The 71,776-nt window shown below is 41.7% G+C and overlaps 2 protein-coding genes across 8 annotated transcripts in view; one reads left to right on the top strand and one right to left on the bottom strand.

Annotated features, from left to right (window-relative positions):
* Positions 1-11,055: 11,055 nt before the first annotated feature.
* Positions 11,056-44,170, top strand: TERF1 (telomeric repeat binding factor 1). Of its 7 annotated transcripts, XR_007918625.3 has the most exons (11): positions 11,056-11,384; positions 14,756-14,851; positions 16,980-17,101; positions 18,930-19,016; positions 21,102-21,251; positions 22,665-22,777; positions 27,496-27,555; positions 29,730-29,818; positions 31,085-31,139; positions 37,077-37,183; positions 43,715-44,170. XR_007918625.3 is itself a non-coding variant. In XM_002710633.6 (10 exons), exons 1-10 carry the CDS (start codon positions 11,078-11,080, stop codon positions 43,889-43,891), a joined length of 1,308 nt encoding a protein of 435 aa, XP_002710679.3. In that variant the 5' UTR covers positions 11,056-11,077; the 3' UTR covers positions 43,892-44,170. The 7 variants fall into 7 exon arrangements, 5 of the variants coding, with proteins under 5 accessions (XP_002710679.3, XP_051699790.3, XP_017196884.3 ...); XR_007918626.3 differs by lacking the exon at positions 27,496-27,555; XM_002710633.6 differs by lacking the exon at positions 31,085-31,139.
* Positions 44,171-58,202: 14,032 nt separating this feature from the next.
* The window catches only part of SBSPON (somatomedin B and thrombospondin type 1 domain containing), a 28,624-nt gene continuing 15,050 nt past the window's right edge, over positions 58,203-71,776 (bottom strand). Inside the window, exons 3-5 of the mRNA XM_008255656.5 lie at positions 63,268-63,358; positions 60,845-61,021; positions 58,203-59,858 (exon numbers count right to left, since the gene is read on the bottom strand). Coding sequence (XP_008253878.3) covers positions 59,741-59,858; positions 60,845-61,021; positions 63,268-63,358 — 386 coding nt within the window. The 3' untranslated portion in view covers positions 58,203-59,740. The remainder of the gene's footprint in view (positions 59,859-60,844; positions 61,022-63,267; positions 63,359-71,776) is intronic.

Consider the following 71,776-nt stretch of genomic DNA (forward strand, 5'->3'; position numbering starts at 1 on the left):
AAAATTCCCAACCTCCGGTGACATTGTGGCTCATGTGTTTGTGGTGATGCTGTAAACAGACCTACTATGCTTCCAGTAGTCTGAAAGAGCAGCACATACAATTAGGTAGAGTAGATAATACTTGATAGTGCTAATAAGCTAATAAGCTAATAAGCATGATAACATGCTGACGGATGTATTTACTATGCTATACTTTTTACTATTATTTTAGAGTATTCTCCTTCTACTTATCAAAGAATTACTGTGAAACTATTACACTGGCAGCAGCCTCATACATCCTGTTTATTGAGCCTCTCATTTTGTTAAATTTTTATTTATTTATTTTCTCTTATTTGAAGGGTAGAGAGACAGACAGAGGGAGAAGTTCCATCTGCTGATTTACTTCCCAAATGGCCAAAATAGCCAGGATTGCGTCAGGCTGAAGCCAGAAGCACAGAACTCCATCTGGGACTCCACCAGGGTGACAGGGACCCAAGTATTTGAGCCATCACCTGTTGCCTCCCAGAGTAAGCCTTAGTGGGAAGCCAGATCAGAAACAGAGCCAGGATACAATACATCCTCTCTGATATACAATGCAGGATCCCAGGTGTCCAAACCACCGTGTCAAAGGTCCACCCTACTATGTCTATTGATTACATCAAGAAACCATGCCAAGTGATTGATTTACACCCTCTAGGTTTGGGTAAGTATACTGCATGATATTCAAAGAATAATGAAATTGCCTCAAGACAAATTTCTCAGAGCCTGTCCCTGTCATTAAGCAATGCATGACTGTAACTGCATTTCCTTCCAGAGAGAACCAGAATAGTGCCTGTAATCTGTGAGAGCCATGTTACACGCTCATTGGGCAACATTTCCTTAAAAATTTTCAAGGGACAGGGTCAGCATTGTGTTGCAGCAAGTTAAGCAACTGCTTGCAATGCCGGCATCCCATATGAGGGCTGTTTTGAGACCCAGCTGCTCCACTTCTAAACCAGCTGTCTGCTGCTAATGATCCTGGGAAAGCAGCAGACTATGGCCCAAGTGTTTGGGCCCTTACCACCCACGCAGGAGACCCAAATGGATTCCAGGTTGCTGGCTTCACTTCAGCCTAGGCCAGGTCTGGCCATTGCAGCCATTTGAGGAATGAACCAGCAGATGAAATCTCCCTGCCCCCCGCCTTCTCTCTCTCTCTCTCTCTCTCTCTGTAACTCTTCTTTCAAATAAATAAATCTTTTTAAAAAACTATAAAAATACAAAGACCCACAAAAATTTTCTTTTAAATAGTTTAAAAGATATAAATGTTTACATTATCTAATATAATGTTTTCCATCCTGAAATCTGCCTCATTTTAATTCAAAACATTCCTTTAGTCCTGGTATCAAAACCAAGTTTTCAGCCCTAATGCCTTTGATTTGGACTTTATCAGGCCTCAGTCTCCCTCAGCTTGCAGTTCCTCTATTCCACTTTAATGTTTGTAAGTCAACTCCTTATTAAATTTAACTCACTAAATTAAAGGATTGGTACAAGGATTGCCTGGCAAGATCCTGAATTACAAAGACACAGAATTCAATAATCATCTCTGTAGTTAACATTCTAATGCTAGACTCTATTTTTAGAGGCTTCTCAAGAACTCCAAGTGATGATCAAAGACATAACCAACCTACCCGTAGACCCCAGACAGGCCAGAGTCTACTTGGCCATCACAGCATTTTCAGAGAAACTCACCTGCTTCTTATCACTGATCATTCAAAGGCTGGTCATGAGTATAGTGGACCAACCAGAGACTCTCACACAAGCTGATACCACACTGCTGTATCCTGAATTTAATCTGTAGGAGTCATCATCCTGATCCCTTGGGGAGCCTGGGAATTGAGCAATAGCGGCCTTCAGCTGCCCAGCTCCTTGCTCTGTGCATTGCAACATAAACTCCTGCTTTCCTATACCACTCCAATGTCAGTGATTCACTTGCTGAGTGTCAAGTTTTTGCTTTTTTTTTTTTTTAATAAAGGCAGAGAGAAAGAGAGCACGTGCAGGCTCACATCTGCTGGTTCACTCCCCAAATGGTAGCAAAAGCCAAGACTGGGCCAGTCAGAAGCCAGGAGCTAGGAACTCCATCCCAGTCCCCGACCTGCGAGGCAGGGGCCCAAGCATTTCCCAGGCATATTAGCAGGGAGCTGTATCAGAAGCAGAGCAAGCAGGACTTGAACCTGACCTCCAATATGGGATACAAGCATCGCAAGCAACAGCGTAACTGGTTGTGCCACAGTGCTGGCACTTAGATCCAGGGTTTTGTTCTTGCTAGGTTCTATAACAATGTTAGTTTATTGATTCTGAAAAGGGAAGAAATCTTCATATCTTTGTATTTATTTACCAATATATATTGTGTCCTTAAGTAAAACAGTTCTTCCTACCATGATCTCACAATACAGCACAGCTTCTATGACCAAAGCTATACAAGGTTTTCCCTACACACCAAGCCCCCAATGCTAAAGCCACCAAGGTTATCTGGTGTCCTCTAGTTCAGTTCTGTCACTATCTGTCTGGAGATCGCATCATATCCCACAGATTGAGGTTTCAAAATTGCTTCCTGTTCTAATGCCAATCATAAACACCAGGTTATTTTTTGTTTTACCTATGCTTCTGACCACCTGGCTGTAAATCGGGCTTCCCAGGACTCCCTCCTCACAAATAAAATAGTTCACAGAACTCAGGGAAAATACATTTACTGGTTTATTGGAAAGAATTTTTAAAGGATACACATGAACAGCCAGGTGAACAGGTACATATGGGAAGATCTGGAAGGGTTGTAGAACACTCTCCAAAACTGTTGGAACAATTGTTATAGAACCCCTAGAACTGGGTCTGCTTAGCTGACTGCAGCAAGCTAGCTCTTGACAGCAAGGATGGTGGCAGTAAGCAGGGATTTATTTGCAATTCTCTGAGCAAGGAGACAGGCAGTGAAACTTACTGTTAAAGTAGGAGTTGAGGCCGGTGCCGCGGCTCACTAGACTAATCCTCTGCCTTGCGGCACCGGCACACCAGGTTCTAGTCCCAGTCAGGGCACCAGATTCTGTCCCGGTTGCCCCTCTTCCAGGCCAGCTCTCTGCTGTGGCCAGGGAGTGCAGTGGAGGATGGCCCAAGTGCTTGGGCCCTGCACCCCATGGGAGACCAGGATAAGTACCTGGCTCCTGCCATCGGATCAGCGTGGTGCGCTGGCCACAGCGCACCGGCCGCGGCGGCCATTGGAGGGTGAACCAATGGCAAAGGAAGACCTTTCTCTCTGTCTCTCTCTCTGTCCACTCTGCCTTTCAATAAAAAAATAAATAAAATAAAATAAGTAGGAGTTGAGCAGTGCATGCTGGGCTTGTATGGGGCCTCTGGTTGGTCCACAGCGTATGTGGCCGTCCTCTGATTAGTCAGTGATTGGAGTCAGTACGTTTCTTTTGAGATGGCAAAGGTGGACTCTGGTCTATCTGGATCAAAGTAAATTGGGCATCTGCTTGATCAGCACTTGTAAGTTCCTGGAAAGCTATCAGAATAGAAGCCAGCATTGAGATGTTATCTATAGTGGCAATCTGAGTGTTTGTGACTCAGGGTCTTGGCTATGGATTTACCCTTGTATTACTCCCTTAATTTAATGTGTTACTCTTTACAAAGGAACTGAAAATTGAGGGAGAGGTATTGGGGTCTAATAAAGTCAACATTAAAGGCATTGGGGAGACCAACACTGAGGCATAGCAGATGAAGCCACCGCCTGCAGTGCCGACATCCCATATGGACACCGGTTTGTGTCCCGGCTGCTCCACTTCCTATCCAGCTCTCTGCTGTGGTCTGGGAAAGCAATAGAGGATGGCCCAGGTTCTTGGGCCCCTGCACCCATGTGGGAGACTTAGAGGAAACTCCTGGCTCCTGACTTCAGGTCAGCGTAGCTCTGGCCATTCTGGCCATTTGAGGAGTAAACCAACAGACAGAAGACTTCTCTCTCTCTCTGCCTCTGCCTCTGCCTCTGCCTCTCTGTGACTCGACCTTTCAAATAAATAAATAAATATTTTTTAAAAACAAAAAAAAAGGCATTGGGAAGAGGCTTCACTTCACAGAGATAGGGCATGTGTGCCACCTTCCCTGAAAATGGGAGGTTCTCATTCATTTTCCTGGGAACCCCCCAAATGCAGGCCTTTTAGGTTTTTAGGAGGCTCCATTAAGTAGGCATCATTGATTAGACCATCAATGAGTGACTTACCCTTCAGCCCCCTCTTTTCCCTGAAGACAGGCAATGGAGATGTGATTTCCCACCCTCAGAGCACTGGGTTGGTTCCCTTGGCTACCAGAGCTCCAGCCTGTGATAATCTGAGGACTTTCTAAGTATCCCCTCATAAATGCTTAACTCAAATGTGCTTGAAAGGAGCCTTCTATAAATTACAAAACACTGTATTTACTTTTACTACTCCAGAGCTGCTTAGAGAAACAAAAACCAAGGCCAACTATATTTTAATAAAAAATACTCTTATTGGTCTAGTCATTGGTCATAGGAGCTTCAAGTGGGGAACACTGGGACAAAATCAAAATAATACACTGTATGTCACAACATCACAGTCCACATCTCAAAGTGGAATGGTTTGTTTCATATGAGTGATTTGGTAGCCAATAATTGTGGTTCTGTATTGAAATCATATAGAGAAGATTTGAAAAAAATAAAAAGATGTACTGGGGCTGGAGCTGGAGCATAGTAGGTTAAGTCTCTGCCTGTGGTGCCAGCATCCCTTATGGGCACCGGTTCATGTCCCGGCTGCTCTACTTCTGATCCAGGTCTCTGCTAATGGTCTGAGAAAGCAGTGGAAGATGGCCCAAGTGTTTGGGCCCCTGCACCCACTTGGGAGACCTAGAAGTGGCTCCTGGTACCTGGCTTCGGAATGGCCCAACTCCAGCCATTGCGGCCATTTAGGGAGTGAACCAGCAGATGGAAGACCTTTCTCTCTGTCTCTTAAAAAAATATTTATTTATTTATTTATTTTAAAATCAGAGTTACAGAGAGAGAGGAGTGGGGGAGAGGCAGAGAGATATTCCATCTGCTGCTTTACTTCCCAAATGTCTGCAATGACCAGGGCTGGGCCAAGCTGAAGCCAGGATCCAGGAGCTTCTTCCTGGTTTCTGACATTGGTGCAGGGGCCAGACATCTACTGTGGCTTTCCCAGGCACATTAGCAGGGAGCTGGATCAGAAGTGGAGCAGACAGGACTTGAACCTACATCCATATGGGATGTCAGAGTTGCAGGCATCTAGCCCACTACACCACAATGCCAGTCCCCGAGAAGTTTTTTTCAGGTCTTGCCACACAGAAATCTGAATTTTGTGAATATGAAGTTTACCTCAACCAGCTAAGAAAATCTGATGCACAGCCAAGGTTGAGAACTGTTTGGGAGGACAGAAAAACTTGTGTTTTAAGCCCTGACGATGTAGGCAGGGCAGGGAGTCCGGAAGGGATAAGGAGCTAAGAACTGCCAATACCCAGAGCATGTACACCACCCAAATCCCATCCTCTTCCATGTTGATTCAGCATGGCTGAAGACAGCACACCCACCCTTCATCATGCAGCTTAGCCGCTCTCCCTCATGCTCCAGACGCCATGACACCTTGCTGGAGCTGACCACGTCCCCTGCAGCTCCACCTTATATCCCGTCTGCTTTGGATCTTCAGTCAGGGTCTGACCTGGGTGAGCACCACTGCTTCCTTCCCAAGGGATGACCCCAGCCTGGGTGGGGGGCAATTGGAATGCCTGGAGATTGCCCACATCATGTCTTTCTGCCTTTCAATAAATCCTGCTCTTCTGTTCACCTCTACCTATAGCTCTGTTATATTTTTATACACGGAAAGACAAGAACATGGACTAAGTCTAGCTGGGGGCCTCTCCAAGCCCGGCCTAGGCTCTCCATCTCCATGCCATAATTTGGTGACCCCCATCTCCACAACAACTATAAAACTTTTTTACAAGTCAGTTCCCATGTAGGTCTCTTTGCTTAAACCTCACTGAAACCTCCTTGGTGTAGACTCCCTCCACCAAAATGCCTTTAAAGTTAATGTTAGCATTGCTCCTATTAGCCCAATATTTATATACAATGTGTGTGTGTGTGTGTGTGTTTCCTGTCTCCTGTATATCAAGAAATCATAAACAAGGTTAAAATGAAGCAAAGACAGTTTTACTCTGGTGCTATAAGTTACATACTGCAAATCTTTTAGCTAGAGACTGATGGAGTACTCCACCTAGGGAAGGGACTTTGGGACTTTCACAACAAAGAGAAGTTAAGTTAGGAGCAGCTTAGCATTCTTCGGGGGAGATAAGCAGGTTTGAGACAAGTTCTGTGACCAGGGTGGTCATAAATTTTGTAAATCCACTGGAATGTCCAGGTGAGCAAACTGGTATTTTTCAAACTTGCAACATATTGCTAGATCATGGAAAATGTGTTCCTTCTTGTTCCCAAGATGAAGTGGGGGGGGGGGGAGGGTGGATGGCACCATGGAGCAGTAGGTTAATCCTCCACCTGCGATGCCGGCATCCCATATGGGCACCAGTTCTAGTCATGGCTGCTCCTCTTTCAATGCAGGTCTCTGCTATGGCTTGGGAAAGCAGTAGAAGATATCCAAAGCACTTGGGCCCCTGCACCCATGTGGGAGACCAGGAAGAAGATTCTGGCTCCTGGCTTTGGATCGGCTCAGCTCCAGTCATTGCAGCCATTTGGGGAGTGAACCAGTAGATGGAAGACCTCTCTCTCTGTGTCTCTCCCTCTCACTGTCTGTAACTCTACCTCTCAAATAAATAAGGAAATCTTTTTTAAAAAAATGATGTGTGGCAATCTTCTTCCTGTCACAAATCTCCAAGGCCCAGAAAAGGACTTTTGCTTCTATCACTTCCCAACAGGACTGTAATTCCTCTTAAAATTTTTTACTTATCGTGCTTATTTGAAAGACAGAGAGACAGAAGGAGAGATAGACGGAGAGCTACCATCCATTGGCTCAATTTCCAAATGCCCACAACAGCTGGGGTTGGGCCAGGCCAAAGCTGGGAGCTGGGAACTCTATCTGGACCCCACCACTTGAGCCATTACCTGCTGCCTCCCAGTGTGTGCATTAGCAAAATACTGGAAAAGGGAGCTGAACTGGGACTTAGAACCCAGGAAAGGGCCAGCACTGTGGTGCAGTGGGTTAAAGCCCCACCCTGCAGTGCCATATGGGTGCCGGTTCGAGTCCTGGCTGCTCCTCTTCCAATCCAGCTCTCTGCTAGTCACCTTGGGGCCCCTGCACCCATATATGGGAGACCTGGAAGAAGCGCCTGGCTCCTGGCTTCAGCTCAGCTCAGCTCTGGCCATTGCAGTCGTTTTGGGGAGTGAACCAGCAGAATGGAAGACCTCTCTCCCTCTGGCTCTACCTCTTTCTGTATCTCTGTCTTTCAAATAAATAATTCTAAAAAAAGAAAGAAAGAAAGAAAGAAAGAAAGAAAGAAAGAAAGAAAGAAAGAAAGAAAGAAAGAAAGAAACAAACCAGGCATTCCAATATGGAATGTGGGAGTCCCAAGCAATTTTAACCTCTGCTCCAAACACCCACCCCAATATATGAATTTTGAAGATACACAGACATTCAGTCTATAACAGACACATCATAAATTTTTGCCAAAACACTTTTTTCACATTATATAATGTTTACTAATCATATAGAAGTCTTCTAGAAATGCCATGTGTTTGATTCATCTACTGTATCTTTAAATTAAAACATGTAAGACCACAATGACATTGGGACTTTATGTATTCTAAGTTTTACTGTAACTGCTCTATACTTACGACAGTTGAATTTTCTGGTAAAAGGCATATTGAAGTATTATTTCAGAAGAATAAACCTGCCATCCATCTGGGCAGGCAGTTTTTAATAAATTTTTTTTATTTTTTAATATTTTATTTATTTATTTGAGAGGTAGAGTTACAGACAGAGAGGGAGAGACACAGAGAGAGAGGTCTTCCATCTGATGATTCACTTCCCAGTTGGCCACAACAGGCAGAGCTGTGCTGATCTGAAGCCAGGAGCCAGGAGCTTCTTTTGGGTCTCCGACTTGGGTGCAGGGGCCTAAGCATTTGGGCCATCTTTTTTTTTTTTTTTTTTTTTTTTTTTTTTTTTTTTTTTTTTTTTTTGACAGGCAGAGTGGAGAGTGAGAGAGAGAGAGACAAAGAGAAAGGTCTTCCTTTTGCCATTGGTTCACCCCCCCAGTGGCCACTACGGTGCGCGTACCACCCTGATCCGAAGCCAGGAGCCAGGTGCTTCTCCTGGTCTCCCATGAGGGTACAGGGCCCAAGAACTTGGGCCATCCTCCACTGCACTCCCAGGCCACAGCAGAGAGCTGGACAGGAAGAGAAACCGGCACAGAATCCAGCACCCTGACCAGGACTAGAACCCGGTGTGCCGGCACCACAGGCGGAGGATTAGCCTATTGAGCCGCGGCGCTGGCCTGGGCCATCTTCCACTGTTTTCCCAGGCCATAAGCAGAGAGCTGGATAGGAAAAGCAACAGCTGAGACTCGAACTGGCACCAGTATGGGATGCTGGTGCCACAAGGGGAGACTTAGCTTTCTATACCACAGCGCAGGCTCCAAGAATTACTTTTTAATTTCACTTTTATGAGCTACCCCTCTTCTGTCCTGACCCACAACTCAATAAAACTGTATATTATTGATTACTAATCTGTGGGTATAGATTTTTGAAATAACTTTTGTTCCTCATGACCCTGCTAGGCCACTGAGTCTTAATTTTTCCTCATTTCCTCTATTTCCTCTTCAATACAGGAAGAGGACACAGAATGTAGCATGTAATCCCCAAACTGAAATTTTATTGAGGTTTTATTTATATTTTATATTTATTTATTATGATTTAGCCCTAATCAGAAATATACTTTTCACATACATTGTTTTCAATATACACAAAGGTTTACTGTGGGGAGCAACTGGGAGCAACTCGGACTAGACTAAGTTACTGGAATTAAGACTTATTCTATGCATCTGCTCTCCCACAATATGGCGCTGAGAAGGGAGTAACAGCTTCTACACAGCTGCCTCCAGTTCAACCAAAAAACAGTAGGAGCTGCTCCTGATTGGAGGAGAGCAGCGTACTCGGCGTGTGGGTAGCAGAGTTGGGATTGGTGGAAGAGGACTATAAAGGAGGAGAGAGACAACATGCACCAGGAACATCTGAAGGAACACCTGCGCAGCCCCCGAGAGAGCTGGCCAGCGGTGTGCCGCTCCCCCGTGGAAGTGGGGAAAGTGGCAGGGGGAACCGCCTTTCCACGGAGGTGGAAAGGATGGTAGCCAACCCGGGAAGAACCAGCAGCAAACCCGGGGAGGGCCGAGCAGACGAAAGAACAGCGCAGGGTCCTGTGTCGTTCCTCCACGAAGAAGGGGAGCGACATAATGGTGCCGTGACTCGGATATGAAGCCTAGGCAGGGTTTAGTGTCGTTCCTCCATGAAGAGGGGGAGCGACAGTTTACTTCCCTAAATCTCTCAGTAAATTGCCATGTCAGGAGAATGTGCTAAGCTTATTTTGTGACTTGGAATTGGTTGACGTACCTAAGAATAACTTCTGAAAACCATGCTGGGAAGAGGAGGATAGGCCTGAAAGAAAAAGAAAGGAAAGCCCCATTTGAGAACTTTGGAATGACACCCTCACCCGCACTCACCACCCCCCTCCATCCCCAAAGTAGCAGTCTGGAAACTTGGAGTTGCCTAGATGACTCAGCTCACCTGCTATAACAAACACACCATGGGCTAGGTGACTTAAACAAGGAACATTCATGGGGCCAGCGCTGAGGCATGGTAGGTTAAGCCTCCGCCTGCAGCGCCAGTATCCCATAAGAGCGTTGCTTCGTGTCCTTGGCTGCTTCATCTTCCCACCCAGCTCTCTGCTTATGGCTGGGAAAGCAGTGGAAGATGGCCCAAGTGCTTGGGACCCTGCACCCATGGAGGAAGCTCCTGGATTCTGGCTTTGGATCTGCCCAGCTCCAGCCATTAAGGACATGTGGGGAGTGAGCCAGTGGATGGAAGATGTATATGTGTGTGTGTGTGTGTGTGTGTGTGTGTAACTCTACCTCTTAAATAAATAAATAAAACTAAACATTTGTTTTTCAGGAGCAGATGCTGCAGGGCAGGAGAAGATCCCAGCACTAGCCCAGGCTCTGTGTCATCACAGACAGTCCTTTGTACATAATCTAGACCTGCAGAACAAACTGGGGGTGGAGTTCAGCAGTCCTGCTTTTTAAAAATTTTATTTATTTATTTGAAAGGCAGAGTTAGAGGGACAGGGGGAGAGAGAGGGAGAGGGAGAGAGAGCGGGAGGGAAGGGGGGGGAGAGCGAGAGCGAGAGCGAGAGAGAGCGAGCAGATTGTCCGCTGGTTCACTCCTCTAATGCAAGCAACGCCAGGCCAGAGCCAGGCCAAAGCCTGGAGCTCCACCTGGGTCTCCCACAAGGGTGCAGGGCCCCAAGCACTTGGGCCATCCTGCCTGCTTTCCCAGGCCATCAGACGAAGTTGGCCGGGAAGTGGGGCAGCCGGGACTCCAACCAGCGCCAGCAAGCTGGGGGTCGTGTTTTAACAAGCCCCCAGCCCTGATTCTGAGGCACTGAAAGGCCGGAGTAGCAGGAGTATCAGTCCATCAGACCAGTCTGGGTTTAAGATCATGCAGTGTGTTGGATGAATGTGAAGCTTTAAAAGTGCTACGCTTCAATTTCTCAAAATATGTTTCTATTATAACCACGTTGCTGTTCCAAGTCTCCCATTCGAAAAGGAGGAAACAGGAGCCCCGCGAGGTCCCAACCTCTGTCCGCGCCCAGTGTGGAGTAGCCCGGTTTACCGACAGACTCCGAGCCTCAGCCTCCCTGGCGGGAAATTCAGAAGGAAGCCTGTCTCAGCCAATCATAAGTCAGGCTCCAGCCGCTAGTCCGTTCTGGCACTGTGATTGGTGGCTTCCCACCAGCGGAAGAGGCTCTCTCCAGCCGCGCCCCTTGCCCTCCTGCGCGAGCCAATCGTTGCTCTGCTGCCGTCGGGACCGAATCCGCGCGAGCGATTTAACATGGCGGAGGACGCCGCCTCGGGGGCTGCGAGCCCGCGGGGCCGTGCTGATGGGAAGGATGCCGACTCCCCGGAGAAGCGGATGACAGAAACTCCGAGAGACGACCGGGAGCAGTTCGTGTGTCAGGAACTGGTCGAATGCCAAGTGCAGGAGGAGACCCCGGAGGAGGAGGAGGACGCAGGCCTGGTGGCCGAGGCTGAGGCGGTGGCTGCCGGCTGGATGCTCGATTTCCTATGCCTGTCTCTTTGCCGGGCCTTCCGTGACGGCCGCTCCGAGGCCTTCCACCGGACCCGCGACAGCGCCGAGGGTGCGTGCGGGGCGCGCACTTGCCGGGGGACCGTGGCGGGCGGCAGAGGCCTGGTGTCCCCTGTTGTAACCTCCGCGGGGTCAGGGGACGGCTCGGCGGTGGGACTGGGACTCGGGCGAGCTGGGGTTCGAATCTCGGTTCTGTCTCTTGCCAGCTTCGCAGTTTTTCTCCTTGGTAAAGTGAAAAGAAGACCCCCGTTTAGGGTTGAGGCAGGGTTAAACGAGTTAAAAATGCTTGAAAATGCACGCAACCCTGTGGACAGTACCTTTTGTCTCCTTTGTCGCTTGTTTTGGGCTGTCCTTCCTATTCGGGGAGTACTGTGGTGATATTTATTCAGCAGCCCCTGTGGACGCCGGGGAACCCCAGGTATGAGTGTTTTGGGTTCACCCGTGAGTTATGTAAGCCTCATTTGGCCCCAGAATCAAAGTAACTCCCAGAAATCTGCTGTCTGTAATTGATGGATAAAAGACGGCCCCGGAGGGCAAATCCGCGTGGGCGTGTGGAAGATGACAGAAAGTTGGGGTGGTCCTTCGTTCCGAGTCAGCACTGAACTGAACCGTGTGGGTTAATACACCGGGGCTTCAAAAAGCACGTGGAACAGTGGAATTACCAGACAGTGAGGATTTTCCACCGGCTTTTTGACCGTTTGTATTTATAGCCTTAGGGGAGTTCATGGAGAATTGCAACTTTGTGATCATCTCGTGAGTTAGGCCAGTGATTTTAACTTGTAGAGGAGTGAGGTAGCTAATTTAAGGCAGTGTAAGTTAAAGCGGGGTGATCCAGGCCCTTTCCTCTGTATCGCAGATAATCCTGGAGCCATGGATAATAAACAATGATTAGAAAATTCAATTTTGTCATGAAGCACGTTTGCCATTGCTAGAACTGTTAAATAGTTCTCTTTGCCGAGTGGGGTAGAATTATCTGTGTGGTAATGGATTAGAGTTGGAGACATCAGGATGAACTCTTGACTAGCTGACAGAAGTAGAGATGCGTATAGCAACATTATATATGATGTACAGACGTAGATTAGTATACACAAGTTTCCTTGCTCTATACATTAAAGGGCAAAGCAGCAACCAACTCTAGTAGCAATGAACACAGCAGATCTTGGTTTCTAATACCATTCTCCAACAAAAAGAAATGGGCTGCTTTTCAAAAAATGACAGAATCTGGGACTGAGACAGAAAATCTGCAAGGTAACAAGATTCATCCTGTAGTGCTAGAAAATAAAAGTACTCAAAAAGAAAGGAAAAGAAAAAAACCCACATTCTCAGTGGGGTTATAAAGGGACACAGGAGCTATCTGCAGGAGTTCCCAATGGCCAAAGCTGAAAGAAGAGTAAAAAAATAAACAAGTATTGGTTTATAACCCAGAGTAAGAATAAATGAATCCATACTGATGTAAATGCGTGGTTGATTTAGTAAATAAGGGAAGAGGCAAATGTTCCATGCAGAATTTAATACAATCGCTCTATGCTAATAGATTGCACCTGGTGACTTTTCCAAAGAGTAATTTGATAGTAGAGAATCCTTACAAACACTACCTCACCTAGGTAAGTAAAGTCAGTATCAATTAAAAACTAGTCAATAAGATAGTATATTTCAAAAAATAAAACTCTTTCAAGGTTCTAGCTCTAGACCTGGGGAGAAATAATTGGGCCACCCCTATTGTAATGCTAAGGACTTGGAAACTAAGAACTTTTTTTCAAGTTACTGCTAATTCTTGGTGAATATGCAAATTTTGAACATTTTGTTGTCTCTCTTCCCATCTTTTGGGAACTTGTAAGGAAGTGAAGACTTAAAGGGTCTGACTTCCTTTCCTAGAATAGATTAGATCTTTCTTTTGTAAAATATTCCAATACTATGAAGTTGTCCCTTGCTTCCCTTATTCTTTGGTATCCTTGTGGACCTCCCTCTCCTGCTGTATTTTTTTAAACATTTTATTGAAATACAGTATACATATCAAGAAATGCACAAAATTATAAAGATAAATGACATTTTGTCCTCTGAGCACACTCATAACCAACACCCAAATTAAGAACAAAACATTCCTAGTACCCCAAGAGGTCTCTCCTGCCTTAGAAGACAGTATCTGTGCAAGCTGAAGTCCCTTACATAAAATGACCTAGTATATGCATGCTCTCCTGTACACATTAAATCTTCTCTAGATTATTTATAATACCTCATATATTGTAAGTGCAGTAGATAATTGTTACATTGTTTAAGGAATTATGACCCGCCCCCAAAGTCTGTACACGTTAAGTACAGACAAATCCCACCCTCCCCCAATATCTTAAGTGTGAACTAGCAGGAACCCTGTGGATTCAGAAGGCCTTCTATACTTGTCCTTTGTGGCGCTCATTAAAATTTTATTCCCTTGCATTAATTTTCTAATAAGAGTCTTAGACTAAAACCTTCATGAGGGACAAGGACTCACTGCTGTCTTTGAGTCCTTTGTTCCTAACACTGGCCAGCAGTAGGTATTTAGTAAATATTGAATGCCTTGTGTTTAAATTTTATAGAAGTTTTGTGATTTCTTTAAATCCCACTTAATTCCATTATGGCTATATCTGACCCAGATATTCTCTGTTACAGTTTAAGATTATGGTATTTTAGAATTAAGATTTTATAATTAAGGGCAAATATATTCATCTTACTGACTTTTTTATTTTCTAGGTATTTAAGCTTTTTATATATACCACCCAAGCCCTTGTTGAGATACAGTGCTGTTAGTAGAATCTTCACGTCTTAGCTAAGACATTTTTTCAGAAAAGCCTTCTCTAACAGCTGTTCCCCTGAAAAGATATTTAAGCATATTCCAAGTTTCCTTTCTTTTGTGCTTCCATGGCACTGTACTTTTCGGTTTTTCACCCATTTTTTACTTTAGTAGTTTAATCATTTGTCTCATTACTGCATAGTTATAAGATCGCTGAGGTGCAGAAGTTTAGTTTACTTACCATTATATGTATTCACCAGCTGGCATAACATCTGGATGAGTATTCAAATATTTGTGAGATTAATAGTAACAAATGCATTTTTAAAATATACCCTGTAAACTAAACAGACTCTCAATTGAAATCTTGACTGAAGTAATATATTTCCGATAAGGTAAAGTTCATAGTATCAAATGTTTCCAACTAGTGACTTGACACATAGTATAATTTTGAACTGAATTTTCTTTTTCATTATTAAAAATGCCACCTGTGAAAGTAATTTTAAATATTTGTTATCCTACATGTGTATCAGTTACATTTAACTCTAATCTTGTGATAATTTCTATGAGGTCTTTGTAACCTATTAACAAACCACACAGTGGTACCACTGGATCAAGTTTCATTTTATTTTAATAAAATATACCTTTTTCTTTTTCAGCTATTATTCATGGACTATCCAATCTAACAGCATATCAGTTGAAAACAATATACATATGTCAGTTTTTGACAAGAATTGCAGCGGGAAAATCCCTGGGTAAATATGTGTTTTTATCTTACTTTGAAGCTGAAATCTAATAATAGCAATCTTTAAAATATCTTAGATTTATAAGAAGAAAGGTAGATGAGTGAGAGGGTTAGGTTATGTCAGTCAAGAAAAACTTAGAGCCGGTGTTGTGGCTGTTTCACTTCTAAGCCTGCTTATGTGCCTGGGAGAGCATTGGAAGATGGCCCAAGTGTTTGGACCTCTGCCACCCACATGGGAGACCCAGGTGGAGTTCCTGGCTCCTGGCTTCTACCTGACCCAACCCTGGCTGCTGTGGCCATTTGGGGAGTGATCCAGCAGATAGAACTTGACTCTGTCTCTGTCCTTCTGCCTTTTGAATAAAATGAAATAATTTTTTAAAAAAAAACTACTAAAAGCTAATGCACTGTTGAGTTATGTGGGTAAATACAACAAGGTAGGAATAAAAATACATGAGATTTAGAGATAGGAAATTTCCTAGTCTCTTAGCTGGCATATGGAAGCTATTCCAGAATGAAGTAGAGTTTGCATTATACCTGGAAGGATTGCTAGGTTTTGTCAGAAAGAATACAAAATGGGATTCTGGACGAAACAGAAACATTAGCATTATTTTGAAAATAACCTATAGTTTATCTGGTTAATGGATCTGTTGATTTCCATGCTCAGCTTCCTCAACCTGCTCTTCATCCAGACTTGCTGTGTTTGTAAAATCAGTGTCACTTATCTAGTTCTTAAAACCTGAGAATCCTCCATTTTTTTCCTCATACTGTGGTTCCAGTGCTTTAGCCAGCCTTGTTCTATATTCAAAATAAATTCCAAATCATACAATTAATTGTCTCTTATATCGTTTTTCTGATGGCATGCATCCAGCTTTCCCACAGTTCTGGCAAACTGACTTTTTTCCTGCCCTTTGGATGCCAAATTCTCATCAAGGACCTTTTTCTTCTAGATCATTGTATGACTCTCCTGCTTCACATTATGCTGGTCTCATTTCTCTCACTACCTCAGAAGCCTTTGCTTTTACGTTATCTGAAGGAGCTTTCCCTTCCCTTACCGGTCTTGATTCTCAGTACTTCCTCCTTTTCTAACCCTTATTACTCTGAATTGTATTATTAATTTGCTTATTACTTAACCTCTCCCAGTAGCATGCAAGCATCATTAGATTAAGGACTTTGTCTTATTCTTTGAGATACTCTGTTTTTATGCAAGTACTTATATATAATGGATAGTCCATATATATTTATTGAATGATTTGTAGGTTACAGATGCAAGATATTTAAGACATACATAGTGAAGGTTCTTTTATATATATATTTGTTTGTTTGAAAGGTAGAGAAATAGAGAGTGTGGGAGAGACAGAGGAGACAGATAACTTTCATCTGCTGGTTCACTTCTTCAGATGCCTGTAACAGTCAGCTGGTCTAGGCTGAAGCAAGGATCCTGGAAGTCAATTCTGGTATCCTATGCAGGTGGCAGGAACATGAAAAGTTAGGCCATCATCTTTTACTTCCCACCAGCCATATCAGCTGGATTGGATGTGGAGTAGCTAGGATTCAATCTAGCCTCTCATGTGGGGAAGCATGCATCTCAAACGGTAGTGTGATCTGCTGTGCCATATTGCCTGCTTCTGGTGAAGGTTCTTGAGTATCATGTTGAGTTGTGTATAATTTGCTAATTGGTTACTGATGTCTTCATTCAGAATAACCTGATCAAAATTCTTCTTTAGCAAAGTTTAATAATAATATAAATATTCCTTTAATTAATATTTTATAAATCCTGTCCTGTGTTTAATGTAGTTAGACCTATAAACCATTTATAAAAATTCTGTTACTGTGACACTTTATGTAAAAAAGTTTATTTTAACCCTTAATATCAGTATTTTAGTAAAGAAAAGTTTAAAATACTTTGTAGTCTCATCATGTTTTTCTCTTTTTAATATTGTTCTTAATGAATAAGTTAATATGGAAAATCAGATCACTTCCCTAAACTGGTATTTATGAGAGCCTTGTCTGGCATAAGAGTGTGTACTATTATGGAGTGTGTATTGAAAGTAGTATACACATTAAGGACTATAGAAAAACCTGACAAAGTAAGATTCTACTTAGCTTTTAAATTACGTACTTCTGTTGTTTTTTAAAAGATGCACAATTTGAAAATGATGAACGAATTACACCCTTAGAATCAGCCCTTATGATTTGGGCTTCAATTGAAAAGGAACATGACAAACTTCATGAAGAAATACAGAATTTAATTAAAATTCAGGTATGATTACTCTGTGCTTATAATGATTATTTTGTTAGAAAATGAATGCCTATTTAATTTAATATCTAAAAAAATTAAGAGGAACCTGATGGAAATAGGGCAGTAAATCCAAGTTTTAATGTAATTCATTTTTAGAAATTTGACCTTTGGTTTTTAGTCTTGGCATGAGCAAAAGAGGTTGGAACTTATAGATATGTGTTGCTCCTGTGTAGCAGAGAATGTACCACATCTATTTAAAGATCACCAGGCAACTTGAAAAATAGCATTTGTACTCTCCCAATTTCTGCTCACAGATTATAAATATGAAAAATACAAAAATTCCAATTCAATAAATTAAGGATTTTTGTGATTGAATATATTAAATTTTAATCATGTAATAGACCATTTAAGAATAAGAAGCCAGAAAAGTAATTCAAAGATGTGATAGCAGGGAAAAATATATTTTGCTGCCAGTCAAAGCAAATACTACATTTACATGGTATGGCTTTTACTTTATTAGTGCCTGCTTTTAATTTGGTCTAAATTAGAGGTAGAATGGAGAGTATTTATTAGTATGAAAAATACTGGTGTGTAAGTGGTAGCTTAACCAGTTGCTTCACAACACCAGCCCCTCAAAAAATTTTATTTGATAACTATAGATAGGAGAGAAAATCCAGGTGGTTTTCCTCAGCTTTCTAAGAATTACTGTTGTGGCTATCAAGTAGAATTAGTCCCCTCTCTCCTCCCAAAAAAGAATTCAACTCAGGGAAAAGCGATTTGTCATATTACCCCAGTCTTTTCAGGCTCTAAAGGAAGCTGGCCTTTTTGTTAACATACTATTATTAAATTGAGTAGATGGGGTGGACATTGTGATGCAGTGGATTAAGCCTCAGCTTGACATACCTACATCCCATATCAGAGTGCCTAGTTCAAGAACTGGCAATTGAACTTCTTATCCAGCTTCTTGCTAATGCATCTAGGCAGGCAGCAAAATATGGTCCAAGTACTTGGGCCCCTGCCACCCACATGGGAGACGAAATAAACCAGCAGAAAATGTATGTATGTGTTTCTCTCCATAACTCTGCCTTTTGAATAAATATAAAATTTTTTTTAAAGATTTATTTGTTTGAAAGGCAGCAATAGAGAGAGGAGGAGGGAGAGAGAATGAGAGAAAGAGAGAGAGATCTTCTGTTCACTGGTTTACTCCCCAATGGCTGGGGCTGGGTCAGGCCAAAGCCAGGAGCGTCTTCCAGGTCTCCCATGCGGGTGTAAGGGCCCAAGCACCTGGGCCATCTTTTGCTGCTTTCTGAGGTGCATTAGAATGGAGCTGAATCAGAAGTAGAGTAGCTGGGACTTGATTTGACGCCCATATGCCACAGCATCAGCCCCAGTAAGTAAATATTTAAAAATAAATCATCCACCTTCCTAAGTTCCTATTACAGATTTTTCAGGAATTCAGCTGGCACATTTTAAATATCCTAAACATCACAAATACCATATACTTCTCTCTCATTTCCCTTTGGCTCAAAATTGGCAGTTAGGGGAGTCCTAAATACATGATACAGCCTCTTATTTATTGGTGACAGCCTCTTATTTATTGCTTTTAATTTTACCTAAATTAGAGATAAAAGGGTGAGCATTTATTAGTATATGTGCATAGGAATGAACATTTTTCATGTCTTTTCAAGCCACATTTTATCTTTGAAAAAGTATTTTGTATCACTTATAAAATGAAAATTATTAAACTATGTAAAACGTTTAAATGAAGTGTTTTGGACTTACTGAGTTATTTAAACAACTGTTCAGTTTCTTGAAAAGCAGTGTAAGGTGTGTATTTCCTGTCTTTTAGGCTATAGCTGTTTGTATGGAAAATGGCAATTTTAAGGAAGCAGAGGAAGTGTTTGAAAGAATATTTGGTGATCCAAAATCTTATACGGTAACTGCTTAAATTGAAATTATAGTATTTTAAAATTGTATAGATTTAAGAAAACTGACAGCAAATTGAAGGAGAAAAGAAATGCTTTATCTTTTAAACAGTATAGGATGACATTGTTCAGTAGAAACTATGCAAGTTACATACAAGTGTGGAATTTCAAGTTTTCTAGCCAGCCATGTTTAAAATAAGTAAAAGATGAAACTAATTTTAGTGGCATTTTAACTTAAAAAATCAGAAAACATTAATATTTAAATCAATAAAAATATTGAAATATTGCATGTTCTCTTTTTTATACTGCCTTTAAAATCCAATATATATTTTACATGTGCAAGTTCTATATTCAGACTAACCCCATTCAAGGGTTCATTATTTGTGTGTGGCCAGTAGGTACCCTATCAGACAATACAACTAAAGAAGGCAGTATAACTTGCTTATATTTTTTTCTAGAGGGTTCTTATTTGATCATTGGTTTTGTGTGTGTATATATAGCTATGTGTATTTATGTATAATGTTGAGGTAAGTAGGCCTCAATTTTTTAATATTAAAAAGTAACAAGTGAATTAACTTCATTCAAATAAAAAATGGTACATGTTTTAGTGAACTTTTTATTGAACAGCATACCTCTTGAAGAGTTCATGTGTCTTTGTATGTGTCTGTGTGTGTGTACACACACATCTTTTCACAAAAGGAATGCACTTATATGCCAAACCCCTAGATCAATTAATAGAACCTCATCAGTACCTTCCAATTACTTTAAGTGTTTACCTTTCTAAGAGTAACCACTGTCCAGACTTCACCACTGAAAATTAGTTTCAGTTCTTTCTGAACTTTATGTAATGGAATCATATTGCAAGTTTATATTTGTAAGATTGAAACCATATAACCATTGTGGCTTGTGCCAATAGTTTGCATACTACAATTGGTGGACATTTGAGTTATTTCCAATTTTTATTTCAGTATCTTTTTATGTTTTGTAGGATTAATGTATGTATTTGTTTTGAGTATACACTTAGGAATAGAATGGATGAATCATAGGATATAAGCATACTCAGTTTTATTCGATACCACCAAACTATTTTGCAAACTTAGGACAATTCCTCTAAAGTGTAGGAGAGTTCCTGTTGCTCCACAGACCTTATCTGAGATTATTAGCCATTCTGGCAGATAAGTAGTATTATCACAGTGGGTTTTAATTTCTGCTTCTCTGACAAGTAACTAATGAGGGACTAAGCCTAATTGGCGGTGGGTTGCAATTTTGCTAAAGCTTATTCTATCCAGATTGACCATGTTCCTAGCCTCCAGAAATTTCAGCTGATAGCCTGATGTGTGTCTTGTGTTTTCTTTCCCTATGCTTTCTCCTTATCATTGTTAGACTACTAAAAACTCCACTCTGCTTATATCTCACAACAGAGGAAAACTTACTGCCTGTAAGTTTTAAAGGTTAAAAGTCAGTGCTTAATCTCTTAAACTAGTATTTGTTATGAAGATAATACCAAACAATTCGTTAAAATATCATTTGCTGTCCTTCATAGTGGCAGCAGTACCAGCAGTTGGCTCAAACAGTAGAGAAGTGATCCTGCCTGCATAACTTCCTCTCTTAAGTAAATCGATGTTTAAACTTTGGAGAGTATCTTAGCAAAATTTGTAAGCATGCATTCCAGCAAATATCCTAGAATAGCTGTTTTCACTGTCACTGCACATTTTAAAAGCCAGGAAGCTTTAAGACAAAAATCCTAGATCTCATTACAACAGTTGACCTGGGATAGAGCCTGAGAATTTAAGTTTACAGCCAGCATTGGAAGAGTTACTTCTGAGAAAAACTTGTACTATGAACAAAAAGATATATAAAAAAATACTTAGCATTACAGTAATAGTCATATCTAAATCCTTCAACAGGCTGGAAGAATGGATGAATAAATGATTTTTTTGTCAATGTAATACTATACCAGTGGTGAAATTAAGTATTTCTGCAAATAGCACATCAGTGTGAATAATTGTCACAAACATAAACATTTAAAATGTTATGTTACAAAATTTTTTGTAATTTTGTGATTTATGTAACTACATTTTTTCTGTTTTCTTTAGTCTTTAGAAAGAAAGTTGCTTATGATAATATCTCAGAAAGACACATTCCATTCCTTTTTTCAACACTTCAGCTACAACCACATGATGGAGAAAATTAAGAGTTACGTGAATTGTGTGCTAAATGAAAAATCATCAGCCTTTCTAATGAAGGTATACATATTGTTGGAGAGATTCACACTATAGACTTAAGAGAAATTGTTATACTAAAGAAAGAATACTTTAAATAGAAATACTTGAAAACTAGTCAGAATTTTGTAAGGTGGTTTTGTAGAATGTGATAACAATTTATTAGTAGTGAATGTAATTACAGGGTTTATAAATGATCTTCAGCTTTTTTGTAAGTTTCAGAAAGAAAAGTTGAGTGGAAAATATCAGAATGAATTAAGAATGATAAGTGGAAACATACTTAGTTTTAATTTAAGTACTTTTTTTTTTTTAACAAAGATTTATTTATTTGAAAGAGTTATACAGAGAGAAGGAGACAGAGATCTTCATTTGCTAGTTCATTCCCAAAGTGGCCTCCACAGCTAGGGCTGAGGCAGGAGCCAGGAGCTTCATCCGGATCTCCCATGTGGGTGGCAGGGGTCTAAGCATTTGGGAGTTCACTTCTGCTGCTGCTTTCCTGTGTGCATTAGCAGGGAGCTGGATCGGAAGTGGAGCAGCTGGAACATGAACCAGCCCTCATATGGGATGCCAATGTCACAGGCAGCAGCTTTACCCACTATGACACAACGCCGGCCCCTTAAGTACATTTTAAACACATTTGGGGGGGTGGGGGATAAGATTAGTTTAAAGGAAAGCCTTTAAAGTTTTTTCTGAAGAATGTTGTATTCTGTCTTAGCCTCCAAAAGTGTTAGTATGTCATTAAAGTGGAACATCTTGATTAATTTTAATTAGTTTTATTTTGAGATATCCAAAATTTTAATTTATTTTTATTTATTTGAGAGACAGAGAGATTGAAAGATCAAGCTCTTCCATCTGCTGGTTCACTCCCCAAATGCTCACAACAGCCAAGGCTGGGGAGGCCAAAGCAAGGAGCAGAGAGAGAGAGATAACATTGATCTTCATTCTCTTGGTTCACTCCACAAATGCCCACAATATGTATGGCTGAGCCATACTGAAGCCATGAATTTGGAATTGCATCCAGGTTTCCCACATGAGTGACAGTGACCCAGGTACCTGAGCCATCCAGGTTATATGTTAACAGGAATCTGGATCAGAAACAGAGCTGGGAGTAAAACTAATATGGGGTACAGTTATCTCAAGTGGCAACTTAAGCACTGTGCCACACACCTGGCCCTTTTATCTTAAAATTGTATGGAGAACATAGTATCTATGAAATGTAGGTACAAGAAAGACCATCATGGTATAAACCAGACAGATAGCTAAAGTAGCTGCCAGTGGTGTCATATTACTAAGGGGAAACTAACAACATGGCCTTTTACTGCCCTGTGACTACTTTGTTGCTATAACTATCAAACAGTTAAAAGATTTAATTTAATACTATTTCTTTAAAATGCCTTAATACATTCTTTTCCTCCTTCATACATATCCTTTTTTAAGGCAGCAGCAAAAGTAGTAGAAAGTAAAAGAGCAAGAACAATGACTTCTCAAGATAAATCTAATGGCAATGATGTTGAAATGGAAACTGAAACTAATTCGGATATAGGAAAAAGGTTTGTAAACTGATCAATTACATAATTTTTTGTCTTACGAATGTTCTATCTTTATGTAAAAGTGCAGTTAGTGAGCCATTACTATTAAAAATGTGTAATGGGTATATTGGAGTACTGTAGTTATTTTCTAACATATACAAATTATATATGCTAAGAAAAATACAGAGTGAGAAAATATTCCATTTTGAATAATGTAATTTCATTTGCCATTCTCAGTGAGGGTATGCTTAGGACTAGGGTAGAGATTGGAAACCCGAGTCGTCTCTGCTCCTTACTAGCTCTTAGATACTACATGTCCTCAAGTGGTTCACGATGTTTCATTCTACTAGAAGTTATTCTGTATTTTAAAATAGTGTTGGCTGGCGCTGTGGCTCAACAGGCTAATCCTCCGCCTGCAGCGCCAGCACCCTGGATTCTAGTCCAGGTTGGGGCGCCGGATTCTGTCCTGGTTGCTCCTCTTTCAGTCCAGCTCTCTGCTGTGGCCCGGGAAGGCAGTGGAGGATGGCCCAAATGTTTGGGCCCTGCACCCACATGAGAGACCAGGAGGAAGCACCTGGCTCCTGGCTTTGGATTGGCACAGCGCACCAGCCGTAGCAGCTATTTGGGGTGTGAACAAACGGAAAGGAAGACCTTTCTCTCTGTCTCTCTCTCTCTCACTGTCTAAATCTGCCTGTCAAGAAAAAAAAAGTAGTGTTGATGTATCTTTAAGCATAAGCTAACTGCTTCATCTGGTGCTCAGCTAAAGAAATAGTGATTTGCTCCAGTGATGGAGAAAAATTGATGGTGTCAGTCCTGCATATTGAGAGACATTAGTTTTGCCTCCAAAATTGTTTTTTCTTTAGGATTTTCAAGGGTGATTTTTACTTTTCCTTTTTTTAGATTTTTTTATTAATTTATTTATTTGAGAAGTAGAGGTAGCAGAGAGAGGGAGAGAGAAAAGTCTTCTAGCCACTGGTTCACTTCCCAAATGGCCACAATGGCCAGAGCTAGGCCAGGAGTCAGGAGCTTCTTCTGCAAGGTCTCCCATGCAGGTGCAGGGGCCCAAGTACTTGGACCAACTTCTACTGCTTTTCCAGGCCATACCAGAGAGCTAGATCAGAAGAGAAGTAAGGACTAGAACTGGTGCCACAGGTGGAGGCTCAGTCCACTATACCACAGTGCTGGCCCCTTCTTTTTTTTTTTTTTTTTTTTAAGATTTACTTATTTTTTACTTGAGAGTCAGAGTTACACAGAGAGGAAAGGCAGAGAGAGAGAGAGAGAGAGTGTCTTCCATCCGATGGTTCACTCCCTAATTGGCTGAGAACTGCTCTGATCCAAAGCCAGGAGCCAGGAGCTTCTTCCAGGTCTCCCACGTGGGTACAGGGGCCCAAGGACTTGGGCCATCTTCTACTGCTTTCCCAGGCCATAGCAGAGAGCTGGATCAGAAGAGGAGCAGCTGGGACTAGAACGGTGCCCATATGGGATGCCAGCGCTTCAGGCCAGGGTGTTAACCCACTGCGCCACAGCGCCAGCCCGGCCCCTACTATTTCTTTAGAAACTAATGAGGAAGATGCAACTCTCCCTTATAAAGATCTTTTTTTCTGTTAAACTCCTGGTCTGTTATCTGTGTTCTTCCATCTTAATCCAAGGCCAGATAGTCAAATCCCTGTGATCCCTGAATAGATGTATTTGATAACAGATGTAATATACTGTTTTTTCTTCGCACCATTACTTAGGTGCTACATGGACCCCATCTTTTTATTTATTTGTTTCTTTGTTTATTTTAAGATTTATTTATTTGAAAGGCAGAATGACAGACCTTCTATCTACCACTTCACTCCCCAATTGCCTGCAACAACCAGGACTGGTCCAGGCCCAAGCCAGGAACCAGAAACTCAATTCACATCTCATGGGTGGCAGGGAACCAAGTACTTTTGCCATAAACTGCAACCTCCCTTGGTGTGCATTAACAGGAAGCTGGAGCAGAAGAGGAAGTAGGCTAGAACACCTCAAGAGACAACTGCTGTGCCACAGTGCCCACTCCTGAGGCCCTATCTTAACTAATACTCTAGAGATGGGGATAGGGATGCAAACTGGATGTACAGTAGACCCCACACCTCAGGACTGAGGCTCAGTTTTCTTATAGTGGCCCATCCTTTTGTTTATCAGCATGGCCTGCCACTCATTATTTCATCTTCCCAAAAGCTGTAGTGAAGACTTAATTCTTCATTGACTTTTTTTTTTTTCCTAAGATTTTGAGAGGTAAAGATTTAATTTGTATTGACCAATTATTATATTTTGTTTAGAAAATCAAACTGCAGAAGGTATGGCCATAGTGCCTGCTAAGTGCTTAGTTAAAACTCTCTGAAAGACATGAACAGAAAACATGTTCTGAGTTACAGAACCTTGTTGTACTGGAAATCATTGTCCATATAGTGGTCTCCCCTTATCTGTGGGAGACCTCTTCCAGGACCTCCAGTGGGTGCCAAAACCATAGAGAACTGATCTCTATAATTGAATGTGGTATATGGTTGCAGTAAGTTTTGTAGTTTGAGTTGCAACAGCAAAACTAACATGAGTTTCCTTTTCCTTCACAATTTCATAGAAGATGCATTCTTACCATAGGTCTTAGTAACCTCCACATCTGATTGATTTTCTTTCATTATTGAAATGTTTCACTTAAAGGAAGCATTTTATGACATTTTGCATATCCAAATTGCCAGCATCACTCTCTTGCACTTTGAAGCCATTATTAAGTAAAATAATAGAAACTATGACAGTTGATCTTGTAAGTAATCAGGATGGCTACCAAGTGACTAATGGATAGATGGAGATGTAGAATAGATACACTGGATAAAGGAATAATTCATGTCCTAGGCAGGATAGAAGTGAACAAACAGTTCAAGATTTCATCATTCTACTCAGAAGAGCAGGCAATTTAAAACTTGGGTAATATTCCTGGAATTTTCCATTTAATATTTTCAGACAAAACCATGAATGAGGAGTTTCTCTTGTTTCGACTGGAGATTTTGAAAATATGCTGCACAGATAAGGGAGACAATGGTACCATTACATCCCTTAGCATTAATGCCACTTCTTGCTCACATGCCTGGTGATTCCTAGCAGCACAGAACTTCTCACAGATCTTAAAATATTACAGGTTTTTTCTATCTTTGCCTGATTTATTCTGTTTTGAATATCTTTTTTTTTGAATTATTTCCCCCAAGGCAAACTCTTACTTGCTTTATGAGGTCTTGCCCAGCTCTCTGAACAGAGTTGTTACTTTTGTGCACTCAAAACACTAAGTCACACCTCTATAAAATGATGTAATTTATGTTTACCTGTCTAGTAGAATGAGAACTCTGAAGGTTCTTAATTAGCTTTAAAGCATCTTAATTAACTTGATATGTTTGGTGCCTAATTAACTACCAAACATTAGAACTTGCAATTCACCAGAGAGCACAAACAAAATTAGAGACAGGGTAAAGATTAACAATCAGGCAAATACCAAAACTATCTTGGAAGCAGAATTAGGGATAAAACATCAAATCAACAGTGTCAGAATGGTAATTAATAGCATGCAAGCAAATATAGAATCAGAAATATGATTGTGAGGTCTGAGAGTACTAAAAAATTGAAATATTATCAAGACTACATGAAATAAATATTTTGTGCTTATGATCTATTTGAGTCAATAAGATTACAGACTTGAAGCAAGTAGTAGCAGACAGTACATTATTCATTGCTCAAGTCTATGCGTAGACGGAAGAAGTTAAAATGGACGGCTTCACAAAAGTATTGTTCTTAAGCAGGGCCTTGAAGAATGGTTAAGATTTTTTACAAGCCGGCGCCGCGGCTCACTAGGCTAATCCTCCGCCTAGCGGCGCCGGCACACCGGGTTCTAGTCCCGGTCGGGGCGCCGGATTCTGTCCCGGTTGCCCCTCTTCCAGGCCAGCCCTCTGCTGTGGCCAGGGAGTGCAGTGGAGGATGGCCCAGGTGCTTGGGCCCTGCACCCCATGGGAGACCAGGAAAAGCACCTGGCTCCTGGCTCCTGCCATCGGATCAGCGCGGTGCGCCGGCCGCAGCGCGCCGGCCGCGGCGGCCACTGGAGGGTGAACCAACGGCAAAGGAAGACCTTTCTCTCTGTCTCTCTCTCTCACTGTCCACTCTGCCTGTCAAAAAAAAAAAAAAAAAAAAAAAAAAAAGATTTTTTACAGGTGGTTGGAAGTGGAAATGTCATTTTAGGGGACAAGAATAGTATCTAGGAAAGCATAGAGGCATAAATGGTCATGTTGTGTTTGTCAAAGCTATTTCAACTACAGCAAAGGGGAATTTAGTTTAAAATTCAATGGTAGGCTGATGGAGAGGATAAGAAAATTGAACTCATCAAATGGTATTAAGTTTGTAGCTTTTAATATATCAGTTGTACCTCAATAAAGCTGGTCTAAAGAAAAACATTTCAATTCATGAAATTAAGGAACCATCAAAGTTTTTTCAAAAAAAATTATGAATGCTTGATAGTAGTATTAACTATTATTTGAGAAGGCTTGATTTAACATACCTCTTGAGCACATCTGGGCAGAAATTAGCCATGTGTAATGGGCTGTATTTGTCCTAATATTACCAGGGTTTCTTTCCAAATATTTTTTTTATAAATTGAAATGACTTGACTATGTGGAAAATACTACCCTTGTGAAAAGTTTTATTTATATTCTTAAAAATTTTTTCTTCTTTTAAAGTGTTAATGACAAACAGTCTACGGTAACTGAATCCTCAGAGGGTACAGTATCCTTATTGAGGTGAAGTAAATTGACATTTTTCTTTTCTGTCTTAAAATCTTTGAAGCAATTCATGCAGACTTAAATATATTATAGTAACTACCATTTAACTGGTGTGATTAAAAGATTATTTCAAAGACTCACTTACCTCAACCCTGACGTTCCAGATGTAGAGACTTGCTTCTGGAATCCTGAATTATTCCATATTGTTTCTATAAGCCCATTGTTGGAATATACATATAAGGGTACTTCAGAAAGTTCATGGCAAAATGGAATTAAAGGTAAGTATTTTGGTGCAAAAAGCTAACATTTTTTTCATAAGACATTTTCATGAAACTTTTGGATGTACCTCATATGCATAAATTTCAAAATTTTTTACACCAAAATAAACTTAAAATTCCTTTTCCATGAACTTTCTGAAAGTTCTCGTATAGGGACTTTTTTTTTAACTTAAAGCAATTGTTTAGTAATTTATTTTTCTGTCAGAGAAACAAAGACAAGTTGCTGGGGCAGGGAGAGGATGGGAGTTGCATTTCTGAAGAGTGTTCCAAATTTCAGTCTTATGAAATTACTGGAACACAGTATTTGATCTACTAGAAATGCTGTAACAGACAATGTAACATGTTCTGAGAACAGAAAGTCTGCATGAATGATTTCAGAAATAGAGCAGCTGGGATGCCAAGTAGAAATGTGGGAAAGGGTGGCTGACTTGGTGTGGAGATTTTTGGAGATGAGGAATTGAGAGGCCAGGATAATATGGGTTGTCTATGAGAACACTGAAGTAATTCATAATGGTATCACTTAAGTATACAGAAAGATCTGTGAATGATGGGAAGTGCTTGGATGGAAAGAGAATGGCTATGAAGAATGATAAAAGGTGATAGACCTCAGATGCATGGATCCTAAAGGGCTAAGGTTTCTATGGAAGCAGGATTCTGAAAGTGGCATTCATTTAGAAATAGAAACTATAAAGATTAATCTCTAGGGTCCTTTATGGAGGGTGGAAGATTAAACCAGTCTCTACTTGATAAAGCCATAAAAGAGAGAAGAATTGTCATCAGAAGAGAATTAAATTTTATACCAGGCAAAGAGGAGCTGGTGAAGGAAGTTGAGAATGGTATTCCAGAGAGCACAATAGAAAATTTTAGAAGGGACAGCAGGGATTAACTGGTACCATGAAGGGGTAGAGAACATTTTTTTCCGCCAAAACCATTTGAATATTTGTAACATTCATGGCCATACAAAATTATGAATTTAAAAAATTAGCCTGCTATAGAGTTACTGAATTTTGAATCCTGAGTTGCCTTGACAGGGCCTGACCAAATGATTTGGTAGATCTTATGTGGCCGGTGGGCCAGATATTCCCCACCGCTGGAATAAAAATAGGAATAAAAATGTAGCTAAAACAGTGCACCTTTTCAGTAGCAATATTAGAGCTGCCTAAGCTTAGGTCTTCCTTTGCCGTTGGTTCACCCTCCAATGGCTGCCGCGGCCGGCACGCTGCAGCCGGCGCACCGCGCTGATGCGATGGCAGGAGCCAGGTGCTTATCCTGGTCTCCCATGGGGTGCAGGGCCCAAGCACTTGGGCCATCCTCCACTGCACTCCCTGGCCACAGCAGAGAGCTGGCCTGGAAGAGGGGCAACCGGGACAGAATCTGGTGCCCCGACCGGGACTAGAACCCGGTGTGCCAGCGCTGCAAGGCGGAGGATTAGCCTAGTGAGCCGCAGCACCGGCCTGCAAACTGCTTTTTTAATCCTACTTTGGTCATTTATAAAATACGAGCTTTGTAAGGCATCAGACAATTATGCCACATCTTGTATCAACAAGGCTATCTACCATCATGTAAAGGGATTTTGGAATTTTCTCTTGGGAAATGGAAGCCATAGGAGATAATAAAAGTTTAATACTCTGTATTTTGAGGGTTTTTTTTTTATTTTTTCTCTTGGTCTGGTTGAAAGGCCATAAGAGTCTTGACTTCTGAGTGGATGAAATGAAGAAAATGGGAGGTAGGAGAGAGAGAAGTATGACAACAGAAATCTGGGTCAAAGGTTAAGATGGGGCACTAAGCAAGGAGAGCACCATATGAAGTGGGCCAAAGTAGATTTAAAAGCAGAATAAGATAAATTGTCTACCTTTTTCCTATAACTTTATTACTCTTTCAGGAACCTATCTTAAGCTTTCATGATTTATTTAGGTCTCACAAGAATCTCTTATCTAAGCTGAAATATAGAAGCTGGAGAGAAGACTTTGATGAAGAAGAGGAAAGAGAGGAAACTCTTCAAAGTAAGTACCAGTACTCCAGTTTTAGATGTGCATTTGGTGTGTCCTTGAAAGTGAACCAAATGTTGACTTCACCACTATAACACAAAAATACACACTTCAGAAAATTGAAGCATGAGGAGTTTAAGTCAGCTTCGAAGAATTAGTTAAGGGTGGTGTTTAATTTAGAAAGTTAGCTATTCTGACTGCCTAGCTTAGAGTACTGCTTTTTTACCTTCACTATATTCAGCAACTTCAGATTGTTTTCTGAAAAAAATACAATTAATTCTTGATATTTATAGTAGTTGTGTTCACTAAAACCTTTGAGAGATTTTACTAATTTATAATTCACTATGAATTAGTGAATAGTGAATTATTACTACTGGAAAAATAAAGAGGTGCTTGTAAGCTGGCACAACGTTTTTGTTAACTGATCGATAAATGACCTCATTTTATGTGTGTTTACAGACATTTATTTAATATATATTGATGACTCATTACCACTGAATCACTAACAACTATGTCAGGCCTGATTCGAGCCTGTGTAACACATGTAAGTTTATCATAAGGCACATCATAGCCTTCTTTCATTGAAAGTACTAACAGGTGGGGGCAGTTTTCATCAGTGAAATCAACAAAAATGAAAAAAAGTATTTACTAAGTAAACCTTGAAAAACATACTTGTTTGTAGTATGAGGGCTAAAATGAGACATGTCAATTTGTTTGACCTTAGCTGTGGGATATACACATCCAGCAACTCAGGATTTTTCACTGCTTGCCACATGTCCACCAGTGACCCTAAAAGTACCCTGGGCATTGATTTTGGATTTAGACAAATTTTAGCAGATAGATAGATTTGCAAATAAGTGGAATTTATGAATAATGAGAAATGACTATATATGTAATCTGTATACCCTCCTTATTGCATTTATGTTCACTTGTTTTATAAAAGACGTTGCTGGATGGAGCCAGCGCTGTTATATAGCAGGTAAAGCTGCCACTTGCAGTGCCAGCTTCCCTTATGAGTGCCAGTTCAAGTCCCAGCTGCTCCACTTCTGATCCAGTTCTCTGCAATGGCCTGAGAAAGCAGTGGAAGATGGCTGAAGTCTTTGGGCTCCTACACCCACATGGAAGACCTGGAAGAGGCTCCTGGCCCCTGGCTTCAGATCGGCCCAGCTCCAGCCATTTGGCCATTTGGGGAGTGAACCAGCCGATGGAAGATGTCTTTCTGCCTCTCTGTAACTCTGCCTTTCAAATAAATAATTCTTTTTTTTTTTTAAATATTGCTAGGTTTAAAAAGCAATATCCAAAAAAACCATTGCAGGAGCAGGATTTGACATAGCAGGTAAGACACTGCTTGGAATACCTGCATCCCATATTGGACTGCCTATTTTCAAATCCCAGCTCTGCTTCTGATTCCAACATTAGCTGTTGTACACCTTTAGAAGGCATCAGTGATGACTCAATTACTTGGGTCCTTTCTACCCATGTGAAACAAAGACTCAGATGGAGTTCTGGGCTCCTGGCTTTGGCCTGGTCCTGGGTATTAGAGCATTTGGGGAGTGAACTAGCAGATGGATGATCATTCTTGTGTCTGCCTTTTCAAAAAAAAAAAAAAAAAAAAAAACACAGGATCCCACATTGTAGTGCAGCTGTTTAAGCCTCTGCTTGCAGCACTGTCATCCCATATCAGAGTGCTGATTTTACTCTTGGCTGCTCTACTTCCTATCCAGCTTCCTGCACCTAGGAATGCAGCAAAAGAAAGCCCAAGTACTCAGGTCCTACCACTTATGTGTGAGACCAGTATGGAGTTTCTTTTTTTTTTTTTTTATTTATTTATTTATTTTTTTTTTTGACAGGCAGAGTGGACAGTGAGAGAGAGAGACAGAGAGAGTAAGGTCTTCCTTTGCCGTTGGTTCACCCTCCAATGGCCACCGCTGCAGCCGGCGCACCGCGCTGATCCGATGGCAGGAGCCAGGATCCAGGTGCTTTTCCTGGTCTCCCATGGGGTGCAGGGCCCAAGCACTTGGGCCATCCTCCACTGCACTCCCGGGCCACAGCAGAGAGCTGGCCTGGAAGAGGGGCAACCGGGACAGAATCCGGCGCCCCAACTGGGACTAGAACCTGGTGTGCCGGCGCCGCAAGGTGGAGGATTAGCCTATTGAGCCACGGCGCCGGCCCAGTATGGAGTTTCTGACACTAAAGTAACCCAGACCTGACTGTCCAGCCATTTGGGGAAAATCAACAGATGGAAGTGTTCTCCCCCAACCCCATCACTCTGCCTTTCCAATAAATAAATAAATCTTCCAAAAATTAAATTCTTAAAGGCAGTCCCTAGCTATTTTCAATTATAATTTGATTAAAAATGAGTATATATTCATTTAACAAATACTTACTGACCCTACCTTATATTCTTGATGCTGTACTAGTGCAGAGATTTTTAAACCTTATAAATCCAACTCTAAATATTTATCAAACTAAAAATATTTATAGTGAAATTAGCTTTATTTCTCCTTACTTATAAGGTACCAACTTTAATGCCAGATGCCTAGTAAGTTTTTTCATAACTGGCAGTTTGATGATGTCACTGTTAGCTAACATATTTGTAAAAGCATCTCTAAAACATGTACATTCACAAATATTATTGCCATTCCCATTTTAAAAATGAGAAAATTGAGTTTTATCAGTGAAATTATTTGTCCAGCACTGGTAGAGTTCCAGATTGTTTTTTTTTTATCTATAGCTGCAAAATGACTAGGAATTATAATTCTAAGCTAGAATACTGTGAGAATTTTCCTGGAATTTTAATGTCATAGTACAAAATTCAAACAGTACACAGTCTTATATATACTCTATACAGTTCATCAATAATTAAACTGCTGAAGATCATGACATCATTACTGAGTGACTTGATATTGAGTGTGACTGTGGAGACTATAAGGTATTATGACAGACCTGTTTTGACATTTTGTTAGATGCCAGTAATGTATATGTCTAAAAAAAAATCCAATTTTCTTAAGTTCTCTTGGATATCCTCTCATTACAATTAGAAGAGAGCTAATTTTTTGTGTGTAAAATTGGCATGTGTTTAGGAGGAAAAAATTCAGTAATTCAGAAATACTACAAGAATACAAATCATCCTAATTCCTTCTACACAGAAAAACTCACCAACATTCAATAAAATTAATATTTGAGCTAAAAGCTTTTGTATATAAACTTGTTTAATCCTCAAAACAGCTTTCTGAGATCAGTAATTCTTTTTAATCTGTATTTTAGATGGAAAGCAGAGACAAAAAGAAGTTAATAAAGAAAATGCCCTCAGTCATACGGTATATACACAGATCAGAACCAGAATTCAAAATAAGAGCCCATTTCCTTAAATGCTGAGATGGACTGCCTCAATAGGAGAATGGATAGATTGAAAACAAAACAAAAATTTAGAAAAATGTGACCAGGTCACCTATGTTACTTTTAAAAACATTTACATTTAATTTTTTTTTTTTTTTCATTTTATTTGTTTTAAAGAAATAGAGGGAATGAGAGAGAGAGTGCGTGTACTCCTGTCCACCAGTTCACTCCCCAAATGTCCTTAACAACCTCCAGTTGAAGCTGAAGCTAGGAGCCTGGGGGCCAAAGCTGAGAGCCAGGAACTTTATCTGATTTTCCCACATGGGTGGCAGAGACCCAACCACTTCAACCATCACCTGCTATCTGCTAGGGTGCACCTTGGCAAGAAGCTAGAATCCAAAGCAGAGCTGGAACTTTAACCCAGGCTCTCCAATATAAGATTAAGATATCTTAATCTCTAGGCCAGTCACCTTACCCCCTATATTTAATTGTTTTAAAAGCAAAACTGTAGGATTCAATGAATTTTAGAAAAATATTTCACAAGAAATATATCATTAACCGGAATGATTCTTCCAAAATAAAGAATATGAAGTGCTTTGAGAGGTTGTATCAGTAAGTATAAAATTAAACTTTAAACTGTTGATTGATTTTTGGCAATCCTCAACTTTTCTCAGTTATATTTAGTATGTTAAAAGATTAGGAGCATTATTTTCTAGCCATAGGTCCCATACTAGTTTAATCTTTATTTAAATTGATTTAAGCATTTATCTCTAGTCCTCTGGTAGTTCCCTCATTTCTCTCCCTTTTAATTTATTTATTGTTTTGGCTAGATTTTTTTTCCAAGAAAATGTCTTGTAGATACTATGATTTCTAAAATTTTACATGCCCAAGAATATCTATTTCTTTTGGATTAAAAAGAAATTTGACAAATTTAGTACTTTTTAGAATATACATCTTTCTCAGTTTTGCAAGCACTCCTTCATTTTCTGATTTTGACTGTCATTAACTTTTTTTTTTAAGATTGATTTGAAAGAGTTAGAGAAAGACAAGAGAGATTCCATTTTCTACTTTACTCCTCAAATGACTGCATCAGCTAGGGCTGGACCAGGCCAAAGCCAGGATCTAGGTACTCCATCCAGGTCTTCCACACGGGGTACAGGGACTCAGGCACTTGGACCATCTTCCACTGCTTTCCCAGGTGAATTAACATGCAGCTGGGTTGGAAGTGGAGCCGGTGGCCATATGAGATGTTGGCATTGCTACTAGCCACAACAATGGCCCCTTAACTTGACTTTTTTTTTTCCCCTAAGATTTATTTATTTATTTGAAAGGCAGAGTTACAGAGAGGCAGAGGCAGAAAGAGAGAGGTCTTCCATCCACTGGTTCACTCCCCAATTGGCTGCAACAGCCGGAACTGTGCTGATCTGAAGCCAGGAGCCAAGAAATTCTTCCGATCTCCCACATAGGTGCAGGGGCCCAAGGACTTGGTCCACCTTGTGCTGCTTTCCCAGACCGTAGCAGAGAGCTGGATTGGAAGTGGAGCAGCCAGGACCCGAACTGCGCCCATATGAGATGCTGGCACTGCAGGTGGCAGCTTTAACCTGCTGTACCATCTCACTGGCCCCAACTTGACTTTTTGTCTGTATATATGAGTTGCTTTTTCTTCAAAGATGCCTAATATTTCATTTAATATTATAAATTCATTTCTAATCACTATTTTAGTTGTAGTCCATGAATTTTTGCACTTGTTTAAATTCCAAATATTTAAGGATATTCCAGGTATCTAACATAATTTCCAGTTTTGTTCTGTTTCAGTCTTAGAATATGGTTACTAGAATTTTTCTTTCTAACATTTATTTTATGGCTTAGAGTATGATCTGTTTTAGTATCTGTTGATATGCAATTGAGAAGAATGTATTTGTTTATTTTGAGTTTTTTTTTTAAGATGTATTTATTTTTTTGAAAGAGCGACAAAGAGAGAGAGATCTTCCATCTGCTGGTTTTTCTCCCCAAATGGCTACAACAAGCAGAATCTCCATTCTGATCTCCCATTTGGGTGGCGGTGGCCCAAGTGCCTTCCAGGCACATTAGCAGGGAGCTGGATTGGAAACAGCTTCCAGAACATGAAGTGGTACTCCAATATGGGACACTGGCATCACAAGCAACAGTTTAACCCCCATGCCATAGTGCCAGCTGCTCTGCTTTTGTTGAATGGAGTATTTTAAAATTTCAATTTGGTCAGGTTTTTTTAGTGCCATTCAAGTGTTCTGTATCCTTGCTTGTTTCTTGCTGACTTATTAATTATTATGACAATAGTTGAAATCTCCAACTATAATTATGAATTTGCCTATCAGTATGTTAATTTATCATTTCCTTTTTTAGTCCTGCAGCACCCATTTAAGCAATTCTCCCAATGTGTACAGTCTTTCCATTCATAGCTAGTATGGTTTTCTTTTTCCTGACTAGATCACAACAAATATGTAGTGTTTAGGTCTCTCGGTCTCTTCATGCAGTAATACCATATTGTCTCAATTACTGTAGTTTTGTAATAATCCAGTATGTGGTAGGGCAATCACACTGTTTTTCAATGGTACCTTAAATATTCTTGGTGTTTCGGGCTTCCATATTGTCATGAAAAAGACTCAGCCAATAGAGGATTATAAGCAGTAAACCTTCTACCACCCCCTAGGTGCCAAAGGTAGACTTTGTTAGTCCAAGTAAGTAAGACAGTTTATTGCACTATAACAAGGAGCATGGCATCAGCACGGGTGTGGTTGTTTTCCCCTGCCCCAAAGTCCATGAGCAATACAGTGGGTCTAAATAGATGGTATGCAGAAAGTAGGCTGTTTGTATTTCAGCTGAGACACTCAGAAGCAAGGGCCAGCTTTAGCACTTTTTGAGTGAATTATAAAACACTGTAGTAGATGGGAAGACAGTATCCTCCTCCAGTAGAAAGCAGTTGATCATGTTGTGATATCCTTGACCCACTTGGTTGCTTATCAACTCACTAAAAATGTGCAGTATCAAGAGATGATGAATAAGCCTTGATTTTTCAGAAAGAACTTTAAGAGTGCTTAGAGTTCAAGGTGGAGTACCTCTCCTAATGCAGAATTTTAGAATCTTAAATTATACAAATAATTCTGCTGAAATTTTTTTGAAATTGCATTAGGTCATTTCAGAACTGACACAATTATATTAAATCTTCTTATGTATATACAAGATATATTTCTCTCACGTGTTTATACATATACACAAATATATATAGTAAATCTTCCTTAACATTTATTAATGTATTAAAAGTTAACAATTTATTGCATATACATCTTGTACCAGCTGTACTAGGGTTATTCCTAAGATTGTTGTATTTTTGTTGCTATTATATGTAGTATATTTCAGTTTTAATTATTTAATTGCTGCTAATATTTAGAAATCCTGTTGTTTATCACATATTGATCTTATGTCCAACTATCTTGATAAGCTCTTTTATTTGTAGATTCTTTATCGCTTTCTGTCTTTTAACAGCTACATTTCTTATTTCTTTTCAGTTATAGATACTTTTATTTCTTGTCTTACTAAATTTACTATGAAATTTAAAGAAGTGAGAAAAGGGTTATATTTATGTTGTGTTGCGTTCCCATAAATGTTATCATAGGAAATATTTTCCCTTTTTTTATGAAAAGATAGTTTCAGGGAGTTAAGATGACTTTTTAAAAGACACATAAAAGAATCAGACTTAAAATATCCCTCCTCTGGTCTTCAACAGCTGTGATCTTTGTGCCATATTGCTTCCAGATTTGAAAGAAAAAAATTAAAGACTTTTTTTCTTATGATTAGCTAAAAAATAAAAAGGAATTTCATGATGAGCTTTAAAAATATAATTCTTCATTTTTCTTTAATGTGAAGCAATTCCTGATGCCAGTATTTCAACTTTTAGGTGAGAGAGAGAAAACAGAAAGCAGAAGAACCACTGAAACAAACAGAACACGTGTTCCAGAGACTCAACCAGTAACTTACAAAAAACGACGACCTAGGAAAAAACAGGTATTTGTTTTTATTATGTGAATAATGCTCTTGGGCATTAAAGTTATAAAGTTACTTCATCGATATAAAGTGGAACTTAAGTCCACATTACACGCCTTTGGGTTCAAATCTTCCTAAAAGGAATCTAATTTATTATTTTTTTAGTATTTATTTATTTTGATAGGTAGAGTTACAGAGAGAGGGAGAGACAGAGAGTGGTCTTCTATCCGCTGTTTCACTCCCCTAATGGCCACAGCAGCCAGAGCTGGCCCAATCCAAAGCCAGGAGCCAGGAACTTCTTCTGGGTCTCATGTAGGTGCAGAGGCCCAAGCACTTGGGCCATCTTCTACTGCTTTCCCAGGCTATATTAGAGAGCTGGATCAGGAGAGAGCAGCTGGGACTCAAAACCAGTGCCCTTATAGGATGCTGGTGCCACAGGCAGGAGTTTTAGCCCACTACACCACAGCACCAGCCCCAGGAATTTAAATACAATTTAAATACGATTCTTCTATACTTTGATAATAGTATTTGATGAGAAAATTGTAATAAGATGATCATCTGTGAGATTTCACTTTTGGTCCTGTCATCTCTGAAGCCGTAGTAGGTTGAGGGGAGCACCTGCTGTTGGAGACCAGGAGTGTGTTTCATTCTTCGAAACAGGCTGTCTGAGAACTCTAGGCAAGCTGACTGTGCCCTGTTTCTTCACATATTCTTTTTTAATTTGCACTGATTAATACACCCCTTCAATCTCTATTATCGTTCAGATTTTTCCGTGTTTTTCAGGGTTTAGAGATTTTATTTCCCTTCATGTTGTTTGTGGATGAATTCCCAAAGAAGAAAGGGAAAAATACCAACCTTCTACCACTATATGCAGCAAGTCTTGTGTATTTTTTGTGCTTAATTTTTTGCTGCTTGAATATGACATGTGTAGGTGTACATTTTTTGGCATTTATCTTACTTGATATTCTCAGAGCTTCCTAGATTTATGGTTGTCTGTCACTAATTCTGGAAAATTCTCAGCCATTATTAATTCAGATCTTTTGTTTCTTTCTTATGATATTCCCATTACACTCATATGCGATGCCTTTTATAATTGTTCCACAGCTCTTATACCTTCCTTTCTTTTTTTCATCATTTTTTCTCTTTACTTTTTGCTGTGGGGAAGTCTCAACATTTTCAAGCTCATTGATTCTTCCTCAACTGGGTCTAGTCTACTGATGATCCCTCAAAGGCATTGTTCATTTCTTTTAGTGTGTTGGTGATTTACAGCATTTCCTCTGTCTCTCTTTTTTTTTTTTAACCCATGTTTTCTTGCACATTGTCCACTGTTTGCATTAGAGCCCTTAGCATTATAATCATACTCATTTTAAATTCCAAATCTGACAGTTCCAAAATGTCTATCATCTGCTGTGAATGTGGTTCTAATGCTTACTTTGTATCTTTAGACTATTTTTAGCAGCTTAGCATGCTTGTTATTTTTTGTTTATAGCTGAACATGATGAGTGGGGTGAAAGGAACTGAGGTAAAAGGGCCTTTAAAAAGTATAAGATCTTATGTTTATCTTTATGAATTACACTGTGTTTGTCGCAGTTGTAAATATCAGAGGCTATTCTTCTATTGTCCTTGTTTTTGTCTCTTACTGTCTTTGGGTTTCCCTAGGAACTTCTCAGAGTCTGAGGCAGCTCTTTCTGCTGTAATCCCGTGATTGATATGGTTGTCAGGTGGAGGATGGGGAAACATGCTGTGTATAGATCTCATTCTTTTTTGTGAACCTGGGCTGTGACCTGCCTAACTGCCATCATCTACAACCCCACCCCGCTGCCACAACTACCCTGTGGGTGAGACAGGAAGACTAGAATGGGCTTGAGTTGTCTATTTCCATAGGTTGGTTAGGCACTGGCACAAGTCAGTTTTAAGTTTGTTTTATTTTTCTTTGAAAGACATTTGTGGGCCGGCGCTGTGGCGCAGCAGGTTAATGCCCTGGCTTGAAGCACTGGCATCCGATATGGGCGCCAGTGCTGGTCCCAGCTGCTCTTCTTCTGATCCAGCTCTCTGCTATGGCCTGGGAAAGCAGTAGAAGATGGCCCAAGTCCTTGGGCCCCTGCACCCGCGTGGGAGACCCAGAAGAAGCTCCTAGCTCCTGGCTTTGGATTGTCACAGCTCCGGCTGTTGCAGCCATCTAGGGATTGAACCAGAGGATGGAAGACCTCTCTCTGTCTCTACCTTTTTCTGTAACTTTTTCAAATAAATAAAATAAATCTTTAAAAAAAAATTTTGCCATCCACTGGTTCACTGCCCAAATGTCCACCATGTCCAGGGCTGGCCAGGAGCCAGGAGTGCAGCCCAGGTGTCTTCCCAGGTGGGTGGTGGAAACCCAATTAATTTTATTATTTTTGACAGGAAGAGTTAGACAGTGAGAGAGAGAGAGACAGGGAGAAAGGTCTTCCTTTGCCGTTGGTTCACCCCGCAAATGGTGCGCTGTGCCGATCCGAAGCCAGGAGCCAGGTGCTTCCTCCTGGTCTCCCATGCGGGTGCAGGGCCCAAGCACTTGGGCCATCCTCCACTGCACTCCCAGGCCACAGCAGAGAGCTGGCCTGGAAGAGGGCCAACCAGGACAGAATCCGGTGCCCCATCTGGGACTAGAACCCAGGGTGCTGGCGCCACAGGCAGAGGATTAGCCTAGTGAGCTACGGCGCCAGCCGGAAACCCAATTACTTGAGACATCATTGGTGACTCCCAGGATCTGCATTAGCAGAAACCTGTAGTAAGGAGCCAGAATCAAACTCAGGCACTCTGTTGTGAGATGCAGGTGTCTGAAAGGCTAAGCTAAACACCTGCTCCAAATTCAGTTATTTTTGAGGACAGGCATTTGTTAAGGAGAAGAGAATACTCTGAGGGTATTTGAAAATGGAGAGTATTTCAAAATTGCTGCTTTTGTCCTCCCCTAGTTAGAACAGCAGAGGATTTTTGTCTAATTTTCACCCTAAAAATCTAGTGGGGCTCCTGCAGTTAAAACTCAAAATGATGTGTGAGCCCACTAAGACTAGGCCCTGGTGTTTTTAACTCTCAGGCTCATCCACGTTGTGCTTTATCAGTTCATCAGTCACATTAACTGTTCCCACCACTATTGGTACCTGCTGTGAGCTTCTGTTCTGGCCTGTCCCAGTAATTCCTGTGATTCTTATATCCAACTATCTAGTTTTCAGGACAGCAGCTTTCACTGCCATTAATTCTCTTATGAATCTTAGAAGAGCCACTGATTTTCCGTTCAGCTTTTAATTTAAAAAAAATTTTTTTTATTTGAAAGAGAGAAAGACAATGATCTTCCATCTGCTGATTCACTCTCCAAATGCCTGCAACACACAGAGGTGGGCCAAGCTGAAGCCAGGAGCTAGGATCTTAATCCAGGTCTCCCACATAGGTGGCAGGGACATAAGAGTTTGAGCTATGGTCTGTACATTAATAGGAAGCTGGAATCCAGCAGAGCTGGAGCTCAAACCCAGTCACACTGATACAAGATGCAGACATCTCAAGCAGCACCTTAACCATGATGCCAATGCACGCCCCTACTCAACTTTCTTCTTGTGGAAACAGGAGTAATGATTTCCAAGCACTTCACTTGTCAGACTGAAAACCAGGAATCTGCCTCAGACATAATGGATCTTTCCTTGTAATAGTCCAAATGAGACTTCAAGTGTTATTTATAAATACTTATTAAGAAAACAGTTTCTGTCTTTTGTATTCAAAACAAAACATAGGATATCCACCACATAATCTATAGAATATAGGTGATATCTATTACAGTTTTTCTATGCCAGAAAAAATGCTGTGACTGTCATAGGTGTTTAGATTTTTTTGTTGTTGTTGTTTGTTTTCTTTTGGCTTTCTGCTCTTGGCTTTTTGGTGGGACACTTGTTTCAGAAGATAGAAGACGGGCCAGTTCTATGGCATAGTAGGCTAAGCCTCTGCCTGTGGTGCAGGCATCCCATATGGCTGCCCTATTCCAATCCAGCTCACTGCTTATAGCCTGGGAAAGCAGTGGAAGATGGCCTAAGTGCTTGGCCTCCTGCACCCGGGCTCCTGCACCCACATGGGAGACCCGGAAGAAGCTCCTGGCAGCTGGTTTCAGATCGGCCCAGCTCTAGCCATTGAGGCCATTTAGGGAGTGAACCAACAGACAGAAGACCCTCTCTCTGTGTGTAACTCTGCCTTTCAAATAAATCTTAAAAAAAAAAGATAAATGACAGACTTAATTTTATTTTGATTTGAAATTTGTGGTTCTTTAAGTTTTTTAATTATAGAGTTCCATGCCTAATTGGACAGTTTTCTCCTTACTGCATTTGTTAAACAGTCATGTTTCTACCTGTCTCATCACAATTTAAAGATTAGTGTTCCTTTTTCTAAGTTTATTCTCTTAAGGGAGAAAACTGAATGCCTTTCAGCAATGAGAAATTTACTGAATTGTAATGGAAAGTACTGTAACAGTATTTTCTTTTGCTTTAAATGTTATCAATCTTTTTAAAGATTTGTTTATTCATATACTTATTTATTTGAAAGGGAAAGTGACAGATCTTCCATCTACTGATTCACTTCTCAAATGCCTGCAATAGTCAGGGCCAGGAGCCCAGAACTCTATTCAAGTCTCCCACCTGTGTGGCAGGGGTATAAACACTTGAGCCTTCACCTTGCTTCCTTCCCAGACATAAAGTTGGATTGGAAGCAGAGTAGCCAGGACTCAAACCAGACACGCAGAATGAGATGTGGGTATCCCAAGTGGCTGTTTAACGTGATGCAGGACAATGGCTGCCCCTTGATTTTATTTTTCATTTTTCGGGTTAACCAAAAGATAGAATATAATCAAAGGACATGGGTTTTATATATTTTCTTTCCTGAAATATGTCATCTTAAACTCTTTCTTAGCTATGTGTCATAGTTAATGGAATCCAGTTTATCAAAGAAGTGAAAAGTTTTAAGCACAGGAGTAGACAATGGGATTTTGTTGTCTAATGTTTTCTTTTTGATATGCCACTAATAGGCCAATTGTGTCTGTTCACTTAGTTTCATTTATAGAAGTAAAAATTGGACCAGTGACCAATATGCCTCTTTATGCCTCTTTTAAAGATTATGGTTTCTTTGTTATATGATTGCTGGTTCTTTGTCATATGATTCTTTGTCATATGATTTTGTTTTTCAAGCCTGTATGAAATTAAGCAAAGACTAAACATACTTAAATGAAACAAAATAGTCATGGTATAATTAGCCACAAAGTAACAATATATCAAGCTAAAATATTTTTCATTAGAAGATAAAATGAATTATACTACTTTCTTAAAAGAAAGAGGGCACGTACACTTTATCTGTAAAGGGCCAGACTGAATATTTGTGATACATATACAGTTTGACTTTTTTTTTAATTTGACTTGTAAAATTATAACAGTGATTCTTAGCTTCTGGGCTATAGTAAAACAGCCTTGGGCAGTAGATTGCTGACCTCTGTTGGAGGTGATCCTCTAGAAAGTAATGCTAAAACTTAATTGCATCCAGTAACCCACATAGGATTGAGCAATAACGTACTTAGGATCTGAGCAAAGAATTTGTTATTTCTTGAGAGAAGTGATATAGATTATAAGATATCATCTGTTCTCTATTAAAAGTAATTATAGCTGAGCCGGCGCTGTGGCTCACTAGGCTAATCCCCCGCCTTGCGGCACTGGCACACCGGGTTCTAGTCCCAGTCGGGGCACCAGATTCTGTCCCGGTTGCCCCTCTTCCAGGCCAGTTCTCTGCTGTGGCCCGGGAGTACAGTGGAGGATGGCCCAAGTGCTTGGGCCCTGCACCCCATGGGAGACCAGGAGAAGCACCTGGCTCCTGCCTTCGGATCAGCACGGTGCGCTGGCTGCAGCGCGCCGGCCGTGGCGGCCATTGGAGGGTGAACCAACAGCAAAGGAAGACCTTTCTCTTTCTCTCTCTCTCTCACTGTCCACTCTGCCTGTCAAAATAAAAAAAAAAGTAATTATAGCTTAATTAAAAATAAAATATTTCCATATACATGTATGAAATTTATATGAAGACTGCTTTTTAACCTGTAATTTCTAACTTGAAGGCCATGGAATTGATAAGCTTTTTAAGGGGAGTTGAGATGATCCCCAAAATTTTATGGAAAATTTTAGATACAGTTTTCTGTGGGATGGATCCATAGCTTTCATAACATTTTCAAAGATGTATGACCCCAGACATAACCCATTATTGAATACTTTTACTGAATCACCACACATAAGCAAAATTTACATCTCTTGATTTTGTATCAGTTAATGAAAAGTAGCGTGCTAAAGCTTTGTAGCTTATATAAAATGAACAATAATAGTAATGACCCTTAATATTATAAGTAAAATCTTACAAAAATAAGAAATGTATAAATTCTTGCATCATTCTTAAACTGTTTCTTAAATTGTAAGCATTATTTTGATTTAAAAAAATTGTTGCATTTATAGTAGATATGTCTTTTTTTAAGAATTTAAGTCTCTGAGTAACTATTCTACATTTTATCAAAAGGCATGGCTTTGGGAAGAAGACAAGAATTTGAGATCTGGCGTGAGGAAATATGGAGAGGGAAGCTGGTCTAAAATACTGTTGCATTATAAATTCAACAACCGAACAAGTGTCATGCTGAAAGACAGATGGAGAACTATGAAGAAACTAAAAATGATTTGCTCAGACTGCGAAGACTGAATGAGTTTGTGAAAGTTGATAAAAGGACAATTAAGTATTTTGAACGCTACATTTTTTTGAAACTTACTGGTCTTAAAATTTTGGTTTAAAGCATTATTTTTCTGTGAGTCAATTAATAGGAGGTTTTGTGCCATAAGAGTGAAATTATATCCTATCATTGTATTCTTTAAGAATCTTTTTATTTTAATAAGATGTAAATTTGTTGACCCTTGCCACTTTCAATATTCATACCCCTAAATTCTGTTCCAATAAAAAATTAAAGCCTGGTAAGAGAAAAAATATTAAACTATTCTGTGTCTGCCTGATCTCAACCCTGTAAGACACAACATAAAAATAAATTTTCTGGGGTGTCATTTGACACAGCAGTTAAAATGCCACTTATGTCACCCACATCACCTACTAATTGCCTGGGTTCAAGTCCTGCCTCCACTCCCTATTATACCTCCATGTTAATCTGTACCCTGGGAGGCAGGAGGTGATAGCTCAAGTTCTTAGGTCCCTGTCACTCATGATGGAAACCCAGATGGAGTTCCAGGTTCTTGGTCAGTCTGGCTGTTGCAATTATTTGGGGAATGAACCAGCTAATGGAGTTTGTATATGTGTATGTCTTTCTCTCCCTCCCTCCCTCTCTCCCTCTTTGTCTTTCTATCTCACATGCATATGCATGTGCTTTTTCACTCTCTGCCTTTCAAATAGGTGAAATATAAGAAAAAAGACATGTAAAAATAAAAATGAATTTTCTAATTCATTAATAATACTATTTTGACATGAAATAATGACTTGATTTATGGTCTTAATGTATAACTACATAAGACATTTGTTAATGCAGTTATAACATACAGAGTCATCTATAAGCAATAACAAACCGAATTTTCTTTTTAACAGATTGATATAAAGAAAAAAACAAAACTTGGGCCCAGAATTTGGTACAACAGTTAAGATACCACTTGGGATGCCCACATCCCATACTGGAGCCTGGGTTCAAGTCCTGGCTCAACATCTGATCCCAGCCTCCTGCTAATGCACATACTGGAAGGCAGCAAGTGGTGGCTTAAGTACTTGGGTCCCTGCCACACATGTAATAGATCTGTATTGAGTTCTGGGCTGCTGGTTTCAGTTTGGCCCAGCCCTGGATATTAAATGCATTTGGAGAATGTTCCAGCAGATGGGAGCCCTAAGTCTCTCTATGTCTTCCTCTTTCTCTCTGTCTTCTTCTTTCTATCAAATAAGAATAAAAATTAAAAGCTTTTAAAATTTATATTATTAGCTTTGTATCTTATTTAGCAACAAACGTGACTTTTGTGCCAGTATTAAAACTTTGACTAAGGGGGAGCCAGCGCTGTGGCGTAGTAGGCTAAGCCTTTACCTGTGGTGCCAGTATCCTATAGAGTGCCAGTTTGAGTGCTGGCTGCTCCACTTCAGATCCAGCTCCCTGCTGATGCCTTGGAAAACAGTGGAAGATGGCCAAGTGCTTGGGCCCCTGTACCCATGTGGAGGCCCAAAAGAAGCTCCTGGCTTTGGATCGCCTCAGCTCTGACCATTGCGTCCATTTGGGGAGTGAACCAGTGGATAAAAGATCTCTGTCTCCTCTTTATGTGACTCTGCCTCTCCGGTAAATAAATAAATAAATCTTAAAAAAAAAAAAAAAAAAAAGAAAACTTTGACTAAGATGGTTTTAAAATAATGCTTCTTTATAACCTGATGCCATAAATATCAGGTTCTCTGAAACTTTGATTTGATATATCAGTATTGTGCCTAGATAGTATTATGTAAATGCTTAAATTCGTATTAACCATGATCATCTTGGTATCCGTGATAAACATGAGGAATCTTCAGAAAGTTCATGGAAAGTACATATTAGAAAAAAACTATACATTGATTTCAAATTTTATCACTAAAATAACCTTTCAATTATATTTTTAAAAAATTACTTGAAAGGCATAGTGTCAGAAAGAGGGGAGCAGGGGGAGAGAAAAATCTTCCATCTACTCATTCATTTTCTAAATGGCCACAACAGCTAAGGTTGGGCCAGGTTGAAGCCAGGAACCAAGAACTCCATCCTGATCTAATGGGTTACAGGGTCCCAGTCACTTGGGCCATCATCTGCTGCCTTCCCAGGCACATTAGCAGGAAGCTTATCAAAGTAGAGCAGCCATGGGCCGGCGCCGTGGCTCACTAGGCTAATCCTCCGCCTAGCAGCGCCGGCACACCAGGTTCTAGTCCCGGTTGGGGCGCCGGATTCTGTCCCGGTTGCCCCTCTTCCAGGCCAGCTCTCTGCTGTGGCCAGGGAGTGCAGTGGAGGATGGCCCAAGTGCTTGGGCCCTGCACCCCATGGGAGACCAGGAAAAGCACCTGGCTCCTGGCTCCTGCCATCGGATCAGCGCGGTGCGCCGGCCACAGCGCACCGGCCGCGGCGGCCATTGGAGGGTGAACCAATGGCAAAGGAAGACCTTTCTCTCTGTCTCTCTCTCTCACTGTCCACTCTGCCTGTCAAAAAAAAAAAAAAAAAAAAAAAGCAGAGCAGCCAGGAACTGGTGCTCTGTGACTGGATGCATCATGAGCAGCGGCTTAACCCACTACACTACAACACTGGCCCTGAGTCTGTTCTTTCACAAAGTTTTTGAAGTACCTTTGTATTAACAAACAAGGTTATGTGCATCTTACTAATCAATTTTCAGTTTTCACCAATAATTTACTTAGAAGATTTAATAAACAAACATTTAGAATTGTAAGATATATGTGATTTATCAAGAGACTAAAAATATTGAACTATTGAAGCATTTGCATAAAAGTCAAATGTTAGTGTTTTATAATAAAGTTTACATTAAGACTAATTGTTCCTTGAATTTATAAACATGAATAATTGGGAACTGCTTTGTGGTACAGCAGGTTAAGCCACCTTTTGGGATGGTGGCAAACCATATCAGAGTGCTGGTTCAAGTGTTGGCGGCTCTGTCTCTGATCCAGCTCCCTGCTAATACACGTGGGAAGCACCAGATAATAACTCAAATGCTTGAACCCCTGCCACCTACGTGGAAGATCCAGATTGAGTTCTTGGCTCCTTGCTTGCGCCTTGCCCAGCTCTGGCTTTTGGGCATTTGAAGAGTGAACCAGCAAATAGATGATATCTTTCTCTGTCTCTCACTATGTTGCTCTGCCTTCAAATAAATAAAATCTTAAAAAAAAAAAAAAAGCATTGATAATTACCACATGCTTCCAGATTCTGTCCTGTTATACCACAAATTACTGTCCCTATGTTTAGTGTGGACATTTTGATAATTCGTTCCAAAGCTAACTAGCATCGTGAGTCAAAATGGACTTTCTTTTTAAAATTTATTTGAAAGGCAGAATTACAGAGAGAAGGACCGATCTTCAATCTCCTAGTCCACTTCAAATGGCCGCAACAACCAGGGGTGGGCCAGGCCGAAGCCAGGAGTTTCTGGTCTCCCACATGGGTGCAGGGCCCCAAGGACCTGTGCCATCCTCCATGGCTTTCCCAAGCATATTAGCAGGGAGCTGGATATCAAGTGGAGCAGCTGGGACTCGAACCAGCACCCATATGGGATGCCAACACTGCAGGTCGTGACTTAACCCACTGTACCACAGTGCTGGCCCCCAAAACAGACTTTTTTTAAGTCAGCTTCCTCATTCCAAACATAATCCATAAATCATCAAATTAATTTGCCATTAATTATAAGATTGTTATTATTTGAACCACTGAAAGAGAAAAGTCTGTCAATTATATTATTATTATTTTTTTTTTTTGACAGGCAGAGTGGACAGTGAGACAGAGAGAAAGGTCTTCCTTTGCCCTTGGTTCACCCTCCAATGGCCGCTGCAGCCAGTGCACCGCGCTGATCTGAAGCCAGGAGCCAGGTGCTTCTCCTGGTCTCCCATACTGGTGCAGGGCCCAGGCACTTGGGCCATAGCAGAGAGCTAGCCTGGAAGAGGGGCAACCAGGACAGAATCCAGCGCCCCGACCAGGACTAGAACTGGTGTGCCGGCGCTACAGGCGGATGATTAGCCTAGTGAGCTGCAGCGCCAGCCAGTGTCAATTATACTATAGTATTGTGCTTATTTAAAATTTTATTTCACTTGGGACCCATAGTATAGTGGGTTGAGCTGCCACCTGTGATGCCAGCATCCCATTGGGCACTGGTTCAATTCCTGGCTGCTCTACTTCCAGTCCAGCTCTCTACTAATGTTCCTGGGAAAGCAGTCGGAGATGGCCCACATCTTTGGGCTCCTGCACCCATGTGGAAGACCCAGATGAGGCTCCTGGTTTCCATCCAGCCTGGCTCCAGCCATTGTGGCCATGTGGGGAGTGAACCACTGGATGAGACATCTCTCTATCTCTCCCTCTCTTTATGTAACTCTGCCTTTAAAAAAGTGAATAAATTTTTTTAATTTTTAATTTTACTTATTAAAAGAGCTATTTATTTTATTTTAAAGATTTATTTTATTTATTTGAAAGAGTTACAGAGAGAGGTAGAGAGAGAGGACTTAGATCCTCTGGTTCACTCCCTAGATAGCCACAACGGCCGGAGCTGCACCGATCCGAAGCTAGGAGCCAGGAGCTTCTTCCAGGTCTCCCACGTGGGTCAGGGGCCCAAGGACTTGGGCCATCTTCCACTGCTTTCCCAGGCCATAGCAGCGAGCTGAATCGGAAGAGGAGCAGCTGGGACTAGAACTGGCGCCCATATGGGATGCTGGCACTTCAGGCCAGGTCTTTAACCAGGCTGTGCCACAGCGCTGGCCCCTAAAAGAGCTATTTTAGATTAAACAAGATTTTTATATAGCATGTGGATACATTAAAAAGAAATTACAACTAAACATTTTAAATTCCATATTGTGTATGTAATCCTAACACTCCTCTCCAGTCTGAACCCTCTGAATTCCTTATTGTAATTTTTAAAGAGAGTCAAAGGTAGAATGCTTTATGGTGGGGAAAAGTAGGGAAACTTCAGGCATGCTCTGCTGGTTGACATGAGAAAGCTGTAGGTCGACCAATAAGCTACAGACATCTTAAATGGTTGAGGGAGCATTGGGCTTTGATTGGTCCTGAACTGAAAGTAGGAGCAAAACACTGAGAGGCTGGCCTTCACTGACCAAGTCCTGACCATTCTGAGTGGATCACTGCACTGCAGAGGTTGTGGGCTGGACTTCTGCTGCCCTAGCGGTCCTGCCATTGTCTATATATTCAGATTCTCAGAGTTCCTTCTAGTTCCTGGCTGCTAGGCTCTCACAATTTACATGAACTATAACATTGGAATACTGTAAACTCTTAAAAGTAAACCATGAAAAACTAAGTATAAGTATTGTAATCTCTAAGAGCGACCATTTTATTAAAAATAATATATATAAAATAGCCACTAGATAGATTAAAATGGATTACCAAAAATTACTGAGAGAATCCACGAACTAAAAGGAGAGACAAAAACAAAATGGAAGGGGCTGGCACTGTGGCACAATGAGTAAAAGACACCGCCTGCAGTGCCGCCATCCCATATGGGCACCAGTTTGAGTCCCGGCGGCTCCACTTCTGATCCAGCTCTCTGCTATGGCCTGAGAGGGCAGTCGCAGATGGCCCAAGTCCTTGGACGCCTGCACCCATATGGGAGACAGAGAAGGCTCCTGGCTTCAGATCTGCGCAGTTCCAGTCATTGCGGCCATTTGGGGAGTGAACCAGCAGATGGAAGACCTCTCTCTCTCTCTGCCTCTGTCTCTCTGTAACTCTGCCTTTCAGATAAATAATCTTTAAAAAAAAAATGAAGCAAAAACAAAACCACTAGGATGAACAGAAAAAGTAAAATAGTACATCTAAATCAACTCATCAATAATTACATTGTCAGTTGTCTAAGCCAGGTGATCAGCCAACTTTCAGTAAAGGTCCAGGTGGTAAATGTTTTAGTTTTCATGGACCACAGGCTCATTTGGCTTTAGCCATAAACAATACATAAATAAGTGGATGTGACTGTGTTCTAATAACATGATTTTCAAAAATATCAGGCTAGAAGCCGGCGCCGTGGCTCAATAGGCTAATCCTCCACCTTGCGGCGCCGGCACACCGGGTTCTAGTCCCGGTTGGGGCGCCGGATTCTGTCCCGGTTGCCCCTCTTCCAGGCCAGCTCTCTGCTATGGCCAGGGAGTGCAGTGGAGGATGGCCCAGGTGCTTGGGCCCTGCACCCCATGGGAGACCAGGAAAAGCACCTGGCTCCTGGCTCCTGCCAGGATCAGCGCGGTGCGCCGGCTGCAGCGGCGGCCATTGGAGGGTGAACCAACGGCAAAGGAAGACCTTTCTCTCTCTGTCTCTCTCTCACTGTCCACTCTGCCTGTCAAAATAAAAAAAAAAAAAAATATCAGGCTAGATTGAAGTTACAGACTAAAACCCTTGCTGTTTACTCAGGGATTTTTCTTTCTTCACAATGTACTGGGCTTTGTTCTGGCAGGCAGTTAAGTTCTGAATCTGTGCACTTTTCACATTTTTTCTATTCCATATTTGAAAATTATCAAGATTAGAATTCTTTTTAAACTAACAGGTTGGTTTCCAAAGCCAGTCTGATGATAAGAATTTAGTCTGCAAATCCACAGCATAGCTGACAGCCAGTTATCTCTTAGGTCCAATTCAACACTCCCACAATACCACAAGCAGAAGGGAGGATTTGGGACTTGAATTTCCAATTCAGACTTTCTCTGGAATAAGTCTTTAGGTGTCTGCCTTTAATCTGCCCAACCTAGGTCTAGTCATAGGTTTTGACATCTGCACCCTTGCTGAGGAAGAGAGCACAGTGAAAGAACAGTGCTGTTGTAAAAGGGGACCCCTGGCCAGAGTGTCAGGTGGTGCTGAGTGTCATTGCTGGAGGGTAGGGGGTGGATAGGAGCCAGCCTGAAGGCACAACTGGACCTTATCCACATAGCTCCATGCCCAAGAATGATGAGGAGGACCAGAGCTGGAAGAGGACAGTCTTCCTCTTAACAGGCACTCCCCAGCTCTCTACTGAGGAGGCCTTAACATTACCTGGTCAAGGGATGTTTAGATCCCGCTGTGGTGTCCAACTATCGTAATGCAGGGCAAAGGAGGATAGATTTGGAGCTGAGAGCAGGTAAATTCGTAACTGGTACATAAAATGCTTATATGTTCCCGACCTACCTTCTCCCTACACATAACACTTTCATATGTCAAAATCCTTCAGTGTCAAAATGAGTCTTCATTTAAATCTATGCTGGGTTGAAAGAGCAAAACTAGAAGATACTCTGTCATTAGAAATGGTTTATTTAATCAACAACAGGAGTCACTGTGCACTTGTTCCCCATCTAGGACCTCTGTCCTTAATGAGTTGTCTATGAGAATTAACAGTAAAATTTTTCTTCAAACTGTACTTTATACTTTGTGTGTCTGTGTGGGTGCAAACTGTTAAAATCTTTACTTAGTATAGAGTTGATCTTCTATATATATATAAAGATAATTAAAAAATGAATCCTAATGAAGAATGGGATGGGAGAGGGAGTAGGAGGTGGGATGGTTTGCGGGTGAGAGGGCGGGTATGCACGGAAGAACCGCTATATTCCAAAAGCTATACCTATGAAATTTATATTTATTAAATAAAAGCCTTCTTTAAAAAAAGGAAAAAAAATGGTTTATATGATCTGAAGCACTCAACAAGTAATTTTCCAGTTTTTCCATGTTATTTAAAATAGATAATTGGTTTCTTTCCACTTGAGTCACTGAGGTGCTAACATATGTACTAGCCTTTAAAGATTTGTGTAGTGCTTTGCTTGGATTATCTCATTTAACTCTTAGAAAACTGTGATGGATAGACAGAATGGTTTTATTAATTGTATGTCATATATGAGAAATGAGGCTTCTTATTTTGACTCACCCAAACTGCTGATATTCCCAATGAAAACTTTTCAATGCTCAGACAAAATTCTCTTCCCCTTTATTCCATACATGTTGAAGTCCTCATTAGAAAAAGGCCAGGTCATGGAGCAGACATTTGGCACCACAGTTAAGACACTGCTTGAGATGCCCACTACCCATATCAGAATACCTAGTTAGGGCCTGTCTCCTCTGCTTCCAATCCAGCTCCTTGCTAATGTGCACCCTAGGAGGCAGCAGGGGATGGGTTTCTGCAGCCCATGAGGGAGACCCAGATTGAGTTCCAGACTCCTGCCTTCATCCTGGCCCAGCCCTCGATGTTGCAAGCATTTGGGGAACGAACCAGCAGATGGAAGATTTCTCTCTATCACTCTTCCTTTCAAATAAAGTCAAAATAAATAATATTTTTACATAGGTCAGGTCAGGATCTTGATCCCAGAGAACTCCGCAGCTGTACTAGACCTTAGAACATATGGAAATCTCTCAAAATCACCTCATCATTGAGGTGTTTTTTTTTTAAGATTTCTTTATTTATTTGAGAGGTAGAATTACAGACAATGAGAGGGAGAGACAGAGAGAAAGGTCTTCCTTTCGGGTGGTTCACTCCCCAGATGGCCACAACAGCCGGAGCTGTGCTGATCCGAAGCCAGGTGTTTCTTCCAGGTCTCCCATGTGGGTGTAGGGGCCCAAGGACTTGGGCCATCTTCTACTGCTTTCCCAGGCCATAGCAGAGAGCTGGATTGGAAGAGGAGCAGCTGGGAGTAGGACTGGTGCCCATATGGGATGCCCGCGCTACAGGTGGAGGATTAACCTACTGCACCACAATGCTGGCCCTGAGGTGTGTTTTTCCAGAAAGGTATGTTTTCATTATTTCAGAATTGCTTTTTTCCTCTCTCCAGGTGCTCATCATCGATCAGCAGTGACAATCAGATTTACATTTCTTTAATCCCAAGCCTTTCTACCTACCACACCAAGTGGTTAAAATAACTACAGCAACTTTGATAAGCTGTTATTCAAAGGGATTCTCTGATGAGTAATTTCAGGGAAAAAAAATTCTAACTTGTAAATGGAATTTTGAGCAAGAACTAGATCTGTGTTTCATATTTATTACATCCCAGGGCACTCTAAATCATGGTACATTAAGAGCTGTATATGTCAGAAACCCAGCAGGGCAAAGTGTGCTCCTGTTATTTACTTGAGAGGAAGTTACAGAGAGAGGGAAAGACATAGAGAAAGGTCTTCCATCCGCTGTTTCACTCCCCAAATGGCTGCAATGGCTGGAACTGGCCCAATTCGAAGTCAGGAGCCAGGAGCTTCTTTAGGTCTCCCATGTGGGTGCAGAAGCCCAACCACTTGGGCCATCATTTACTACTTTCCCAGCCCATCCAGGGAGCTGGATGGGAAGTGGAGCAGCTGAGACTCAAACCAGTACCCATATGGGATGCTGGTGCCACAGGTGGATGCTTAACCCACTATGCCACAGTGCCAGCTCCTCCACTCTCTTTTTAAGAGCCCTATCTTGGCTGGTGCCACAGCTCAATAGGCTAATCCTCCACCTGTGGCACTGGCATCCCGGGTTCTAGTCCCAGTCGGGGCGCCAGATGCTGTCCCAGTTGCTCCTCTTCCAGTCCAGTTCTCTGCTGTGGCCCGGGAGTGCAGTGGAGGATGGCCCAAGTGCTTGGGCCCTGCACCCGCATGAGAGACCAGGAGAAGCACCTGGCTCCTGGCTTTGGATCTGCGTGGTGCACCAGCCGCATCGCGCCAGCCGCAGCAGCCATTGGAGGGTGAACCAACAGTAAAGTAAAGGAAGACCTTTCTCTCTGTCTCTCTCTCACTGTCCACTCTGCCTATATTAAAAAAAAAAAAAGCCCTATCTTTCCAGATAATTCTCTGTATCCTTGCATTTTTTTTTAAGGATTCAGAATCACCTTATATGAAGCAAGGACTTCTGCATCTCTTTTATAGAGATGACATCACATTCAACATTTATTAGTTTTAGGTGTTTGAGTAGTCCTCATCATCATTGTCTTTTTAAAAATTAATCCATTTTTTTAGGAGTCAGAGAGCTCTCATCTGCTGGCTCACTCCCTCAAATAACCGCAATGGCCAGATCTTGGCCAAGGTTGAAGCTGGGAGTCTGGAATGCAATGCAGGTCTCTCACATAGTGGCAGCAACCCAACTACTCGAGCCATCACGTGCTACCTCCCAGGGTCTGCATTGGCAGGAAGCCAGTCATGGCCAGAAGTGGATCTAAACCCAGGGAACCCGATGTGGCACTCAGCCATCTTACCCAGCAGGCCAAATGCCTGTACCCATCAAAGCCATGCTAAATAACGTGCATATGCGTCCATTCCTTGGTTACTCAACTCTACCAGAAAACTTCTTCCATGACTTGAAGATATGTGTTGATCTTCCTCCCTCCCCATGCTCCCCTTGAGCTTGGTAAGTTTAATCCTTCTTTTTCTGAAGTTCCTCTTAAGGTGTCAACAAGCTAGAATTCCTTGGCTCTGCTATGTACGATGAGGGCACACTCCTGTGCCCCTGCCCTCCCCAGCTTCCCACTCATTCCTTTGTTAGCTATTGCTTTTACATTGTCAAGGGTTTTGTTGGTTTGTTGATTGGCTGGCTGGTTGATTTTGTTTTAGCTTTACCATTCATAGTCTGTCCATTCATTAAAATTAAATATTTTGTGCTTTATATGTGCATTGATTCTAAAAAATCATAATACATAAACACATTATGTTTATATAATACATGTCTTACAATACTCCTTAGAAATGTGTTTGACTTGCAAAAAAATATAATCCAGTGTCACAAAATTCATATAACTCAAAGAAATGTCAAGGTAAATTGCATATTCTCTTTCTCTGTCTCAAACTATTTCTTTTGTTCTTTCTTTCCATCCTACCCAAGTAGGCCAAACATGCCACCTTTTAGCTTCCTTCATTTTTTGATGTTTTTGTAATTTCTTTTGTGAAACTTTTTTTAAAAGATTTACTTATTTGAAAGTCAGAGTTACAGAGAGAAGGAGAAACAAAGAAAGAGAGAGATCTTCGATTTGCTAGTTCACTCCCCAAGTGGCTGCAATGACCGGGGCTCCGCCAGGCTGAAGCTAGAAGCCAGGAGCTTCTTCTGGGTCTTTCACTTGAATGGCAGTGAGCCACGTACTTGGGTCACCTTTCACTGCTTTTCCCTGGCCATTAGCAGGGAGCTGGATCAGAAGTGGGGCAGCCAGGACATGAACCAGCACCCACATGGGATGCCAACATCAAAGGTGATGACTTTACCCTCTATGCCACAATGCCAGCCCCTCCTGAAACTTTTATTGCCATTTTTATTAAAGTCATACAGGTTCATAATTTTAAAACTAAAATAGTTCTGCAAAGCTCAACATGGAAAACATTCTCCTATCACCACCCTTCAGTGATCCCTAAAAGTGACCATTCTCAACTCTTTCAGTTCTTTTCTTAGGTATTGATATACATACATAAAACAGCTCATAATACTGCTCTTTGTTATTTTTCAGTTTGAGGTTTGTATTAATGACCTCTCACTAGGTAGAATTAGGTGTTTGGTCTCTTGCATGGTTCCCCCCACCACCCCCGCGCTGCCGCCAAACCACACCCTAAGACAAACACACACACACACATTTCGCTCATACATGCTCCTCTCTTCCTAGTTCTTCCGACGTATCTGTGTCAAGTTTTGGTTAAGTCATAGCCAGTGTTTATATTAGTGTAACTGTAACTGTGACTTACACCTGAGCGTTGTCATTTCTGTGTACTCATCACTCCCTCATCTCCAGAGTCTCTGTCCAAACTGAAAATCTCTGAGTACCCGAGATTTGTCAACCATTCTACTGATTGCACTGTTTTGTTGGTACCGTCCACCCCCTCTGCTCCCTGGCAGTCTGGCTGGCTTCCAGAACTGAATCTGTGTGTGTGTGTGTGTGTGTGTGCTTCCTATTTTCTGGACCCTCTTGTTTCGCATACTCCTGTATCTTTCTAGAAGAGGTGCATAGAATGGAAAATATTTCTTGCGTGTCCTCACATTTGATTAATATCATTGAATGTAGAATTTTAGTTTGGAAAACATTTTCTTTTTGAAGCTCAGAGGCATTGCTCTGCTGTATTATGGCTTCAAATTTTTTTAAGATTTATTTATTTATTTGAAAGTCAAAGTTACACAGAGAGAGAAGGAGAGGCAGAGAGAGAGAGAGAGAGAGAGAGAGAGAGAGAGAGAGAGAGAAAGGTCTTCCATTTGCTGGTTTACTCCCCAATTAGCCGCAATGGCCAGAGCTGCACCGATCTGAAGCCAGGAGCCAGGAGCTTCTTCTGGGTCTCCCACACGGGTGCAGGGGCCCAAGAACCTAGGCCATCTTCCACTCCTTTCCCAGGCCATAGCAGAGAGCTGGATCGGAAGAGGAGCAGCTGGGACTTGAACCGGCATCCATATGGGATGCCAGCACTGCAGGCGGCGGCTTTACCTGCTATGCTACAGTGCCAGCCCCCAAAGGTTGCTTTAGGTCAGTAGTCTGATATGATTCTAATTACTGATCCTTTGCCCGTGATCTACTTTTTCTCTCTGAAAGATTTTAGATTCTTCCATGTATCTGATAATCTGGAATTTCATGGTAATGTGCCTTTATTTGAGTCTCTTTCAAGAAAAAAAAAATGAGCCAGACACTTTGGAGAACTTCCATTATTCAGATGTTGAATCTTTTTGACTGATCCTTTAATTTTCTAATATTTTGCCTCCTAATTGCTGTCTTTCTAAGTTTTTTGTTTATTTGCTTTCTGGGGAAAAGTAGAATCTTTTAATCAAAGTTTCTGAGTGTTTGTACCCATGAAAGTCTGTACTTTGCCTTCCCACTTCATTAGTAAGTGACTGGTAGAGAATTCCAGTTTCAAATTTAGTTTCCCTCAGAGCGTGTAGGTTTTATTATTAAATGTTAGATTTCAAGTATCCACTGATGATGATAATACCACGGTGATCTTCTCATGGAATCTCCTTTTCCTTAATAGGTATCTGTTTTTCTCTCCCTGAAAGACTTTTGTGGTCCTATTATTTCAAATACATATATTTATGGGGTACAGTGTGTGATAAATCAATGTAGGGTCTTTCTTCTATTGTCGACTGTAAATTTCACAGATTTGTCTCCAAAGATGGGGATTATTTTTACTACTCATGTTTGAGACTCAGAGGGCCCTACCATCCCAGGAAGAATGGTTTTCACGTCTGATTCCACATTTTTCTCAACATGCCCAACCATTCGGACTTTACCCATCAGTAGAATCTCATTTGCTTTCCATCTTCAAAAGATGTCTTCAAAATATCTGGGCCAATTCTGTCCCCCCCACCCACTTCTCACCTATGTTGTAGACTTAATCTTTGGGGGAGTCCTATAAGCTCAGTGAGATTCTAGGAAGGAGAGATTGTAGACATGTGTATCTGTCTCCTTGACCTAAAATTCTAGGTTGCTCATTGTCTGATTGCTTATATCTCAGAATGTCCAAGTCTTTGCTTTTTAGGTCAACTTATGTGTTTGTTTGAACCTTCACTAGAATATTCTTAGAGGGCAGAAACAAGATTTTTCTTTACAGTATTTTTTTGCATACCTAGGGAAAATGTCTAATTAAAATTTTTATGCCAGAAGAAAGCCAAACAATTTAAATGAATGCTATCTACACTTAATTATACCACTCTCTAGGAATAAGTAAAGCCAGGACTCTAAAAAAGTAGTGTGATTACATCTCACCTCGCTCCTTTTTCTGCCCTTTTCCCCTTTTTTCCCACATTTCTCTTCTAAATGATCATTATCCCTAATTCCTTTTGCTTTCTTTCCTGGTGGGTATATTTATTTTTGTTCAAATTGCTTTCCACATGCATTTAAAGAATCAGTCAAATAAGTGATTCTGGAGTTTGTAAATCACTGTAGAGTGCCTGGGGAAAGGACCTTAACACTAGGTACTCATTAAAAAAGAATGCCAAGAGGTCTTAAAAACTTTGATCCTTGACTTTGAAAGTAAAAACTTTTGGTTATCATTAATCACTTGGACTACATGTTTCAGCTCTGAACTTTTCCTTGGCTTTGCTAGATTTAATAGCAAGCTTTTCAAAATCATTATTTAATTGTTATGTGCTAGCCTATGAAATTTTCTCAAGAATAGAAATAACAAAAATATAACTTCAATGTGAAAGTAATTAGTGCCCATGAAAAACTGATTTTTATACAACTCAATTATATTAAATATTATAACACATATTGGAACCATAAACACATCATAGGTTTACTGCTGTTAGTAGTCGTTATAACTATACCTATCAATTCTGAAGGATTTTCTGCTTTGTTTTTGGTGAAAATTTATTCGTTCTCTGACCAATGCAAAAAACTTGGGTTATTTTCTAGTCAAAAAAGTAAAGAGCTTTAATAATTGTGAACAGAAAGTTTATTGACTGGTATGAAGACTTTAACACCTGGAATTACCCAAACATTTTTTCAAAAATCTCATTTTATAAGTGCTAAAAATAGTCTTTAAAATTTTAATACTGAACTTGAAGTTGCTAGCCTTGATGAGATTCAAATGTTTTATTAATTTCTGAAGGATTCAATTTTTTACGAAAACAGTTTTGGCAACTAATTAAGTGAAATAATGTTACTCTCAGTGTTAAGTGTGGGACTCTTTTTCATCCCTGTTAAATTTACTGTTGTCATTCTGTCATTATGTGATAAGTACCAAGAAATATGTATTTTAGTAAATTATCTGTTAGTGAATATTATGTTATACAGCTGAAACAAATGGGAGGGATTTCATGTTATTCAAATCTCAAAGTTCAATCTCCAAAGAAAATATATGGAATTTACAATTTGCTTCAAAAATGAAATGGGCTTAGCTTTCACAGCACGGTCTTTGGCATGGTCAGGCTTTTCAAGAAAGCTGAGTCCTGGATGAGAAGACAGGATTAGGCTCTGTAGCAGACGTGCAGAAGAGTTTGCCATCCCAGCTCCCTAAATATGCCACTTCATCTCTAGTTCATGGATTTTCCTACCATAACATAAACAGACTAATGTTGCTGTGTGTATGAGATCATAACATCTGTCATGCACTCCGTGACCTCACTCATCTCTACCTCTGCTTTCCACCCCATGTATTTAAAAAACGATGAGAAATAGGAAGCTTACTTTACCTAAACTTAAAGTTAGACTCAGGAATTATTTTATTCAGCTCCAGGCTTTACACCTTGGAAACAACTTTAGATGCAAATGGGGACAGAATTTTTGTAAAGTAACTGTTTCATGCATTGGTGCCAGAATTTCTCTTCATGAAAATGATAACCTTTGAAGGAACTTCTTTTGATCTAGAATGAGTGTTTGATCTTTTGAACGAAAATAATCTTCATTTTCAAGAAATGTTTTCTGCATAGCTGTTGGTTTTTCATTACCAAATGCTTACTGAAATTTCAAACAACATACCTTGTTGACAATTATTTGTGCTAATGTGCTTGAAATTAAAAGTATTATTTCAAAATTTATGGAATAATATACAGGAAATTTATATGTGAGCATATATGTGAAAGTGAGAAGCTCTTAAGAGATTATGGAATAGAAAGGAAGACGGCAACACTCAAAGCATGGAATCCTCTGTGTGACAATCTCCTCACCAATAACTGGACCATGTTGTAGAGCCTCTAGTGCAAACTAACATGTATTCTTGACTGGGTGGAAGGTCAAGGACAGATAACCACAGGAGCTTTTAGGGTGGGTCATCAACTTAATGAAAATAACAGTGAAGGCACTGTGTTCCTTGAAAACTGGTCCCTAAATTTTCTTTCTCTACTGCAGAGTATGGCAATGTCATGACTCCAGGGAATTTAGCCAAACTGTTTTTGAAGATTTATCAAGCACTGAACATGACTTGATAGTAGTTAGCATGTTTCCAAACACATTTTGAAGTATTTATATCACAATCTATATAAAAATAAAACTGTGGACAGCTGGACAAGAACACTGGTCTACTCGCCGAACTTTTTTCCAAGTTCCTTGACATCGAGGATTGCCAATTGCTTGCCAGTGGAGGGTTTGATTTCTGAAACAATATTTTGAAAATGTTAGTGATACTGAAAGCAAACCACAGAGAATTCTAACTTGCAGAATTAAATTGAAGTGTTTCTTTAAAAAAAAAAAAAAGAGAGAGAGAGATTGATCACACACAGAATTTTGAAGTGTATTACAAATCAAAAAAATGTTTCATGGTCACAAATGGAGTTTCCCTTCTGTAGGTCTGTCAAGGCCAAGTTATCAGTTAATCCTTATTTGGGAACACCCTCATGTTGGAAGATTAATTTGGAGCTCCTTCATTGCTTTCCCCCACTCAATCTGAATACAAGTACAGCATTTTAAAAATGGCTCACTACTCCATGTATATTTAAGTTCAGAGGGTCCAAACCAAATGATCTCTTTTGGTCCTTTCCAATTCTTTGATTCCATAATGAAAAAAATCAGAGAAGTAGAAAGAGTAAAGCCAGGTTATTGAATTTATGATTTTTAAAGACACTGGTACCTTAGCCAGGGTTTAAATACTTTCTTTATGAGTCCAAATTAAATTATAAATTCATTTAATGTCAAAATATAGATGAGGTAGTTAGAAAAATATTAAATCTAAATATTAAGTTTCTATTTGATATGAATTCCTTACCCACTTTATTGTTCATATGTTGCATCCACAGGAGGCCTTTAGGCACAAGTGGCTAATATACATAAATTCACATTATTAAATATTAAAACATACTGCAAGAATAATGATTAACTGGAAAGGTCTATATCTTTTTAATCTGTGTTTTTACCAGTTCCACCTGACATACTTAAAGCCATAATCCCAATGTGACCTAAACTGGACTTTGTCCAAGAGCTGCCTTGCACAAAGCCGACTCTTCTGTTAGTTATGAATATTGTTACCAGATTTAACTGATAAATACACAGAGGACTGGGGCAGATTTACAGGATGGTGAGGGGTTTAGGAGTCAGTTGTTCTGGAAAACAGGAAAAATCCTTCAATCCATTTCCTTCCCTTACCCATCAGAGTCCAGGCCATCCCCAGAACAACGCAGGCTCACGGAGTTCATGGCTGGAGGCTGGCAGTCCACACACACTGTGTATCCTTCACGGAGATACTGCATCCATCGAGTCAGGGGCCGGTTTTCCAGAGCACAGTGAGGCGTCAAAGACTCGGTCTTGAACTCCATGCAGTATCTAGAGCAAAGGAAGGAACAGTTTCACCTGCTCTAATTAGAGATAGCCGGACCACATAGAGGATCTTGGGAAATCTGCCATCTCCAAGGGCTTTCTCTTCACAAGTGACAAGTCACAGGTGCCCTTAACATTACTCAGATGCTGAACCATAGTAGCATAAAACGACCAACCACAGAAAACCTCTTCATTCTTTTCCAATCTATGATCGAACCATCTGGGCCACATCAATTAGCAGAACTTTGATATCCTGCAACAATATAATCAATCCACTAAGTTGTATATAAAAACACATATTTTTTAAGAATAATAACCCTAGGCCGGTGCTGCGGCTCACTAGGCTAATCCTCCACCTTGCCGCGCTGGCACACCGGGTTCTAGTCCCAGTCGGGGTGCCGGATTCTGTCCCGGTTGCCCCTCTTCCAGGCCAGCTCTCTGCTGTGGCCAGGGAGTGCAGTGGAGGATGGCCCAAGTGCTTGGGCCCTGCATCCCATGGGAGACCAGGAAGAAGCACCTGGCTCCTGCCATCGCATCAGTGCGGTGCTGAACCAACGGCAAAGGAAGACCTTTCTCTCTGTCTCTCTCTCTCACTGTCCACTCTGCCTGTCAAAAAAAAAAAAAAGAATAACCCTTGATAACTTTGCTGAAGTTTTAAAGAGTTACAAAAATTAAACAAGCACTTACAGAAACCTATTTCCCTTGAAAGAGTCCAGGAGGCCTTGTCCTTGACTCTCAGGCCAGCACAGCAGTTCCTGGGGGGTCTTCCCTGCACTCCCCACTTAGCCCTCCTCCATGATCTGGGGCTGTGAGGATGAGTTTTGATTTAAAGGCAGCATCAGAGTTTTTTAATCAGGCATAACAGACGAAGGCAGAAACGGAGATCTGAGTCATCTTTCTCTGTGACAGAGGTTTTTATCACCTTACACTGTCACACAGCTAACATCATCTTTGACTATACTCAGGGCCCCAGATCATCTTCCGGACATAGGTGAATATTTTAAAATCTTGTACTTCAAGGCATACAGTTTCCCTATTCTTCAGGGAAACAGTAGAATAGAAAACCCTGAGTGTTATAGAAGAAATTTACTGCATCTTTACCTCAGTGGGCTAATTTCTTAACCCATAGATTTATGTTTTGTCATAAGTTAAATGAAAAGTGTTTGAAGAGCAAAGATCTTTAACAGTAGGCACTTAGCAACTAAAGGTCACCAGCACCTTTAGTATTGAGGTAGGAAATCCTACAACTCAGCTTCTATCAACTTCCAAAAGACAGCATAACCCTGACATGTCTGCAATGCTCTTTCCCCCACTAAATGCTCATACCAAGTCCATGTGCTAGATATTGAAATTAATCCTATTTTAGAAGACAATTGCTTAGGACAGGTGTGGTGCAGTGGGTTAAGCAATGCCAGCATCCCCTGTTTGAGCCCCAGCTGCCCTGCTTCATTCAGATCCAGCTTCTTGCTAATGTGTATGGGAAGGCAACAGAACATGGCCCAAGTACATGTTCCCCTGCCACGCACATGGGAGACCTGAATGGAGTTCCAGGCTCCTGGCTTTGGCCTGGCCCAGCCCCTGCCATTGTAGTTATTTGGGGAATGAACCAGTGCATGGAAAATTTTCTTTCTCTCTCTCTTTCTCCCTCCCTCTCCTCTCCTCCCTCTCCCTCTCCTTCACCCTTTCCCTCTCACCTCCTCTCCCTCTCTCTCTTCCTCTCTCCCTCTGTGTGTGTGTATCTGCCTTTCAAATAAGTAAAATAAATATTAAAAAAAGAAGAAGAAAATTGCTGCAGTGGAACCACTTCTCAAGGCCTGTGGCTAGTGAGTGACAGTGTAGGTATGTGAACAGGAAGCCACCTTGTCTCCCCTCTGCAATAGCAGAAGTGTGGACTTCAGGGGAGCCACTGGTTTCCATAACGAATCCTCTGAGCTAAAGTGGTGCCGGAGTCCATGGTCCCACAAAGACAGTCAGAGGAGCATCCTGAGGTTGACTGATAAAATACTGTCCTCTGGTTGTTACATAGCTTGTTTCTTCTGGGGGATCAGAGCTCAGAGATACAGAGATCTTTAAAGCCCCACAGAAACAGCAGACAAGCACTTCCCCAACTCGTGTAGTGAAGAGTCGTGTTTTACGCAAAGTCAGTGAGCAAGTAACAGAAGAAAAAAGCCAGACCAAGCTGACCTTTCATGCAGACTTCACCGTACAACTGGAAAAACAAAATTCAACAGATAAGCCAGCACCAAATTTACCCAGCATCCTCTGTGCGTGTCGCCCAATGTGGAGATGCCGCTGGTCTTGTCCTCTCCTTGTTGAACGCAGAGGTAGTTATAAAGGCAGGGACTAGAAAAGGGAGAATCACGTTGAACACATGCAGCCCAGGAGCTCAGAGCAACCCTGCCCAACTCTGGGTTCGTGTCTGTCTAAAGGTCCCCATTTCCCAGTCCAAACCAAGGCCAAATGAGAGCATCTCCAGAAACAAATGTAATAAAGACGGGTGTGCATACAGATGGGTAAAGGGGGGTACCACAGGCCTCCCGCAAGTACACTTCCCAGAAGTAATAAAACTGTGGGGAAGGAAGGAGAGAGGTCAGGAAGAACAACCAAGAAGAAACAAAAAGATGAGGGTCAGGGGAAACAAGGAAAAAGGTGAGGCAATAGAGGTTATGAAGAGAATGGGAAGGGACATGTTTAAAAATGAATGGGAGAGAAGGAAGAAAAGGGAAACACTGGAAGAAGGTGAGTGAATACATAGGAAAGAAAGGAGAGGGGAGGAACACAAAAGGAAAGGGAAGGAGAGAACACAGCCAGAGCGCAGAACTCAGAAAGCAAAGAAAGCACAAGAAACAAAGAGCCAGGAGATGTGGGTGGGCCCCAGCCTGCTAAGAATGCCCCAGCAGAAGCCTGGTCCCCACGCTTCCCGGAAAGCACAGTCTAGAAGCTTGGCCCTGCATAGAGGCTGCCGAGGGCCAGCAAGCACAGCATCGTCCCTGTGCGACCTCATGGAAAGGAACTCTCACAGGGTTCTCTCCCCTTTCTTCTCCTCCCCCAACCCCATTCTGAGGCTCTGGGTCAGAGAACAGAATAGCAGCCTCCTGTCTGTGTTTGTCTCCTTCCCTGCTGCGTCACTGAATCCGCAGAGGCCTCTGTTACTGTACATGCACCTGGAGGTAACTCTTGATTCCACTCTACTGTCGGCTGGAGGAAGGCAGGGTTTCCCACACACATTGAGGACACCCAATAAACCCTCGGTGAACGAAACGGGCCAATGAGTGAATCAAAGAAGACTTGGCCCTGCTACCAAAACACACAGGCCCTACTTCTCTGGGGCCTTCTCGGCCTGTACTGAGCTCACTCAGCTCAGTACAGAAACCGGACAGTCCTAGAAAGGTTACAGACAAGCTGTGTTGGCTTGTGTAATGCCAGAGTCATCACCGACATGAGCAACACAGGAAGAGGGTACTGGTTGCAAAATAGGTGTTTCAAGCCTGCCTGCTGATCTTGACCTGGCTCCTTCCTGCCACAGGATGGCAGCCCTTAATTCTTTTTTAGATGTTCCTAAGGAGGAGTCATTTGTCTCTTTCTCTTACCAGGGAACAGAAGACAAAAGCTGCAGGTAGAGTTCTCGTCTCATGTGGCTTGCTTCCTGATCTCTCCAGTGTGAACACTTTCCACATCTGGAGTAAACCCTCGCATCCCAGCGTGTGTGGCTCACTCTTGCTGCCCTGACTTGTTTTACTATTTTCCGAAGACAGCATGTCACGCTCTCTAAATGCGACGGCAGCTTTTGCATTCCTAAAATCCACAGACAGAATTAAAAAGGACAAGTGGAGGCAGGTACCTGAGGCTCCTTCTCTGTTTCTTTCAGAACTGCGGAGAGACTAACATCTAAAGGCTTTTGCTTTTGCCACTTGCTGCTTGTATTTCTGTTCTTCTGACACACGGGTAGGTTCTTTCACTGTGTGAAGAATAACTTTACTGCTAAACGCACCCAGCATCAAAGTCAGACTGTGTAATTTTTAGAGTGTGTGTCTTTAGCTCCAAGCGCTTCTGTGATCTTCTAATTTGTACATATATTATTACAAAATTCAGAGGCACTTAATGTATAACTCGGGGGGAAAAGGTGAGGTTAGGATGTGTAAGGAAAGTATTTGACTGTAATTGCTGATATAAAATCCTTAGGAAAAAAAAAAGCTATAATGAAAAGCTAACAAGTAGGCACTTCTCAGTTTCCAGGCTCAATGCGAAGTCATTTTTCATGTATTAACTCATTTAATTCTCACATCCATCTTTCCAGAGAGATCCTCTTACTTCCCCATTTTATAGATGAGAAAACTGTGGCACAGGGAGGTGAAGAAATGCATGCAAGGTTCACGTCTACAGCAGAGCCAGGCAGTATCTCCCAAGCCCTGCTCCTCAGGGCCACACGCCTTGCCTCTGTGATACTGCATGTGACACACTTCCACTGTGCCGCATGTTTCTCATGACTATTGAAGTTCTGCTTGAATTTCCCTTACTGCCCCTAACCGCTTCGCTTTGTGTGACATCAGCATTTGGCACAGCAGTTAAGTCGCTCCTTGGGAACCCTGTACCCTATATAGGAATGCCCGGGGCCGAGGCCCAGCTTCCTACTAATGTGACCCTGGGAGGCAGCAGTGGTAGTTAACGTGCTTGGGCCTCTGCCACTCATGGGGGAGATTCAGACTGAGTTCCAGGCTCCCAGCCTCTGCCTGGCCCTGCCCTGGCTGTTGGGGAGTAATTAGCAGATGGAGATCTCTGACTCGGTCGCTCTGTCTCTCTGCTTTCCAAATAATAAAAATTTAAAACTAGACAGCTAAATAAGGTTTAAGAAGAGGAAGGAGAGACTTTTAGCTCATTGTGTTTCGAGTCTTCTCAGGCCACGAGAGCTGCCGGGAGTGCGGGAAGGAAACCCAGTGGGCACAGATTTACACAGTGGTTCAATGGCCACTTGAATTTTTATTTTACTTCTTTTTTAAAGAAGTGGTTTTTAATTTTTTTAATTCTTATTTTATTTGAAAGGCAGAGAGAGAGGAAGAGACAGGGACAGATAGAAGGACATCTTTCATCTGCAAGTTCACTTCCCGAATGCCTGCAACAGCCACGGTTAGGACAGGCGGGAACCAGGAGCCAGGAGCTCCATCCAGTCTCCCACGTAGGAGGCAGACACCCAAGTGCTCGAGGTGCCTGAGCCGTCACCTGCTGCCTCCCAGGGTGCACATTAGCAGGAAGCTGGATTGACAGCAGAGGAGCCAGGACTTGAAGCAGGCACTCTGACATGAGATGTGGGCATTGGAAGCAGTGTCTTAACTGCTGCCCCAAATGCTCACCCTGATCTTCTGGGTTTGAAACTTTTCTCTCCATGCTGAGCTTCAAGCTTCTGTGGCTCCCCCACATCGCGCAAGCCAGCCGGTTACCTGGGGCCTTGTGTTCTCCTGCCCTGCGGGTTGGTGACACATTCTAGAGGGGCCCCCTGCCCCCTCACGTTGAGTCTGCAGTGGATTTCCCTTACTTGGGAGTGGCACAAGACTCCCAAGAGACTATGTTTGCCTTCGGCCCTACCTCTGCTTATGTGTCTGGAAGCACACAGCCGGTGCCTGGGACGAAGTTTCTCAGCAAATGTCACCTCCCTTCCTCTGCCCCTTCCTGGCAACAAAATTCAAGTGTAGTATATTTTTCGTTCATAGGCTATTTGCCAACGTGTCTGGAATTCTATCAGCCTACCACTGTTTTCCAACAACTTCCACTTCTAAGAGCACGGCACCCCACGTGCTTACTTTGAACACGAGAGTAAATTTAGTTTGCTTTGAGAATTTTGTAATACTCTCCAACAGAATAGAGGGCCACAAAATCAGGTTCAGAATCAATGGTCTGGAGATACAGTACAGAGAGAATAAATGAAAATTTGACAAATAACACCCACCCAAAGCCTACAGTTTATAATGCACCTAGAGCTCCTTGGGGGAAGAAAATGCATATAAACATCAGTGATGCACAATCAATTAAATCACTCACCTTTTTGAATGTTTTATGAGAAACTGTAATCATATGCATTAAATGAAGCAGGGAAAATGTATTAATGCCATCATAAATAAGAGAGCTTCAGTGATCATATTTTATTCACTGGTTTCATGGGGAATTTCCATTTTGACTCAGTTATGAGAATCTGTAATGACAATGTTAGCTCTAATGATGGCACTAAAGAGCAAAGTAGAGGCAGGCATTTGGTGCAGTTGTTAAGATGCTGGTTGGGATGCCAATCCCACAGCAGAGTGTCTGGGTTCAAGTCTCAGCTCTGCTCCTGATTCCAGCGTCCTGCTAACGCATACCCTGGGAGATGGCAGGTTATGGGTCAGGAACTTAGGACCTGTCATGCCCATGGAAGACCTGAAATGAGATCCTGACTCCCAGCTTCAGCCTGGCCCAGCCCTGGCTGGCACGGACATTTGGGGAGTGAACCAGCAAACAGGAGAATTCTATCAGTCGTTCTTTCAAATAAATAGATAATTAAAAAAAAAAAAAAAAAGAAAGACAAGCAAAACATTATCAAATGGGAAGAACCCACAAGGTTTGGAGCCATGAAGTCCATATTTAATCCCTTCACAAGTGCTGTCACCTCTCAGAAATCCAAGAACGACGATCTTGTCATACCTTTCTGTGGTAGGCAGAACAGTGGCTCCCCAGGGATGTCCTTGTTCTAATCCCCAGAACCTGTAAATATGCCCTGTTACTTGGCAAAGAAGAATTAAGGGTACAGATGGAAAGAAGGGAGATTGTCCTGGATTATCCAAGTGGACCCAGCGTAATCACAAGGTCCTTAAAAGGAGTCAATCAGAGGGAGATGCACCCACAGAGGAGAGGCACAGAGAGGTGTGATGTTTTTGATGGTGAAGGTGCAGGAAGACGGCCGGGAGAAAAGCAACGTGGACAGCCTCTAGAAGATGGAAATACAAGGATGCAGATTCTCTCTAGAGCCTGCAGAAAGGAATGGAACCCTGTGGACACCTTGATTTTAGCCCAGTGAGACCCATGTCAGACCGCTGACCTACAGAATTATAACCCAGCACATCTGTGTTGTTTAGGTTAGTAAGTTTGTGCTTTGTTCCTCCAGCTTTCTGAGATACTAGCAAAGGTTATAGGGTCACAACCTCAGTCTAGAACATGTTTTCCTGAAAGTACATCTCTTCATTTCAATGTCCTTTTCCATTTTGGTAGGCTGAGAATTTCTCAATTGCTCAAGTCCTGATTGCATTAAGATTAAATGGTCTTCCTTTAATCTATCACTTACCCCTCTTGTTTTACTATAACAGCAAGAAGAAACCAGGCTGCACTTCCAACACTTTTATCTTCAGCTTAATATCCAAGTTCATTGCTTACAATTACTCTCCACACAATTACGGGGCAAATCTAGGAAGCTTCCCACCTCTTTATATCAAGGCTCCCCTGTTCTTCATAGAAAGGCAAAAAATTGGATTTTCCCCTTGAGCCTTCAGAAAGGAACACAGCTTTGCTAACACCTTGATTTTAGCGTAATGAGACCTGTGTTGGACATCTGTCTCACAGAACTGTAAGATAATAAATTTGTTATTTCAAGCCATCAAATTTATCTGTTACAAAAGCCATAGAAAACTAATATACCCCCCCTTTTAAAATATTTATTTATTTGAAAGGCAGAGTTACCGAGAGGGTGGGGAGAAAGATCTTCCATCCACTGGTGCACTCTCCAAATGTCTGCAATGGCTGGAGCTGGGCTGGTCTGAAGCCAGTAGCCAGGAGCTTCTTCCAAGTCTCCCACGTGGGTGCAAGGGCCTAAGGACTTGGGCCATTTCTGCTGCTTTTCCCAGGTGTAATATCAGGGAGTTGGATCAGAAGTGGAACAGCCAGGACTCTCTACCTGCTGGCACTGCAGGTAGAGACTTCACCTGCTACACCACAGTGCCAGCCCCAATACACCCCCTTGTAGGATTACTATGAAGACTAAATCAATAATGCCTACAAAATCTCTCTGCCATGCAAATGTGAGGGATTCCTGTGTCATACAACAAAGCCCTGTGCTATGTGACTGGCAAGTCTGGTGGGGGTGAGGGGAGCTAGTAACAGGTACACAGGTGCCCAGTCTGGTGGGGGTGAGGGGAGCTAGTAACAGGTACACAGATGCCCATGCAGCAGGACAGATGAGTGGACATCTCCAGTCAGAGAAGAGACCCACCACCACCACCACCACCATGGAGGCTAGATGTGGACACAATTCCCCCAGGACCACACTATCCTTTGGCTGACGGCAGTCACACTTGTTGGTGTCCAAGGCCCGGGTTCCATTACGTCCCTGAGCCTCCTGCCCCCTGCCCTTTCCATGGGGCCTGGAGGAGACGTGCAACAGCCTGATGCAGCACGAAAGAGTCTCCTATGCTGAGGAAACGCTGGTCAGTAGCCAAACACTGGAAACACACATGAGCACTCCCTTCACCTGATAGGTGGGCTCTAGGTTTTAAGAGCCATCAAAAAAACAAAAAACAAGCAAAAAATAATCAATAATGTCACACAGCCACCTCCCCCTGAGGCCTGTGTTTCTGCAGAGTGCCAGAGCTAAATGTGATTTTATTCCATGTCTGCTTCTGTGAGCAATCACTTTTGAAGCCCTACTTTCCCTGTGACTCTAGCATGGCCACCATGTCAATGACAGGCTCCACTCTGGCCTGGCTAATAGCCACCCCAGCACCAGAACAATCTTCAAATCACAGATCTGATGACATTGGCCCTGGCAGACCAGGATCCTAAACAGAGTGTGCCTGCACCAACCTTCCTGTGGCTTCTCAAAGAGACCTTGGGCCTCGCTGGTGTGACATAAATGAGCCAAAGATGGTATCTGGGTTATGTATTCACTGCAGGTTGAGACCAATTAGCTTAAAAGCTTACTGGCGGGCCAGCACCATGGCTCACTTGGTTAATCCTCTGCCTGCAGCTCCAGCATCCCATATGGGTGCCAGTTTGAGACCCAGCTGCTCCTCTTTCAATCCAGCTCTCTGCTATGGCCTGGGAAAGCAGTAGAAGATGGCCCAAGTCCTTGGGCCCCTGCATCCCTGTGGGAGACCCAGAGGAAGCTCCTGGCTCCTGGCTTCAGATCGGCACAGCTCCATCTGTTTCGGCCAATTGGGGAGTGAATCGGTGGATGGAAGACCTCTCTTTCTCTCTGCCTCTCCTCTCTCTGTGTAACTCTGACATTCAAACAAATAAATAAATCTTTAAAAAAAAAATAATATATAGGGCGGTGTCACGGCTCACTAGGCTAATCCTCTGCCTGCGGCGCCAGCACACCAGGTTTCAGTTCTGGTTGGGGTGCTGGATTCTGTCCTGGTTGCTCCTCTTCCAGTCCAGCTCTCTACTGTGGCCCAGGAGTGCAGTGGAGGATGGCCCAGGTTCTTGGGCCCCTGCACCCGCATGGGAGACCAGGAGGAAGCACCTAGCTCCTGGCTTCGCATCGGTGCAGCGCGCTGGCCACAGCGGCCAATGGAGAATGAACCATCGGAAAAAGGAAGACCTTTATCTCTGTCTCTGTCTCTCTCTCTCTCTCACCATCTACTCTGCCTGTCAAACAAACAAAAAGAATATAGATAAAGGACACCCAAACAATCAGAGTTTTAACCCCTCGGGGCCTGCCTGCTTTTCTTGCCCATGAAATGCTGCCCAGTTTCCACGCCACTGATATGATGGAGGCTTATGGTCCTAAGACCCAGACTGCCACTGCTCTGCTGAGTTCTCTGACCCAGAGGCTCCATTCTGTGCTGCTGGGTGACACCTCCTAGACACACAGGACACACGGCCCCTGCAAAGTCCCATGCCCTCCTCCCCTTCCCAATGGTACCCACCCCTCCAGTGCCATCCATCCTGAGGTTGTGGACAGCCTCATGCTATGTGGACCACCTTTCTGGGTCACCCTGTCCACATTCTGCCTAATAAATCTTGCCACGTTACTGTCCCTCCTGGTCACATCTCTTCCCTTGATCAGCCCTCAAATCCCTCAAACTCTGACCCACTGTCAAGTCTAACCACGGGGCAGTCTGGCAGGGCAGCTCTCCACGGCTCAGTCCCATCCCAAGGGAAGCCCCTTTCCCCTCTCTTCCCTTGATCATACCCGCTCATCGCTCCGTGCTTCTCTCACCCATTTTCTACCAGTTACACCAGTTCCCAAGGCTGTAAATTGCTGGAGTTATCTGATTCTTGCGCCCCTCCCATTAGACTGTGCATCCCCTCCAGCTTTTCCCCCTTGCAACCCCAGCACCTGGGCTTCAAGTAGATGCCTGGCATCAAGCAGATGCTCAGTAAATAAATATTTTTATGTGGAATAAGAAGAGGAGCAAATTGGCTTGATGAGGATGGTGCTGCCATGGAATTTTCCACATCCCTACGACAAGTGAAAAGCGTACGGTCTGTCTTATCCTGAGAAGTCAGCGTTTCACCCTATTGGATTCAATCCTGATTGACACTTTGGCCTTTCGGTTCAATTCTTTCTGAGCTTCACTGGGCTCCTGGCTTTTTAAAGAGCTGACTTCTGGCCCCTCTGCTGGCCACTCCTCACCCAGAATGATCTTTTTAAGTCTCAGATCTGATTACACCAGCAGAGGGAGATGTCTTGAGAAAACCACCTCATCGTTATTTAGAAATGTGCAACCATTCTCCTGTTTCCCCACGTGTGTGAATGTACATGATGAACAGGAATTACAGTGCAAGGTGTAATAGCACAGT

This window comes from Oryctolagus cuniculus, chromosome 6, assembly GCF_051225735.1.
Source record: "Oryctolagus cuniculus isolate XC-2025 breed Fujian yellow rabbit chromosome 6, ASM5122573v1, whole genome shotgun sequence".
NCBI classification, from domain to species: Eukaryota; Metazoa; Chordata; class Mammalia; order Lagomorpha; family Leporidae; genus Oryctolagus; species Oryctolagus cuniculus.

Bases quoted from the DNA above. Each gene is read 5' to 3' on its own strand.
- TERF1 (XM_002710633.6), top strand. From the start codon at position 11,078: ATGGCGGAGGACGCCGCCTCGGGGGCTGCGAGCCCGCGGGGCCGTGCT. The intron at 14,852-16,979 runs GTAAATATGTGT...GTTTTTTAAAAG, and splicing joins TGCAGCGGGAAAATCCCTGG to ATGCACAATTTGAAAATGAT. The intron at 17,102-18,929 runs GTATGATTACTC...CCTGTCTTTTAG, and splicing joins AGAATTTAATTAAAATTCAG to GCTATAGCTGTTTGTATGGA.